Raw genomic sequence first — 72,089 nt, forward strand, 5'->3', positions numbered from 1 at the left:
GATGCTGGATCCGGATGAGACCTGTCGATGGGTCGGCTAAAAGAATGACCTCATATCAGAAGTCACCAACACATCTTCAAACCGCCCTCTTCTTGCAGGCGCTGTTATATTGGTACCCACAACTCCTTCTCTGGGAGTTGGAATTCCTCCTCTGCCACTGCACGCAAAAGCAGAATGCAGCATTTCTCAAAGCAAGGCCTGGAAGTGCTCCATTCTGACAGCCCTCTGTGACGGTGGTAACATTTCTGCCATTTTGTGTTTGTACCGGGGGTCCAAGTACGTTGCCACCCAGTACTGGTCCTTGACCTTTATGCTTTTTATACGGGGTTCCCTGTCAAAACACTGGAGCATGAAGGCCCCCATTTGCACTAAACCGGAAGCGGTATGGTGGCCTGGGGCCTGCTCATCATCCAGGATAATGTTGTCCTCCTCGTTCTCCTCTCCCCATCCACGCACAACAACAGGGATCCCAGAAAGGTTAAAGCATGCTCTACTTGCTCCTCCTCATCCCCCCGGCACCATCTTCCTCTGACTCCTCTTCAGACTCCTGTTGTTGACTTTGTCTCAGATAGAGTAGCCCCCCCTTGGGAATTCATCACCAGCATTGCGACTTCCTCATCTTCCTGCTCCTCCACGGCTTGATCACGATGCAATGCACGCTCCATAAAGAAGGCATAAGGTACGAAGTCACTGATGGCGCCATGGCTGCGACTGACAGTTTTGGTGATCTCATCAAATGGCTGTAGAAGTCTGCATGTGTCGCGCATGAGCAGCACTGCCGCGGTGAAAAAAAAAACCAAGCTCCCAGAACCTGTTCTGCCGCAGAGTTCGTACAGGTAGTAGTTAACTGCATGTTTCTGCTGGAGCAGCCTATCAAGCATATAGAAGGTTGAGTTCCATCGCGTCGGGCAATCGCAAATAAGACGTCTGACCGGCAGATTGTGTCGCTGCTGAATGTCAGCAAGGCGAGCCATGGCCGTGTAAGATCTTCTGAAATGGGCCAAGATTTTCCTTGCCTGCCGCAAGATGTCCTGGACCCCAGGGTATTGGACAACGAATCGCTGCACGACCAAGTTTAAGACGTGTGCCATGCATGGCACGTGTATAATTTTGCCCTGTTTCAATGCGCTAAGTAGATTGGCACCGTTGTCACACACCACTTTACCAACTGTCAAATTTAGCGGTGTTAGCCACTGATCTGCCTGTGAACGCAAAGCTGAAAGGAGTGCAGGGCCAGTGTGCTCTTGGCTTCCAGGCACAACAGACACAGCACAGCAACATCTCACCTGGCATGTCGAATAGGTTCTGGGGATCTGGGTGGTGCAGTGAAAGAGGCGCTAGCAGCGGAAAAGGAGGAGAAGGAGAGGGAGGAGGAGAAGAAGAGGCAGGCCTGCATGCAATCCGTGGCGGTAAAACCAAATCTACAAGCGTGCCATGGGTTACATGCTTGACGGCCGTCAGAGGTTCACCCAGTGGGCAGTAAAAGTGATATACCTTCCCTGCCCGTGTTTGCTAGACCACGTGTCTGTGGTCAGATGTATCTTGGCACCGACACTGTGTGCCAGAGATACATTGACACACTGAACATGGCCATATAGCTCTGGGATCCCCTTCTGTGAGAAATACTTCCTCCTGGGACCTTCCATTGTGGTGTTCCAATGGCCACAAATTTTTGAAAGGCCTCCGAGTCCACAGTTTATATGGCAGTATCAGCTATCAGTTCTGACAAGCCAGTCGTCAACCGTTGGGCAAGAGGGTTATCCGGCATCATAATTTTTTTACGCTCAAACATTTGGCCCACGGAAGCCTGCCTTTTTCCAGAAAACGTGAGGACGGCAGGATGGAAGGTGGAGTGGAGGACAATTGTGAGGAGAAGGAGAAGTAGAAGACGAGGCTGGATGGTGAGAGCCTAGAGTGTGCTTTGTGCTTTGTGGGTTCTGTTGCTCCCACTGGCTTGGTGATGGCAGCTCATGTGCCTTCTTAAGGCGGTCATCCCTAGGTGAGTGTTGGGCTTACCGCGACTTATGTGTTGACTGCAAAGATTGCAGATGGGAACACTATTGTCAGCAGCGGACACTTTTAAAAAAGCCACACTGCAGAGCCATGTGCCGGCGTCCTGGGAGCGCCAGATGTGACCGTACATGGTTTATGCCTCGCTCCCGATACATTAGCAGTCTGCTTTGTTCCTCCTGTGCAATCTAAGTTCGCCTGCTTCTCCTCCCTATCTGCTGGTCCATATCTCCCTCTGACCTCCCCTCCTCTTCCTCTCTTGTGGGAACCCACGTGACATCACTAGACACGTCATCATTGACGTCACCTTCCCCCACCGCTATAATTAGAGATCTCTGAGTAGGCAACAGCGGGACCAACCTCCTTGAGCTGATCTGGGTACTGTCGTCAGACCGCTGAGTGGCAGTTGTTGCTGCCTCCTCTTCCTGATCCAATGCCAAGAATGGCTGTGCATCGGAAATGTCTTGTGATGGAACCGGAAAATAATTCCTGTGACTCAAGCGGAAGGTATATGGTGGTGGTGGTGTTGGTGGTATTGTCTTTGGGGGGGCACACAGCAGAGAGTGAAGAGGGTGCAGATTGAGAGGATAAGGAGGGTGCAGAAGAGTAAGGCTGAGTGAGCCACTCAACCAAGTCTGGTGCTTCCTTTGACATAATCGCACGCACCTTCTGCAATTTGCCACTTTCGCTCAAGTCTGTTGCTCCTGCCCTACCCCTACCACCCCTGCGGAAGGGCCTGCCTCTTCTTCTGCCTGTTCTTTTTAAATGACCCTGTGACAAAAGTCTCTAGAGAAGTGCAGTATGTATGTGGAAAAAGGTATATAACACCCCGCTTCAATCTGTCGTTTTTGGGGGCCACTGGTCTATCACACCAGTTATAATACTTTTTTTTTTTAATTACGTTTGTCACTCTTTGTAGTATCGCTGCAGAACGCTCAGCAGTCACAATGCTGCACAGTGGAAATGCACTATACTATGCTTTCTATATGTGCAAGTATTTTATACTTGTATTACACCCCTATATACTGCACACCAAATAGTTCACCTATAACCAGTCCTTAAAAGGACATTTGTGGACCTAGTAGCTAGTGATTTGCAGACTGTCCGTCAGTCCCTACACTGATAAAAGACAGCTGCACTATCGGTCAGCACTCAGCTCTGCAGTCAAGTATAATAGGCTTTCTATATTTGAAAGAAAGTATATTATACGTGTAGAACCCTATATACTGTAACCTATACCAGTCCTTAAAAGGACCTTTGTGGACCTAATAGTAATAGCTAGTGATTAAACTGACTGTCCCTGCTCCACACAGCATCCTGTCCCTACACTGACAAAAGACAGCTGCAGAATCGGTCACAGTGCATTCAGCAATCAGCAGCACAGCAGTCAGCAGCAGTGCACCAGATCCTATATACTGTACACCTATACCAGTCCTTAAAAGGACTTGTGTGGACCTAATAGCTAGTGATTTGTGTCACTACAGTCTGTCCCTGCTCCACACAGCAACCTCCCCCTACACTTACAAAAGACAGAATGTAAATGGCCACCAGATCAGGTCTATTTATAAGGTAGGGGGAATGTCCAATTGTCCATGTGCTGAAATGTCTCAATTGGCTGTCCTGTACCCCATGATGGATGTGTCATCATGGGTCAAAGTTCTTTCACAATGTAAATGCATATGTCCGCCGGGCGAACAGCGGCAGAAGTTTGCCGGTTTGGCGAATCGCAAACACGGGAAAATTCGCCGCGAACCGACCGCCGGGCGAACCGCAAGGCCATCCTACTTATCTTGTCTGTCAGTTGTACTTTAGCATCATCATATACAATTCAAATACAATGCAGCCTTCTTAACCCTGCACTGTACTTGGAGAAGACAGGAGGGCAATTGTGACCAAGAGTGCCATAGAGAGGAGGCTTTGCAGGACCGGTCACACCGCCGGAGGGACTATGCTGGAGCAACAAATAAGAAAAGTATTACATCTCATTTATGCACCGCTAGGCTTAATGAGCATTTAACCCTTCCAGTGTGGGGGGGGGGGGGGGGGGAGAAGGTGTCAATGCAAGGGTTTCTTTTTACCAGACTCTCCTGTTCCTTTATGTTCAAAAGATCACGGGCCCCATTACACTATATATAAAATATGTGCATAGAACAGTATTGCTGACTCAGTTTTCTGTTCTTGTAGGTCAAGGGATCAGAAAAATGAGGTACAGATCTGACAGTATAGCATGCAGCGAGCTGAATACAATTTTTCCAATCACATCCACCTCTATGCGGCGGAAAGAACTGTCATCAATTAGTCAATTCCTGTTTCTTGAAGGCTGAACCTTAATCACTGGTTATGTAAAATTTCATGTTTTTTTCATGGTTATAGTTTGGACTTGAGCCTTAACCACTTGCCCACTGGGCACTTAAACCCCCTTCCTAACCAGACCAATTTTCAGCTTTCAGTGCTCTCAGGCCGCGTACACACGCGCGGACTGTTTGCCCAACCTTGTTCGTCAAACAGTCCGCTCAAAATTTGCATGAGCGGACTTGCCCACACACGAGCGGACTGTTTGACGAACAAGGTTGGGCAAACAGTTCGCTCAACTTTTGAAATGAACGGACTCGCCCACGTAAGGAGGAGGCAAATCCGCCCATTTCGAGCGCGTGTACAGGTAGGCGGGGCCCGCGAAGGAGACGTCGCGGGCTCCGCCGCCTGGAATGGGCTTAAAGGGAACCCCAACGCCGAAAAAAATCGGCGTGGGGGTTCCCCCAAGTCCAGACCAGACCCTTGTCCGAGCACGCTACCGGCGGCCCAGGAAAGGGGGCGAGCGAGCGCGCCCCCCCTCCTGAGCCGTACCAGGCCGCGTGCCCTCAACATGGGGGTGCCTTGGGGAAGGGGGGGCCGCGCGGCCCCCCCACACCCAAAGCACCTTGTCCCCATGTTGATGAGGACAAGGGCCTCTTCCCGACAACCCTGGCCGTTGGTTGTCGGGGTCTGCGGGCGGGGGCTTATCGGAATCCGGGAGCCCCCTTTAAGAAGGGGGCCCCCGGATACCGGCCCCCCACCCTATGTGAATGAGTATGGGGTACAATGTACCCCTACCCATTCACCTGTGAAATAAAGTACAAAAAAAACACACAACACATGGAAAAGTATTTTATTGCACAGCTCCGGGGGTCTTCCGTCTTCGGGGGTCTTTTCGCCGGACTCCTCCGCTATGTGTGTGTAGCTCTTTTACTAGCGGAGGAGTCCGGCTTTCTTCCTCCCGCCGCCGGCCTCTTCTCCCGACTTCGGGGGTCTTGTCCCCCTCCTCGGTTCTTCTGCCGGGCCACCGCGCCTGGTCCGGTGGCCCGGTCTTCTGTCGCCGTCTCCCGTTCTTCTGTCGCCGCCTTCGGTTCTTCTGCCGGGCCACCGCGCCTTCTTGTAGCTCTTTTACAGGCGGTGGCCCGGTCTTCTGTCGCCGCCGCTGTCGTCGTCGCCGCCGCCGCCGCCGCCGCCGCCTTCCGTTCTTGTTCTTCTTCTTGTTGTTCTTCTTCTTCTCCTGGAGATGTTGACTCGACGAGCTCTCCGGCCGGAATGCCAGGGACACGCTCCGCTGCCACTTATATAGTGACAATGGGGCGGTGTCACATGGTATATGTCACATGGGTTGGTCACATGGGTTGATGTCACATGGGGACTATGACATCGTAAGGGGGCGGGGTCACCATGTGACCAACCCATGTGACATATACCATGTGACACCGCCCCATTGTCACTATATAAGTGACCGCACAGCGCGGCTCTGGCATTCCGGCCGGAGAGATCGTCGAGTCAAATCTCCAGGAGAAGAACAAGAAGAAGAACAGAAGAAGAAGAACAGAGAAGGAAGGCGGCGGCGGCGGCGGCGACGACGACGACCGACGACAGCGGCGGCGACAGAAGACCGGGCCACCGCCTGTAAAAGAGCTACAAGAAGGCGCGGTGGCCCGGCAGAAGACCGAAGGCGGCGACAGAAGAACGGAAGACGGCGACAGAAGACCGGGCCACCGGACCAGGCGCCGGTGGCCCGGCAGAAGAACCGAAGAGGGGGACAAGACCCCCGAAGTCGGGAGAAGAGGCCGGCGGCGGGGAGGAAGAAAGCCGGACTCCTCCGCTAGTAAAAGAGCTACACACACATAGCGGAGGTGTCCGGCGAGAAGACCCCCGAAGACCGGAAGACCCCGGAGCTGTGCAATAAAATACTTTTTCCATGTGTTGTGTTTTTTTTTGTACTTTATTTCACAGGTGAATGGGTAGGGGTACATTGTACCCCATACTCATTCACATAGGGTGGGGGGCCGGTATCCGGGGGCCCCTTCTTAAAGGGGGCTCCCGGATTCCGATAAGCCCCCGCCCGCAGACCCCGACAACCATACGGCCAGGGTTGTCGGGAAGAGGCCCTTGTCCTCATCAACATGGGGACAAGGTGCTTTGGGGTGGGGGGGCCGCGCGGCCCCCTTCCCCAAGGCACCCCCCATGTTGAGGGCACGCGGCCTGGTACGGCTCAGGGAGGGGGGGGGGCGCGCTCGCTCGCCCCCCTTTCCTGGCCGGCCGGGTAGCGTGCTCGGACAAGGGTCTGGTCTGGACTTGGGGGGAACCCCCACGCCGATTTTTTTCGGCGTTGGGGTTCCCCTTTAAGCCCATTCCAGGCGGCGGAGCCCGCAACGTCTCCTTCGCGGGCCCCGCCTACCTGTACACGCGCTCGAAATGGGCGGACTTTCCGAGCGGGGAACAGTCCGCTCATTTCGAAAGTACAGCGGACAAGCCCACACACGGGCGGACTGTTCGCTCAACACAGTTTCAGCTGGACAGTTTTTCGGAATTTCCGAAAGACTTTGTCCGTCCAACTGTCCGCTGAAACTGTCCGCTGAAAGCCCACACACGAGCGGACTGTCCGCCCAAACACTGTTCAGCGGACAAGGGTGGGCGAAACAGTCCGCCCGTGTGTACGCGGCCTCACATTTTGAATGACAATTACTATTAATAGAGCTTTCTTTGGTGGTATTTAACCACTTGCTTACTGGGCACTTAAACCCCCCTCAGTCCCAGAGCAATTTTCAGCTTTCAGCGCTGATGCACTTTGAATGACATTTGCACGGGCATACAACACTGTACCCAAATGAAATTTTTATCATTTTTTTCCCCACAAATAGAGCTTTCTTTTGGTGGTATTTAATTACAGCTCGGAGTTTTATTTTTGCTAAACATAAAAAGATGCAAAAAAAAAAAATCATGTTTAAAAGTTTGTTATAAAATTTTGCAAAGGGGTAATTTTTCTCCTTCATTGAAGTGCGCTGATGAGGCGGCACTGATAGGCTGCACTGGTGGGCACTGATGGGCTGCATTGGTGGGCACTGATAGGCATAGTTAAGGCAGCACAAATAGGCACAGATAAGGCAGCACCGATGGGCACAGATAAGGCGGCACTGATGGGCAAAGATGGGCACATAAGATGGCACGGATGGGTGGCACGGATGGGTGGCACGGATGGGTACCACTGATAGATGGGACTGATGGGCACTGATAAGTGGCACTGATAGGTGGCACTGCTGGGCACTGATGGGCAGCACTGCTGGCACTGGTAGATGACACTGATGGGCACGGATATGTGGCACGGGTGCAGCACCTTTGTTAAGGCAGATTGTGGGCACTGCTGGGTGGCACTGTGGTCACTGCTGGGTGGCACTGTGGGCACTGCTGGTTGGCACTGACGGAGGCACTTACTTTTTTTATTGTTGCACTGGCAGGGGGCAGGTGGGCACTGACAGGGTTGCAGGTGGGCACTAGCAGTGCTGGCCATGATCGGGACTGATGTCCCGATCACGGCCGCCGGTGATCGGCTTTTTTTTTTCTCCTCGCGCTGACAGCGCGAGGAGGAATAATAGCCGATTACCGGCTCCGTTATATCACATGATCAGCTGTCATTGGCTGACAGCTGATCACGTGATAAGGGGTCGGGATCGACCCCTTGCACGGATCGGTGATCAGGCGAGTCTCGTAGACTCGCCGATCACAGAGTGCGCGCGCGCCGCCCTCGGGGGGCGCGCAGGCCGCTCGTGCACGGGGACTACGTCAATAGACGTAGTCCTCGAAAAGGAGATCCGCGCTGTAGCTGTCAATTGACTATAGCGCGGATCTCAAGTGGTTAATCACCACTGGGTTTTTATTTTTTTGCGCTATAAAATGAAAAAAAAAAAAAAAAAAAAAGCATGCTTCTGTTAAAACAAATTGGAAATTAGTAATCTTTCTTCAGAAATTTTGGCCAAAATTGATACTACTACACAGGCATGTAGTGGCCATCGGGACTATATGGAGTTTCCCCGGTGGGCTGGTGGCTCAGTGGACTGGTTTCATCAACAGCAGACTGCCGCCCCCTCCGCTTCTCTGGTCCCCCCCCCCCCCCCCCCCCCCCCCCCCCACACAGCACTCACCTCCTCTCCTCTCCCTTGGTCAGTGCCAACTCCTGAGGGTCATGTCTTTATTCAGCCCGTACTGCAAAATCAGCCATGGAGAGGGGGGAACCAGAGGAGCATGTGGGGGACCAGAGGAGCATCCGGAGGAGCATGGAGGGAATAGAGGAGCATGTAGAGGACCAGAGGAGCACGAGGGAATAGAGGAACACGGGGGATCAAGGGAGCGGGGGAAACCAGAGGAGCACAGGGGGGAAACAGAGGAGCACAGGGGGGGAGACCAGAGGAGCACGGGGGGGGCAGAGGAGCACAAGGGTGGGAACCAGAGGAGCACGAGGGGGGGAACCAGAGGAACACGAGGGGGGGAACCAGAGGAACACGAGGGGGGGAACCAGAGGAACACGAGGGGGGGAACCAGAGGAGCACGGGGGGGGAACCAGAGGAGCACGGGGGGGGGGGCCAGAGGAGCATGGGGGGACCAGAGGAGCACAGGGGGGGGGACAAGAGGAGCACAGGGGGGGAACAAGAGGAGCACAGGGGGGGACAAGAGGAACACAGGGGGGGGGACCAGAGGAGCACAGGGGGGGGAACCAGAGGAACACGAGGGGGGAACCAGAGGAACACGAGGGGGGAACCAGAGGAGCACGAGGGGGGAACCAGAGGAGCACGAGGGGGGAACCAGAGGAGCACGAGGGGGGAACCAGAGGAGCACGAGGGGGGACCAGAGGAGCACAGGGGGGGACCAGAGGAGCACAGGGGGGGACCAGAGGAGCACAGGGGGGGGACCAGAGGAGCACAAGGGGGGGAACCAGAGGAGCACAGGGTGGGGCCAGAGGAGCACAAGGGGGGGGAACCAGAGGAGCACGAGGGGGGGAACCAGAGGAGCACGAGGGGGGGAACCAGAGGAGCACGAGGGGGGAACCAGAGGAACACGAGGGGGGGGACCAGAGGAGCACGAGGGGGGAACCAGAGGAGCATGAGGGGGGGGAACCAGAGGAGCACGGAGGGGGGGAACCAGAGGAGCACGAGGGGGGGGGGACCAGAGGAGCACAGGGGGGGACCAGAGGAGCACAGGGGGGGACCAGAGGAACACGAGGGGGGGGAACCAGAGGAGCATAGGGGGGAACCAGAGGAGCATAGGGGGAACCAGAGGAGCATAGGGGGAACCAGAGGAGCATAGGGGCACAGAGAAGCATGTGGGGGACCAGAAGAGCATGGGGGGGCGAGACAGGTGACTCAACAGCTATGCCTGGGAGTTTTTCACTTTCCTGCCTAATCTTGTCTCATTATGGGGGGGGGGGTTGCTGATTCTTTGACCCGGGTGAAAATGTCTAGCACTGCCACTGGTACTGACCTATAAGAGAAAATGGCTGATGGCCAGTGAAGGGGGGGGGGGGTCCATCGGATTTGGCCTGCCGGGGGGAGGGGGGGGGTTTGTCCGGCCGGCATGGGAGAGACCTGTCAAAGTGAGCCAGTCTGGATGAAGTCCAGGGCCAAATTTTTGTCCCAGTCCAGCCCTGCTGCTACATATCTTTGGTAAAAAAATAACCCACGTAAGTGTATTATTTGGTCTTTGTGAAGAATAGCGTCCACAAGCTATGATGGCAATTGAAAATTGATCACACCTGATGTACTGATGGCCTATCTTATTTCTTGAGACACCAACAAGCCAGGAAAGTACACATGCCCCCCAAATTACCCTTTTTGGAAAGTAGACATTCGAAAGGCGTGGTGAGTTTTTTGAAGTTGTAATTTTGTCCCACAATTTTTTGCAAAATTACGATTTATTTTGTCATCAGGAGAAGAGATCAGTGACGGGTCACACACAGCCACCCCCCCCCCCCCCCCCCCCCACACACACATTTAGAAACCCCAGGACACATTTAATCCCTACACTGCCACCTAGTTGTTAAAAAAAAAAAAAAAAAAAAAATCGCTGATCGCCGCCATTACTAGTAAAAAAATAAAATATTAACAAAAATGCTATAAAACTATCCCCTTTTGTGTAAACGCTATAACTTTTGTGCAAACCAATCAATAAGACGCTTATTGCGATTTTTTTACCAAAAATATAAAGAATATCGGCCTAAACTGAGGAAAACATTTTTTTTATATATTTTTGGGGGATATTTATTATAGCACAATGTAAAAAATAATGCGTTTTTTTTTCAAAATTGTGGCTCTTTTTGTTTATAGCACAAAAAATAAAAACCAGAGTGATCAAATACCACCAAAAGAAAGCTCTATTTGTGGGGAAAAAAGGACGTCAATTTTGTTTGGGAGCAAAGTCGCACAACTGTCAGTAAAAGTGACGCAGGTGCCGAATCGCAAAAAGTAGTCTGGTCTTTGGCCAGAAAAATGGTCTGGGGCTTAAGTGTTTAACCTACCAGCATGTCTTTGGAGTGTGGGAGGAAATCACATCACACAGGCAAAGGATGAACATGCAAACTCAAGGTAGGTAGCGCTGTGGTTGGGATTCGAAACCAATGACCCTAGTGCTGCTAGGTAGAGGTGCTAACCACTTAGCTGCTGTGCTGCCTATCAATCATAGTGTGTGTAGTCATAATAAGAGGCAGCCTACATGGGTGGCTTTTCTTATTAAAGACATTTGTTAATATATTGCTATTACTAAAGCACTAAACTCCAAGTTACAGTGGCCAGAATGGAGCTAATAAATTTCAGCTGTTCTCCATTTTTCTGTATTATTTATAGCAAGATTTATTGGTAATTATTTAAGGGAGGTAGACCTGGGCAGCCCCATGTCATTGCTTTCTCACTCCCCTTGAAAAATAAAGACATTGCTTTGTTGCTGCACCCTAGCTAGTAAGCACTGATGAGCTTGCGTGTGTTTGGAGTTTGGACTAGCAATCAAACCCATGTGTGCAAGCTCACCATGGACCCATCACCTGTACAGGTCAATCACCTGTGGCTGGGGCATTCCCAGACCCACAGCCACACATATACACCCCTACCTTTGTATATGTGCAGCTGCAGGGTGGGGAATGCCTTGGCTGCAGATGACAGCTTCCTGGTGGGCTTGCACACATGGGTTTGGATTCTAGTCCCCAAGCTCATCATTACTACCAAGTTCTGCAGCACTTCAGCTAAGAAGGGAGCAATGCCTCTTAGCCTGTTAGGTATGGTATTTATTATTATTATACAGGATTTATATAGCGCCAACAGTTTACGCAGCGCTTTACAACTTGAGGGTAGACAAATACAATACTCTTTAATATAGTAGGAATCAGAGGGCCCTGCTCCTTAGAGCTTAGAATCTAAAAGGGAAGGTCAAGAGATACAAGAGGTAATAACTGTGGGGGATGTGCTGATACAGAAAGGAAATGTACATTTACATGTTATTGGGTGGGGGCCAGATAGGCTTCTTTGAAGAGATGAGTTTTCAGGGATCGTCAAAGTGGGACAAAGTAGGAGAAAGTTGGACAGATTGGGGTAGAGCATTCCAGAGGATGGGAGCGGCTCTGGAGAAGTCCTGAAGGCGAGCATGGGATGAGGTGACAAGGGAGTTAGAGATAGGGTTACCACCTCATCCCTTTAAACCCGAAAGCATATTAATTACATAGGTTCTGTGGCTGAATAAGGTAGCAATTAAACTCACCTAGTGCCTTATCTGCATTAAAGTGATTGTAAAGTGAATTTTTTTTTTAATTTAAAATAACAAACATGTTATATTTACCTCCACTGTGCAGCTCGTTTTGCATAGAGTGGCCCCGAACCTGCTCTTCTGGGGTCCCTCAGCGGCTGTCTCGGCTTCCTCCCGCAGATGCTTCTCACGTTCATGCGAGCTCCCTCGCATGGCAAGAAGCATCTGCGGGAGCGCTCCCGTGATACAGCGGTGGCTATAGCCACTCGCTGTATCACACGGCCCGCCCCCGGCGCTCCGGTCAGTGGATGTGATTGACAGCAGCGCGAGCCAATGGCTGCGCTGCTTTCCATCCATCCACTCCAGCCAATCAGCGGCCAGGCTGAATGGTGGAAAGGACATCGGGGGAGGAGCGCGGGACTTTCGAGGGGTGAGGTAAGTAAAACGGGGGGGCTGGGGGCGCAGGCACTGTCAGATGTTTTTTCACGTTAATGCATAGAATGCATTAAGGTGAAAAAACATTTACCTTTACAACCCCTTTAAATTAGCCTAGAAACTGTGTAATGTGTGTTTGGGTTTAAAGGAATGAGGTGGCACAAACCTAGTTAGAGAGCAGGAGTTCTTGGGAGGAGCAAAGAGAACGATTTGGTTGGCATTTTGAGACTGGGTTAGTGATGTAGCTGGGGGCCAGGTTGTGGATGGCTTTGTAAGTTATTGTATTAGTATCTTGAATTGAATTAGTTAGAACAAAAGAGTAAAACTTGCGCTTGGTAAAAATTAGTTGATATGGGAAAAATTCAATTTAAGAAAATAGCAGCTAAGCACAAAAAACCAGATACTAGGTCTAAATAACAGAAATGTGGAAAACAGTGCAGCGCTTAGTATATAACACGTGACTGAATATAGTGAAACAATAGATCAGGGAAAAAAAACTTTCAAAGATAATGTTTCCAAAAAGTAAAACATCAATGATAAACAATACACATGTGCATATTGTGCAATAAACAAAAAAGCAATAAAAATGGGTTATTAAACCAAAAAAATCAAAAAATGGTCAAAAAAACCACTTTTAAAAGGACAAATAGTTATTTAGACTACAGCTTGATGCTGTGAAGCACAAACTTGTGATTAAGTGAGGAAAATAAACAACAAAATTGAAAAACAAATCAAAACAAATCCCATGCTTTGGATAAATGAAGTGATTTACAAGGCCCCATATATGTGAAGATAAAAGTTCATTAAGTGGAACGTGAATGAAACTTTAAAGTTGGTCCCAGGTATCACTGGTGTAGGTGCTTGACCACGTAAATTCTTTCACTGTACAGTTTAAGTAAGTAGTAAAGGCTTACCAGAGCCACCTTTAGTGTGCGCAGATACGAACTCCCCAACGATTGGGATCGGACAAGATCGTTCCTCCGACACTCCTCGTGTGAATGGATGATTCGAATCACCTTTGGGGGTAGGAAGGTAAAAAATGACCCACACCTTCGCGTGTTCCTTGAACGTCGTCCGTTCCGGTCTGTTCGAAAATGTTCAAGTTGGCGTATCACCAAATGGATGAAAAAGGAAAAAAGCGCCCAATCGTGTGATAAAGTCTAAAACACGTGTACTTTATTTTCCAACCAAATAGACGTTGAAAGATACAGATGACTCAATGGAGTCGTATAAAATTGAACAAAGAGAATTGCTAGCAAAAATATAAAATCAAGCAGATAAAAATAGCACGAGATGTAGACGTATCTACCCGACGATCGTTTCGTCACAGATTGACGTCATCAGGGGTACGCCCACACCCTCGTGCTAAAGGTTTAAATAGCCTATGGGTGAGGTAGGGAGCCCTGCCATAGGTGCAGACCAAAACGTCCGTGCATAATGGGATTAACCCACAAATGACCAGTCCCTTCGGATTGGTTACCACATATAGAAAGGAAGAAAAAGGAAAAAACGGTCGACGACCAGTTAGTTAAAATAAAGCTGGAGTTCCATCATAACTTAATGGTGGAACTCAAATATAAAATAAACTAATAAAAGTGACCAGTGAAAAATACAAACAATGAGTCCTATGATAAATCCCCTTTGTTTGACAGATGGCCATATGCAATAATGATGGCTATCTAACTGTATGTATGTCCCAAAAAATGGGTGACTTGGTTCAAAAAAATAATAAAATAAAAAATGTATATATATATATACACAATACATACGTATAGGTTACCATCCAAAGAAAGAAAAGTGACCATAATATTGAGGTGGGGGCCTAAACAGCATTAGCTACCCACCATTACCCATAGTCCAGTTATAAAAATTTCATGGATGAGACATATCCAACGGGTTTAGAAAGAACATTACATTCACTCCATTCTCATAAGATATATATAGATTACATAAAAAATTGTATAAACTACCTAGCAAACATTGCTACAGAAATACAGATAATGATAGTGAAATTAATCATCACAGTGTATGAGACCCAGACTGAATACAAAATCAGTACAGTAAAAGGGGAAGAAGGGAATGTTAAATCAACTGTTATTAATAAAACAATTAATGTCCCATTCGACGTTAAGCCCCCCAGGAATATGTGTCCCTAATTTATGGATCCAGTTTGTTTCTGCCCTGAAAATAGTGCGATTGGCGTTACTGCCGCACCAATGTGGGGTATATTTTTCTAATTTTATATTTTTGCTAGCAATTCTCTTTGTTCAATTTTATACGACTCCATTGAGTCATCTGTATCTTTCAACGTCTATTTGGTTGGAAAATAAAGTACACGTGTTTTAGACTTTATCACACGATTGGGCGCTTTTTTCCTTTTTCATCCATTTGGTGATACGCCAACTTGAACATTTTCGAACGGACCGGAACGGACGACGTTCAAGGAACACGCGAAGGTGTGGGTCATTTTTTACCTTCCTACCCCCAAAGGTGATTCGAATCATCCATTCACACGAGGAGTGTCGGAGGAACGATCTTGTCCGATCCCAATCGTTGGGGAGTTCGTATCTGCGCACACTAAAGGTGGCTCTGGTAAGCCTTTACTACTTACTTAAACTGTACAGTGAAAGAATTTACGTGGTCAAGCACCTACACCAGTGATACCTGGGACCAACTTTAAAGTTTCATTCACGTTCCACTTAATGAACTTTTATCTTCACATATATGGGGCCTTGTAAATCACTTCATTTATCCAAAGCATGGGATTTGTTTTGATTTGTTTTTCAATTTTGTTGTTTATTTTCCTCACTTAATCACAAGTTTGTGCTTCACAGCATCAAGCTGTAGTCTAAATAACTATTTGTCCTTTTAAAAGTGGTTTTTTTGACCATTTTTTGATTTTTTTGGTTTAATAACCCATTTTTATTGCTTTTTTGTTTATTGCACAATATGCACATGTGTATTGTTTATCATTGATGTTTTACTTTTTGGAAACATTATCTTTGAAAGTTTTTTTCCCTGATCTATTGTTTCACTATATTCAGTCACGTGTTATATACTAAGCGCTGCACTGTTTTCCACATAATTGAATTAGTTGGTTGAGTGGCAGCCAATGGAGGGATTGGCAAAAGGGGTATAGCAGACGCTGAGCAGTTTCTGAGGTGGATGACCCTGGCAGCAGTGTTCATGATGGACTGAAGTGGGTATAGCCTATTTAGAGGTAAGACAATCAGGGAGTTGCAGTAGTTGAGGCGGGAGATGACCAGGGAGTGGATTAGAAGCTTTGTGGAGACATTGGTTAGGAAGGGGAGTATCTTAGAGATGTTGCAGAGGTTGAGGCAGCAAATTTTGGATAGCAATAGGATGTGGGGCCGAAAGGTTATTTCAGAGTCCAGGATTACACCTAGGACCTTGGTGTAGGGAGACAAGTTGATAGTTGAGCTGTTGATATTGACAGAGAAATCAGGGGAAGTGGCACCTGGGGGATAAAATATCATGAGCTCAGTTTTGGATAGGTTGAGTTTGAGGAAGTGATGTGGCATCCAAGCTGATATGTCTGCTAGTAAGTTGGTAATGCACGAGGAGACAGAGTGAGAGAGCTGGGGGTGGAGAGATAGATTTGTGTGTCATCAGCGTAGAGACGATATTGAAAGCCATGGGAGGCAATCCTGACCCAGGGAGGTGGTGCAGATTAAGAAAAGGAGAGGTCCAAGAACAGAACCTTGGGGGACCCCGACGGAGAAAGGAAGAAGAGAGGAGAAAGTAGAGTTGTAAGTGACACTGAAGGAGCGGGGGATAGGTAGGATGTGAACCAGTGAAGAGTACAGTCACGGAGACCAAAGGAGGAACAGAGTTTTTTTTCAGGCGGGGGGTGGTCCACTGTGAGAGGTCCAGGAGAAGTAGTATAGAAAAGTGTCTGTTGGTTTAAGCCATTAGTAGGTAATTTGTGAGTTTAAGGAGAGCAGTTTCCGGAGAGTTGAGAGTGAAATCCAGACTGAAGGAGGATCAAGAAGTTTGTTCATGATCAGATGGTTGATCAGTCGGTTGTAGACCAGTCTTTCAAGAAGTTTGGAGGAGGAGGCGAGTAAGGAGATGGGGCGTAAGTTAAGATTGGTGGGGTCCAATGGGGGCTTTTTAAGTATGTGGGTGACTAGTGTATGTTTTCAAGAGTTTGGGAAGATGCCACAATAGAGGGAAAGGTTGAAAATGCGAGTTAGAGAGTGTAGAATCGAGTCAGAGGGTAAGTGGAGCATTTGCAAGGGAGCAAGATCCAGGGGGCAGGTGGTTAGAGGAGTGTTAAAAGTTTAGCAACCTTGTTAATACTAGCAGGGTTGAATGAGGGAAGTAATGATTGTATCTGTGGACAGGGGGTGTTGAGGGGTGAGGTTTCTGTGCATTGGAGATCTCCTCATGAATTGTATAAATCTTATTTTTGAAGTGATTGGCGATCTCCTGGGCAGTAAGTGAATTAGAGAGTGGAGGACAGAGTAGAGTGTTAAAGGTAGAGAAGAGTTGACGTGGACTGGATAAGAAGGTGTTAATGTGTGTGCCAATATAGGCCTGTTTGGCAGTGTGGAAGCAGGAATAGTATTTTCGGAGGGCAGATTTATACTGTTTGAAGTCTTCCTGGAACTTAGTCTTATGCCACAGACGCTCAAGAGCGCTGCTAGGTTTTCTGGGACTTCTGATTTCCTCTGCCAGGGTTGTAGCAGTCAGAGCCTGAATCTGCGTGTAGTGGGGGGGGGGGGCAAGCTGGTCTAGGGAGGAAGACAGCGAGCTGTTGTAGACGAAAGTGGCTAGGTTGGGGCAGGACAGGGGTGAGATTTTGTCATATAGGTGATCAGTGGCAGAGCATAGAAGAGAAAGGCTAAGGTGGCGAAGGTTTCTACAGGTAACGGTTAGACAGTTGGAGGAAGAGGTGGTAGAAGACAGGGAGAGAACAAAACTAATAAGGTGGTGATCAGAGAGTGGGAGAGGATTGTTGCAGAGGTTGCATGGAGTGCACAGATAGGAGAAGACAAGGTCAAGGGTGTTGCTGTGGAAGTGAGTGGGAGCCTGTATCCATTGCTTTAAGTCAAGAGATGAGGTAAGAGTCTAGAATTAATAGTAGTGGTAATGTTAACAGGGATGTTGAAGTCACCGAGAATAATTGTGGGGATTTCAGAAGAGAGAAAGTAGGGTAGCCAGGCAGAGAAGTCATCAGGGAAGGTTGATACTGGTCCGGGGGCCGGTAGATGACAGCAATTCTTAGAGAAATAGGAGAGAATAGATGAATGCAATGCGCCTCAAAAGAGGAGAGTGTTAGAGAGGGAGGTGGGTGATGTACCTGATAGGTGCTGCATGGGGCCAGAAGCATTCCCACCACAGGAGAGGGAAGCAGGAGAAGTAGCGTCCAATTCATCATTAAGCCAGGTTGCGGTAAAGGCAAGTAGGTTAAAGGAATCTGTGATAAAGCGGTCATGGAGGGCGGTGAGTTTGTTACAGACAGAGCGTGCATTACAGAGGTCACAGGAGAAGGGGATGCTGGTTTTGGGAAGAAGAGGAATAGAGACTAAATTCTGTGGGTTGCTGCTACTGCAAGAGGGTGTAGGGAGATGGAAGTGTCGAGCAAAGACAGATGATGGAGGCCCAGGGTTTGGGGATATGTCACCAGAGGTTAGTAGAAGCAGGAGGGTGAGGGAGGAAATGTGGGATTGCGATTTATATGAAGGGGCACGCCTCAGAGTACTGAAGGTTTTTATCAATATGTGGATGTAGAATGAGAAAGAGTTGGTAATAGGACAGAAGGCATGGTGATATGTATAAGCAGTGGGGTGGAGAAGAGGGGTGAAGGTAAGAGAGTTTGAGGAGAGAGGACACAATTGTCAGGAGTGGTAGAGAGTGCATGTTACAGAGTGAAAGGAGAGCTGAATATAGAGAGACAGGGTCACCTGCAGCCTGTTCGGTGCTTTCCAGTGCAGTTTGCTATGTATTTTCACTTCAAGCAAATCGCTGAAGCGCAGAGCTTGAAGTGTATATATCACTTATGCCACGTACACTCAATCAGACTATCCGGCGGACTTGTGTGGGCTCTGACAGACTTTTTTTCCCCCAAAAGTCCAGCGGACTTGGAAAGTAGTTTTGACTGCGAGTCTGCCGGACTTTTGAAATGAACGGACTTTCCCACACACGGAGGAAAGTCCGTTAATTTTGAACGTGGCTCCAGGTAGCCGGGACTAGCGAAGGAAGTCAATGTTGCCGCCTTTGGCGGCGAGATTGACACGTCGCTGGCCCCGTCACCTGGTATGGACTTAAAGGGGAAGCCCTACGCCGAAAAAAAGGCGTGGGGGTTCCCCCCAAGGTCCATATAAGACCCTTATCCGAGCACGAAACCCGGCCAGTCAGGAAAGGGGGTGGGGATGAGCGAGCGCCCCCCCTTCTGAGCCATACCAGGCCACGTGCCCTCAACATGGGGGGGTGCTTTGGGGAAGGGGGGGCCCTACGGCCCCCCACCCCAAAGCACCTTGTCCCCATGTTGATGAGGACAAGGGCCTCTTCCCGACAACCCTGGCCGTTGTCGGGGTCTGCGGGTGGGGGGCTTATTGGAATCCAAGAGCCCCCTTTAATAAGGGGACCCCCAGATACCGGCCCCCCACTCACCTCACCTGGTGAAAAAAAAAAATGTAAAAAAAAACAAAAAACAAACACCACACAAGGGTTTAAAATAATTTATTGCACAGCTCTGGGGTCTTCTTCCGTCTTGGGGGGAGGGGCTTCTCGCCAGACTCCTCCGCTATCTTCTGCTAGCTCTTACTAGCGGAGGAACCCGGCTTTCTTCTTCATCGCCACCTGGGGGGCTTCTTCCGACTTCGGGGGTCCCCCTCTTCAGTTCTTCTTGCCGGGCCTCCGCTTTCTTCCTTTAGCTCTTTTACTAGCGGTGGGCCGGTCTTCTGTCGCCGCCACCGCCTCATCTTCCGACTTCGGGGGTCTTGTCCCCCTCTTCGGTTCTTCTTGCCGGGCCTCCGCTCCTTCTTCCAGCTCTTTTTTTCGGCGTAGGGCTTCCCCTTTAAGTCCATACCAGGTGACGGGGCCAGCGACGTGTCAATCTCGCCGCCAAAGGAGGCGACATTGACTTCCTTCACTAGTCCCGTCTACCTGGAGCCGCGTTCAAAATGAATGGACTTTCCTCCATGTGTGGGCAAGTCCATTCATTTTCAAAAGTACGGCGGACTCCCGCCAAAAGTCCGGCAGACCTAGTCTGCCGGAAAAGTCCGATTGTGTGTGGGCAGGTCCGCTCGTTTGGAAAGTCCGGCAGACTTTCCGGCGGTTTGTCCGCCAGACAAAGTCTGCCGGATAGTCTGATCGTGTGTATGCGGCATTAGAGAAAGAAGCCTTAAGTATAGAAGCCCCAGCAACATGCTCCCCCAGCAATGTGCTGACCCCTTAACGGTGCTCAAATTTATACTATTAGAAGGGTGGGGGGTGAACAGCCATTGGGTATGGCTGTTTACCACGTAATCAGCCGTGATGAAGTCACGGCCGATCACAGATTGTTCTACCCCCACTGTGCACTGCGCGTTCGCACGATTGTGAGCTCACTGAGCGTGCATGTCAGTGGTGCCGTGTTCCCGGGAAGTCCATCAGAGTACCCAAGTACCTGTCACAGTCCAACAGAGTACCTAAGTACCTATCACTGCCCTTCAGAATACCCGAATACCAGTCACCAGCCCATCAGAGTACCCGAGTACCTGTCACAGCCCATCAGAGTACCCGAGTACCTGTCACAGCCCATCAGAGTACCCGAGTACCTGTCACAGCCCAACAGAGGACCCGAGTACCTGTCACAGCCCAGCAGAGTACCCGAGTACCTGTCACAGCCCAACAGAGTACCCGAGTACCTGTCACAGCCCAACAGAGTACCCGAGTACCTGTCACAGCCCATCAGAGTACCCGAGTACCTGTCACAGCCCAACAGAGTACCCGAGTACCTGTCACAGCCCAACAGAGTACCCGAGTACCTGTCACAGCCCAACAGAGTACCCGAGTACCTGTCACAGCCCAACAGAGTACCCGAGTACCTGTCACAACCCAACAGAGTACCCGAGTACCTGTCACAGCCCATCAGAGTACCTGAGTACCTGTTACAGTCCATATGAGTACCTATCACCGCCCATCAGAGTACCCGAGTACCTGTCTTCAGCCCATCAGAGTACCCGAGTACTTATTTGCAGCCCGTGCCTCATAGAATATATGTTGGGGTGTTTGCTTTCCAAAATGGGGTCATTTTGTGGGTAATTCCACTGTCCTGGTGCTCAAGGACCTTCACAATGTGTGATAGGTAGGAATAAAATGAGATGTGTAATTTATGCTCCTAGAACGCCTGAAGGTTCTACTTCAATGTTTGGCCTCGCTACGTGGCCAGGTTGTGTAAAAGTCCTACACATATGGTATTGCCATACTCGAGAAGAGTAGCAAAATGTGTTTTGGGGTGTCATTTTTGCTATATACATGACATGTGTTAGAAATATCTTATAAATTGACAACTTTGTGTAAAAAATAAAAAAATAAAAAATAAAGCGTTTTTTTTTTTCCCCCACATTTTCCAAAAACTTCTGGGGAAAAAAATAGCCATTCAAAAGACTCATTATGCCTCATAGATTATACGCTGGGGTGTTTGCTTTCCATTTTGTGAGCAATTCTATTGTCCTGGTGCTCCAGGGCCTTCAAAATTGTAATAAGTGGTTGTGAAATGAGAAAATGTTTCTAAAAAGGGGTCATTTGGGGGGGGGGGGGGGGGGGTTGTACTTTCCTGTCTTGTTAGTGTTTCAAGAAATGAGATACACCTGATGTACTGAAGGCCTGATCAGATGTGATCAATTTTCAGTGATTGGCACCATACTTTGTAGACTCTATAACTTTGACAAAGACCAAATAATATATACTAATGTGGGTTATTTTCACCAAAGATATGTAGTAGTATAACTTTTGGTCAAAACTTATGAAGAAAAATTACTAATAAGCAAAATTTTATGACAAAGAAAAAGGCTTTTTTTCCACAAAATGTAAGTTTTTTTTATTTATAGCACAAAAAATAAAAAAACTACCAGTGATTAAATACCACTAAAAGAAAGCTCTATTTGTGTGGAAAAGAGGACGCAAGTTTCATATGGGTATAGTGTTGCATGACTGAGTAATTGTCAAACTGTGAGAGCGCTGAAAGCTGAAAATTGGTCTGGACAGGAAGGGGGTGTAAATGCCCTGTATTAAGGTGGTTAAATATCGTGCCTGGGGGGTGTCTATAGTATGCCTGTAAAGTGGCACCGTTTTCCCGTGTTTAGAACAATACTACAGCAAAATGACATTTATAAAAAGGAAAAAAGTAATTTAAAACCGATTGCGGCTGTAATGAATTGTCTGGTATGAATATTAAGGGGAACCCCGATCCAAATAAAAAAAATCTGTGTGGCCCCCCAAAATCCATACCAGACCCTTATCCGAGCAGACAACCTGGCAGGCCACAGGAAAAGGGGGGGCATGAGAGAGGGCCTCATCCCCACAACCCTTACCCGGTCTGCGGATGGAGGGCTTGTTGGAATCTGGAAGCCCCCTTTAATAAGGGGACCCCCAGATCCTGGTCTCCCCCCCCCCCCATGTGAATTGGTAATGGGTACAATATATCTCTACTATTTCACAAAAAACAAAAAGTGTTAAGAATAGTAAAAAAAGACAGGAGACAGACACTTTGGGACAAGTCCTTTATTAAAAAGATAAAAAAAAATAAAAAATGTCCCTCGGTGTCGATCCATCTCACGCAGTAGACGAGTCGAAAAAAGAAGAAAAAAAGCTGCAACAGCTCTGCCTCCATGGGAGGCTACCGCTGAGTGACGCTTCTTCTCAGTGACAGCTATTATATAGCGGAGGGCGGGGCCACTCGGTGACGTAAATGGGTGACCCCACCCCCCCCCCATGCTTGGTACAATAAGACCCTAAATATATGGGGTCTTATTGTACAAGGATGTAAATTAGATAACAAAACAATCCTCATGAGTTGACCAATTTCACAATTAGGCTTCCCCTGAAGTACGTCCTAAAGAAATTAAATGCGTCGACTCATGAGGATTATTTTTTATGCAATTTACATTCTGGTACAATAACACAGCATATATTTAGGGTGTATCCATTTGATAAATATACAGTTGGTCTTAGAATTATACGCATTTAGCATTGCTTTTATGTCCCTCTTTTCTTGTAATTGTGGTATATTAATAAAAATTTATATTCTTACTACATCTGCTGTACTCCCTATCTCGCCAGTAAAGTCTGACTCAAATTCCTTTTTTCATTTGTACATATACAGTATGTGTTGAAGATGTGGCAGTGAATGTTTTATTCCTGGAGTTGAAAATTATGGCAGGGAATTCTGTCGAAGCATCCAAGGCATAAGAAAATGGAGGATGACTTAGCTCCCCAGGCTCCAACTAGAACTATAATATCACTATATAGTGAGCTGTTAATTTAGTAAATGCATGCAAAACCTACACTCTTCAAAACAAGAATTTACAAAACAAGTATTAAAAAAAAAAAAAAAAGTTGGTCTGTTTGTTCTTAGTCCAAAATAAAATATGATGTATTATATAAAAAAAAGAGTGAAACAGTCCTGTATGTACAACAGCCAGCAATAAATCTGCATGTTCATAAAGACTTACTGGCCATTGCATTGCCCAGATGTGTGCCAGTGCTGATACGTACTGAACTGAGTCAGTGTTCCTGAGCACTGCAGCACATCTTACACAGTGGTTTTAAGAGGAAGGAGGAGGTCGCAACCAAAAAGCAGAAGGAACCGAGTGCAATGGCAGCTGTAAAAGTACAGACACTTTTACACGGACACTCTGAGGAGTTGCCACCAAGACACCTGCCTACAGGCTCCACTGTCGCCTGCAACCCAGAAGGGGGTGAGAAACACTGCAGAATGCAGAGAGGACAGGTACACTTTGTAGTGTAAGGGTCTCCAAGCCAAGGCAAGCTTATAAATAAAGATTCCTGGCACTAGTTTGCCCTCAATTAATGGTCATTTGGTGCCCACATGCTGGTAAGTGACCTTTGAGATATGCTTTTGGGGGGGAAAAAAAATCTGCCATATTCAAAGAAACAAACAGCTTCCTAAATGTGAGAAAGCTTTTCGTGACGAATATATATTTTATATTAATATATATATATATATATATATATATATATATATATATAAAAGTTTTCTTTCTTTTCCGGGAAATCTTGCAATTTGCTGAATACTAAAGATAATGTCATTTAATTTAAGGATTCCCAAAATGGAATTTAAGGAATTTAAGCATTCCATAATGGTCATCTGTGACTAATCATATTCAGAAATAATGCCTGAATTACAGTATTTACATCTTGGATTTTTTTTTCCTCCAATATTTAATTTCTGCAAGCTAACAAAAAAAAAACCTCACTCACTCACTGCAGCCAGCAGAATGTCTATGATGCAATTTTATAAACCATTGGCTGAATTTGTATTTGCATTAATAAAAGCATGTTCCCCCTCTACATTGATCTAACCACAATAACTCCAATAACCCATACTGAAATAAACATTTTTTAGCCTAAAACCCCGATTGTCCCTCTGTGCTTCACCCTGCAAAAGGAGTGCAGGTAGACAGTCGGTTAACCCTCTCCCTCTCCTATCCAGGTGTCTTAATCTGACCAGATTTAATCAATCTTTTTTTCCCATAATTTTTATTTTTTTCTGGATTTTGTTTGTTTTTATTTTATTCTTATTTTTCATTTTATTTTATTATTATACTTTAAAATTACTCAGTTAGAATGGGTTTTTCATAAGGAATTTAGAATTGTTAAAATGTTAAACTGTAAAATGGTTCAACTGTTCATCCATGCTTATAATTTTTTAAGAGAAACTCCACTTTTGTTGAGAAAAAAAAAAATCCCCTACCACGTGATCTATGTACGTTGCAAGGACTTTAACAAACTTTGTTGCAGAGTCCTACCTTATGTTATTCTGAAGAAATCTCTGTTTGTTTCTCTGTGCCCCTGGGCAAAGTGAGTCTAATGGGAATGGATTCATATTTATCCACCAGCTGCTGCACCTGCAGGGTTCTAATGAAGAACCTTGCAAAGTCTGCATCCCTTTAGATGGGATTTCCTATTGGGAGTATTTCATCAAAAATGACAAAAATCTGACTGGTATCTTAGTGCAAACTTCTGGCAAAATCAGTCACTCAAACAAGCAGGAAATTATGTGTATAGAACACTTCCAGGTAGCCACATTGCATTCTAGAGAAAATTACAGAGCTGCAGATTAAAAAGGAAAGAATTTGTAATAACATTTCATTACAATATGACTTGTGTTGCAAGTGTGTGTGTGTATATATATATATATATATATATATATATATATATATATATATAATTTTTTTTATTTATTTTTTGCCTTCTTGTATGTCTTGGGGTCTTCAGTGTCCATTATCAGATTTTCCTGCTCCCCTTTGTGTGTTCCAGCTTCTACTGTTACATTCTCTATAATATAAGATAAAATATCCAAAAAAGAAGAGTGGGAGCCATTCATAATAGTAACAATAGGTGTGAAGATATAGGTACTGAGCACAAAGATTGCACCAATAAGATCCCTCAGAAAGCGAACATCTACTGTACTAAACAATGGAAAAAAAAAAATCGCTTATGCGTGGACTGGCCCTTTAAATTCCCCCCCAGCTCTGTTGTAGAACTGTTATTTTTATTATAAATGATGGCTGGAACCTATAAAATTATTTACTATGAAAACTGTACAAAGCGATGAAAGTATCATCGATTGATAAAGACATTCTAACCATTAATGGGCTTTAAAATGTTTGGTCTGAAACCACGGGCAGACATGGGCAGACACCCCTGCACTCTAGTAATACTTTACTGCATCTTTTCGTGCACTGCATGAAAATTGAGCTAGAAGTCTGTATGTTTCTGAATCAGCTGGAAATCACCGCTCACTCCTCACTCCTCAGATCTGATTGCACAAGAGAAAAAAAAATGATCCAAATGCATCGTCTAACAGTGACTTGTCTTCAAGGATTGCATTTTTTTTTCTCTTTTTCTATTTGTTTTGCAATTATTTGCTGTGCAAGTGTGTAAGAGTAGTTTATATCCACACACATTTTGCTGCATTTTTAAAATTGGTACCACTCTGCTTTTGACTCCTTTATTTCAAAAAAGGCCAATCCATCCAAATGAAATATTTTTATATTGGTGGAGCTTGGTGGAGATTGTCAAGATCTCCTTGCCATAATTCCAAACTATTCTTATGTCCTCCTCAAATTTTTGGGTGCCCCCGTCTACCTTTGTGTGGCCCAAAGTCTCACTTTCATTTTCAAAGAGTTACTAAGACAGGCCATACAAATTTAGAAAGTTTTCTTTCAAAAATCGTATCTAAGAATTTTCGTTCGTATTAACCACTTGCAGACCAGACCATTTTGCTGGTCAAAGACCAGACCACTTTTTGCGATTCGGCACTGCGTCGATTTAACTGACAATTGCGCGGTCGTGCGACATGGCTCCCAAACAAAATTGACGTCCTTTTTTTCCCACAAATAGAGCTTTCTTTTGGTGGTATTTGATCACCCCTGCGGTTTTTATTTTTTGCGCTATAAACAAAAATAGAGCGACAATTTGAAAAAAACTCTTTTTTTTTACTTTTTGTTATAATAAATATCCCCCAAAAATATATAAAAAAACATTTTTTTCCCTCAGTTTAGGCCGATACGTATTCTTCTACATATTTTTGGTAAAAAAAAAAAAAAAAAAACGCAATAAGCGATTATTGATTGGTTTGCGCAAAAGTTATAGAGTTTACAAAATAGGGATAGTTTTATAGCATTTTTATTAATAATTTTTTATTATTTTTTTTTACTAGTAATGGCGGCGATCAGCGATTTTTATTGTGACTGCGACATTGTGGGGGACCCATCGGACATTTTTGACACATTTTTGGGACCATTGTCATTTATACAGTAATCACTGCTATATAAATGCAGTGATTACTGTGTAAATGACACTGGCAGTGAAAGGGTTAACCAGTGGGTGGCAGTGTAGGGGTTAAGTGTTCCTAGGGGTGTGTTACTAACTGTGGGGGGGTTGGGCTTTCATTTAGTGAACACTGATCTCTGCTCCAATCACATGGAGCAGAGATCAGCGTCACTAGTTGCTAGGCAGAATGGAGAAATGTTGTTTACACAGCATTTCCTCCATTCGGCCGCTCCGTGAGATGATCGCGGGGATGCCCGCGGCGATCGAGTCCGCGGGTCCCGCGACCGGACTGACGGTGGTCCCGACCAGCGCGGGAGCGCGCCGCCGCCGGCGCGCTCCCGATGGCACGGCGGCATTGAATATTGGACGTACCTGTACGCCAATATACCTGCCCGTGCCATTCTGTCGACGTACATAGTCGTGCGCTGGTCGGGAAGTGGTTAATGGGCTGCAGCTGATTTTCGTGCGGCATTCAAATTTGAGTAATCTGACATTTTGGATTTTTTTTTGAAAAAACTAACTATTTTCTAATCAATGATGGAATAATCGTGCAAGAAATGTAAATCGTAAAAGAAATGTGCATGTGCAAGAAAAGAAAATTCCCAGAAAGAAAAGAAGATTCCCACCCATGAAAATTGTTTTCTGTAGCAACACGAGGTGAAATTGAGAGCTTCTTTTCTGATTTTCAAAAGAAGCTCCTTTCGAAATTCGACCATGTATGGCCAGCAGATAAAGGGATATCACCGCTCCAGGCAGGTCAGATTGAAGTGAACCTCTCCTCTAGTTTGGAAGCCACAGGTGCTGGCAATGCATATAGCAATAAAACTTGAGAAAAATTCTGGACAGCCGCACTCCAAAAAATAGCCTTCATTCGTCAAAAGGAATCCAAAAATACATGCCACAGCAGAACTTACAGTAAAACTGACGCGTTTCACACTATCAAACAGTGCTTACACATCAGCTATGATTAAGCACTGTTTGAAACGCATTAGCTCTTCTGTCCGTTCTGCTGTGGCATGTATTTTTTGATACCTTTTGATGAATAAAAGGCTATTTTTTGGAGTGCGGCTGTCCAGAATTTTATTCAAATTCAATTACATGTATGGCCAGCCTTAGAATAAGAAGTCCTCAAAGGGGAGATGCTTATTTGCTTCCTGACACCAGGAGAATAAATTAGAGGGTGTGGGTGTCACCAGAATAGGAAAAACAGAAGAGCAACAAAAACATTACAGATGTTCTAATCTCTTCATACTCTACAGAATAAATTAACTTTTTGTGATACTGCATTTCTTTCCCCATCAGAGAGATCATCCCATTGCCTCCTATCCTTGCAAACTCATGTGGACAGGAGGCAATATTAAAGTGTTACTAAACCCAGGACCCTGGATTCACTATATCTGGTCTCCCACAAAAAGTAACTCTCTATCAATACGCACCAAACTGAGCATGTGCAGAGTGCCTTCTAGGGCTCTATGCTATCAGCAAATGGATTGGGACCAGTGAAAGACGGGGAGGATTAGAAGACAGGATCAAACGGCCTTTTTACACACGGAGGATTAACCTCCTAGGGGGCCACAGTGAGTATAACAAGCATACTTTACTGCATATACAGACTGATTTTACTGCTGTGGGTTTAATAACATTTTAATCTCCATAAAATGGACACCGATAGCAAAGAACACCTGGCAGAGGTTCTAAACCTTTCCCATTCGCTACAAAATTAATAAAGCGTGAACTCTGGTGGAAAAGAAGCTTTGGTTATGGTTGAACTTTACATATTGGGGTTCCGAAAAAACCATTAGAGTTCAGGAAAAGTGTTGAGACTCACTGGAAGATTAGGCTTAAAGTGGAACTCCAGCCTTTGTATAATAAGGGAAGGCAGAACACTTGTAAGATTTTTTGTGTGCGTCTCTGTTCATGCTTACTTTTTGGAAACAAAACAAGAATGTGAGATGAAAAGATCACCAATAGAGTCCCTGAGAAAGAATGAATAAAATAAATAAATCTTATTTTGGGTAAGAATATTATTTCCTATGATCAGCAGTATCATCCAGTGGTCATCATAATGCAGTATTTTTGCTTGATTGGGGTATTTCAGGCAAATATGGAATTATGTAGGCACATGGCACTGACAATCCTAGAAAATAATCAGGATTACACAGAATACAGCTATGCAATATTTGCCTTCTCTTTGTCCCAAGGCACCAACTGAAGAATTTTGGGGGGGGGGGGGGGGTTGTCTTACTTTCTTTGGCAACCAATCATTTGTTTTGAACTCCAGTCAGCAGATTTGGAACTCCAGGTTTGCATACAAGTTTCAGGTAAGTGATTTAGAAAGAAAACACTAACCCTTGCAATTGCCTTTTGATCAATAATTTTTGAGTGGTTGACTCAAAAGAAGCCTGCAGATGAGGGCATCTCAAATGTGGGCATTCAAAATATTCTACTGTTATATAAAAAGTTGGTTACTGTACTGAGTTGTCTAATGAAGATGTTATCTCTCCACAGAAACATCCTAATGGTGTTACCAATGCCCAAAGTGCACAGGCTGAGAAATTATATGGCTCTAGGCAGCATCTTTGTGCTGTTAGGTCTAGGATGGAATATACAATCTGTACTTTTTACTTCTGGTTCTGAACAAGCCATGACTACCTCACAAGATGTTTACACCACAGTACTGATTTGGCACTGGCCTTTCCACCATCCTTTGAACATCTCAGGAGACGTTTGCTTAGACCTCTATAACATCAAGAACTGCAAATTGACAGATAATAGGGACAAGCTGAACCTTAGTGATGTGGTGGTCTTTCACCATAGGGAATTAAATGAGAAAGGCCATTATATGCCCACTGACCCAAGGAACCCCGCACAAATGTGGGTTTGGGCAAATCTAGAGTCTCCGTTCCACACCAAGAACCTAGGAAAATGGAACAATGTGTTCAACTGGACGTTAACTTACCGAGAGGATTCAGACATCTTCATGCCTTATGGGCAGTTGGTCCCCAAATTACATATGCAATTTAATACCTCTGCTAAGACAAGCCTGTTGACCTGGGCTGTTAGTAATTATCAGCAGACTCAAAAACGGGTGCAATTCTTTAAGGAATTTTCAAAATACCTCAATGTGGATGTGTATGGAAAAGCCAGTAAAAAGCCTCTGTGTTCATCGTGCCTTCTTCCCACCATATCCCGTTACTATTTCTACCTCGCCTTGGAGAATTCAGTCCATAAAGACTACATCACCGAGAAACTTTGGAAAAACTCCTTTCTAGCTGGATCGGTCCCTGTAGTGCTGGGCCCACCAAGAGAAAACTATGAGAAATTCATACCTGCAGACTCTTTTATTCATGTCTCTGACTTTGCATCAGCCAAAGATCTAGCTGAGTTTTTAAAGTCCATGAACATAGAGCACTATGAACGATATTTCCGCTGGCGGCAGGAGTACGATGTAAAGATATACAATGATTGGAGAGAGAGATTTTGTTTGATCTGTTCCAGATGTCCTCATCTGCCCAAGGATAAAGTCTATTCTAATTTAGAAGGCTGGTTTATGGGCAATAGTTAAGGGATTCTGGTCCCCTTTGAAGTCTTCCCAGCTCATCAGTCACCAACAGAAAAAATTATGTTAAAGAGAAGGTACTGTTCATAACAATCCACCTCCTCTAGATAATGAAAGCCAGGATCGGATTGGTAACTACAGTGGTACTAAAGCCTAAAATTTGTTATACATTAAAGTAGAACTATAGGCAAAAACTTTGTTTTTTTTTCATTTTGGATAGAATAAGATTTTTTTTTTGTCATCTGGTGAGATTTCCCTTCACTTCCTGTCCCATAGCCAAACAGGAAGCGAGAGGAAATCCCTGAAAATTAAAGCGGTTCTGCACTGCTGAAATTTTTTTTTTTTTTCTGGTTACCCTTTAAAATGTATGTTTTTACATAAAAACGCTTACTTTTCTTGGTTTTCTCATAGAAGCATGTCCGTTTTTGCGCAAAATGTTCATTTATATTCATAATGATCAGCCGATGTCATTTTTGTTGTGGGCATGTGAAGCCCACAAGCATTACTGACTACAGAGCAGAGCAGTGTAATTCCTGAATGTTGTCAGGACAACGGGCGTCGTCGTATCAAGCGTTCCTCGAAATCTCGCGAGATTTTTTTCTGTATTAGCCGCAATGTCTCCTGGGATTACTTGGACGAGATCCCAGGAGACAGTGCGGGGTTCAGCAGGAAGTGATGCTGATCCCCGCATAAAGACCTCCCATCGCCGCAGGGGGTGAAAAGATAAAAATGAAAATAACAAAAGGTAGGATAAAAAAAAAAAAAAAAAGGAAATTTGTGGACAATAGCAACAAGAATGGCAATAGGTTATTAAAATGTGTGCAGAACCGCTTTAAAGAGAAATTCTTGGTGACCCCCAGTGTCCCCATTGGAAGATTTCCCCTCTATTACTTTTCTGGGGACATCCCAAAATTTGGGAATTATTTTTACTTTTAATAATGGTAAACAGGACAAATAGAGGAGGTGAATCTCCTTAATGGGGGCACAGACAGCAATAAAAACTGACAGGTGCTCTAATCCCTCTCCACTCTATCCAAGACTTTAAAAAATAAAAAAGGACTTTGCCTTTAGGTTATATGCATTCTTTGTGTCAAAAGTAAAAAAAAAAAGGACACCACTACCTGTCCTACCCCCTCTGTCCCCCCTAAACACTTGCTCCACGTCACCACTCCAGCGCCATCTCTGGCTCCAGAATAAAAATATAATTGTACATCAAAATCACAGACAAAGAGATTTGACATACATAGATTTGTGATTTTGAAATAAATATTTCTTCTGCAATCTTAACAATTGGTGGTGTAGTGCTTCTTTCCTGGAGGTATTTATAGCCCATGTGTGTCCCTTCCCCTTCTCACAGAAATATAGAAGAGTGATAGGAAAAGGGATTCATTGAGTCCCCCCCCCCCCTTTTTTATTGCTAGTTATTTTTTCTTTCACCTGGAAGTAATATGAACTCTACTTGTTTTGTTGACCAAACTGGAACAGAATGTGATAGACACTCCAAAAAGGGTAGTGAAGTAAAGGGAACAATGTTTACATACTATGGATTTATGTATGTGGTGTGATTGTTAGTACACAGATTTCGAGAGCCGATCACGTCAGTTCATGTGAAATTATCCAAAAAGAGACAAACATGAAAAATGTTCCCGTACGATACCAGAACAAACGATTTTTATTTAACCACTTGATGCCCACGCTGTAGCCCCAAGACGGCTACAGTGCGGGCTTAAAATGCCAGGAGGGCGTCCATTGACATCTTCCCGTTCTTGCACTGGGCGACACGCTCTGATCGCGGAGTCCTTGAGACTCGGCTGTTCACAGATTGGGTAAAAGGGCCAATCACAATGGGCCCTTTAACACGTGATAAGCTTTCAGCCAATGACAGCTGATAACGCAAGTAAACAGAAGCCTGTTACCAGCTTTTTTTTCCCTCACGCTGTCAGCGTGAAGAAAAGAAGAAAGCCGTTAGGGTCCCCTTAGTTCCCACCAGCGCTTCTAATCAGTGCCCTCCAGAGAAGCTAATCAGCGCTGCTAATCAGTGCCCACCAGTGCCATCTATCAGTGCCCATCAAGAGTGCTAATCAGTGCCACCTATCAGTGCTTCATCAGTGTCACCTATCAGTGCCCATCAGTACTGCCTATCAATGCCACCTCTCGGGCTCCACCAGTGCCATCTCATCAGTGCTTTTTTTTTTTCGTTTTTTTTCCAACATTTTCAGTAATTTTTTAGTTTGTTTAGCAAGAAATAAACAACCCAGTGTTGATTAAATACCACCAAAAGAAAGCTCTATTTGTGTGAAATAAATGATAAAAATGTTATTTGGGTACAGTGTAGCATGACCATACAATTGTCATTCAAAATGTGACAGCACTGAAAGCTGCAAATTGGCCTGGGCAGGAAGGGGGTATAAGTGCCCAGTAAGCAAGTGGTTAGTCAGTAGAGTATTTGTCCAAAAAAAAAAAAAAAAAAAAAGATTTTTTTTTTTTTTTATAAACAAATAAAATATCAGAAGACCAAGTTAGCGCATGCTCAGAAACGAAAGAATATATTACAATACAACACATTACACCACTTCCGAAGTTGTATTTGGTCAGACGAGAATTTTCATAACTTTACTAACCTCATTGATATGAGACTAGCATGAAAAAAAAAAAAAAAAAAAAGCGAACGATCGATCACACATCTGATATTCTCATTTCTGCTCGCCGCCACATTTTTAAAATCAAAAAGGATCAACACACAATACCTTCATCACTCCCAGCCCAAGTTCCTGATCCTCACCTAAAGGCCGATATTAAAACAAGGTCAAAAACTGCTGCTGATCAAATCACAAAATCAGAAAGTCAAATCGTGAAAACAGCCAAAAAGAAATACTGATTAGTTTAAAGGGAAACTCTGCTATTGTTTCAATTCCCATTGTCCTAGTGATCATATGTTTTCATATGTGCTGCTACATGTTTTTATGATTGTATTCTCCCACTATGGACTTTATGTAGAACGATTAATATGTTTAGCAACGAATATGGAAAAGGTCTGTGAATGTAGAGAACCCATTGCTTTCAGTCTGCCCAGAGTGGCAACATCGCATTGAAATAAAAGACAAGGCGCAGTGCACCACCTATTGTGCAGCTTTACTAAGAAGGAAGCAGAATCTGCATATGTAATTAACACACATTGTTGCCCCCCTTGTATATGCATCGTTGTGCTTCTGGGAACAAGCCTTACAGTGTTTTTGGAACATACCATAATAACCTAAAATGCAGATTCTTGGCTCCTCTATACCAGGGGTTCACAACCTCAGTCCTCAAGTACCCCCAACAGGCCATGTTTTGGGAATTTCTCTTAGATAAAATAACGGTCCAAAATACCAAATCATTGACTCTGATTTAAAGCCTCTGTGCAAGAAAAGGGAAAATCTGCAAACATGGCACGTTGGGGGTACTTGAGGACCGAGGTTGAGAACTCCTACACTATACTCCCTGTTTTGACTGACATTAGGCAAAATATTAACGCTCTGATTGGACAGAGGGTTGACCTTTCCTCTCCCAGTCTTAGCAAGGAATTACAGTGGGCTTATATTTAGATTCAAGTATTTAGCTCTTAGTAAAAAAAAAAGTGTATAGCAAAACTTTCATTTTGGATAGAGCATGGAATGATGTGTTTTTTTCCTATGTCCTGATAGGGAGATTTCCCTTCACTTTCTGGCCCAGTGATGAAACTGGAAGTTTAAAGAAAATCTCTACAAGGTGAGAGGTATTCCCTCTAAGATAGTGATCACTGGAATTGTGGAAACTTCCCCCTGCTCGTTAGGCTGGGTTTACACCTAAAAACGGATGCGGCTCACAGGGTCCGGTGTGTCCCTGTTGTCCGTTTCAGGCCCAAAATGTTTTCCTGAATTCGGACCTGAAAATGAGCCAAAGACACACAGGACTTCTGTGCAATATGCTCCGCGGCTGACCCGGGGACAGGTGAACCGGCTCCATTCAGAACCGGTCACGATCTCCTGTAATTCTGATCGGATGCAAGGAAACAGCATAAGTGTGAACCCAGCCTTACATCTCTAATCACTTCCTTTCTGGGTGACAAAACTCACCACTACAAATACACACCTCCCAACTTTTTGAGACGGTAACAAGGGACACCTATTAGCAAAGCTATGTAGACATCCCGCCTTGCCACTCTCCCATAAAAGAATTATAAAAAAACAAATAAATAAAAATCATTAGTTAACCACTTACAGACCGTAAGAATTTCCCCCTTCATGACCAGGTCATTTTTTTGAAATACGGCACTGTGTTACTTTAACTGACAATTGCGCGGTCGTGCGATGCTGTACCCAAACAAAATTTACTTCCTTTTTTTCCCCGACTTCTTTTGTTATTTTGCGTCATAAGCAAATAAGCAAAAAAAGAAGAGCGACAATCAAAAAATAAAATAAAAAAAAAAACACACAACAACATTTTATACTTTTTGCTATAAAAAAAATCCCAAAAGAAAATAATAAAAAACATTTTTTGGCCAATATTCTACAAAATTCAAATTTTTTTGGGGTAAAAAAAAAATGATTATTACAATAAGTGTATATTGATTGGTTTGTGCAAAAGTTATACCGTCTACAAAATAGGAATATATTTACACAATTTTTTCTATTATTATTATTATTTTTTGTTTAATAGTAATGGTGGCGATCTGCGATTTTTATCAGGACTGCGACATTGCAGCATACAGAACAGACACTTGACACTTTTTTGGGACCACTGACATTTATACAGCGATCAGTACTATAAAAATGCACTGATTACTGTGTAAATGTCACTGGCAGGGAAGGGGTTAACACTAGGGAGCAATCAAGGGGTTCAATGTGTTCCCTCGTGTGCTTCTAACTGTTGGGGATGGGACTGACTGGAGGAAGAGACAGATCGCTGTTCCCGATTACTAGGAACAGCAGATCTGTTTCTCCTCTCCTGTCAGAATGGGGATCTGTGTGTTTACATACACACATCCCTGTTCTGGCTCTTGTGTCCGCGATCACGGGTGACCGGCGGACATTGCAATTGCCCTCACCATTAAAGGTGCCCATGTACACCTAGGGAGATACAGGGAACTCATTCTAAGGTAAGTATTTCATAATGAGCTAGTATGTGGTGCATACTAGCTCCTTATGCCCTTACCTTACGTGTTTTTTTTTTTTTTTTTTTTACTGAGGGTATACAACCGCTTTAAGCAAGTGCGGGGCTTTCTTATTAACAAGCCCAGCAATACTTTGGAATCAATGTGCACCCTATAATAAAATAATATTTATAAAATCTAGATTACAAAATAACTTTTTTTTAAATGACACAAAAAAAATCAGTTTGGAAACCTTATACTGAATGCAGGGTCCTGGGTTCAGTAACACTTTATCTGAGTCAGTGGAAGAAGGGGAGGATGTGTGCATGCATACTGGTTCAAACAGCTTTTTTGCACAATGCAAAGGATTAACCCCCTAGGTTCCACAGTGAGTATAACAAGCATGCTTTACTGCATATACAGACTGATTTTACTGTTGTGGGTTTAGTAACACTTTAAGATGTAAAATAACATTGTCCGGAACCAAAATGTTTTCCCTTTCATAAAATGATGGGACATCTTTGCGAACAGTGGGCAGTTGGCATCACTTTACCTTTATAAATCTTACCACCTAAATGCCCAGGACAGTATTATTATTTCAGGTACTTATATAGTGCCATAAATTTACACAGCGCTTTACATATACATTGTACATTCACATCGGTCCCTACCCTCAAGGAGCTTACAATCCAAGGTCCCTAATTCACATTCATATACTAGGGCCAATTTAGACAGAAGACAGTTAACCTACCAGCATGTCTTTGGAGTGTGGGAGGAAACCGGAGTACCGGGAGGAAACCCACACAGGCACAGAGAGAACATTCAAACTCCAGGCAGGTAGTGTCGTGGTTGGGATTCGAAACCAGCGACCCTTTTTACTGGTAGGCGAGAGTGGTACCCACTACACCACTGAGTAGCCAGTACATGGACTGGAGCACCTACCGAAAAAAAAGTGAAATGTGGACTGACCCTTTAGCCCCGGGTCCCACTGATGCAATGCGGGTATCTGCATGTCATTCAGGCCAGAATAGCACCACATTCCTGTTCAAATCGCATACGATTCTTTGCAGTGCAATTTGAGTCCATTCATTTTGTATGGCTCAAACCACACTGGAATTGGATCATATGGGCATTCACACCCACGCGATCTTGTTCATCCAATCGTACTACGCTTTAAAAACTGTTTTTGGGGTGTCGTTAACACCTGCAGTGGTTTGCATGAACGGTGTGTGATTGTGATGAGGTGCGGAAACGCACAGGAATCACTGTGAATCCCGAACCGCATCAGTGTGAACCGGGGCTTAGAGAAAATCCATCATGATGATACCAGCAGCATTTTTCCCCATCATCCCCATCCTCAAAGTCCTCTACTTTGCAAAGTGACGGACCTGCAATGAGCACACAGAGCGAGTGTCCCAGCTTCATTGTCTGCATACTTATTCCCAGTCAGTGAGCCGCTACACAAACTTGGGAGGATGATGACAGCCAGGCAATTTTTATTTTTTTAATTCAACTGTATTTCTATAAGAACATATACACTATAATTCATTGTGTCATATCTTGCAATAAACAATGCATTTCATTCCTTGTGTCTGCTTGGTGTTTTTTTTGTTTGTTTTTTTGGGTGTATCAATAAATTCCTAACGGATTTTTTTATTTTTTTTATTTTCACAATTAAACTTCTATTCCATTTTAGCAACACAGTTATTTTTCAAAGAAATCTTTTCACTGACTGCTGAGTGTGCGGGAGTAAAGCAAAGTTCCCCAATACCAGTCTATGAGGTGTTCTCACTTCCGGTGAGTGAAATAGAGACAGCGGGCAAAGGCACATTGGTTTCACTATGAGCCACACCAGCAGACGGTAAAGAAGACCAAACGTGCCAGTATGAGTCAGTCAGACATTGCTGGTCTGGTAGAACAATTTCAGTTAAATAAAAGCAGATAAGGCAAACCTGTACTTTACCTGAAAGCAATATTAACCACTTCCGCCCTGGAAAGATTTTCCCCCCACGACCAGGCCATTTTTTGCGATTCGGCACTGCACCGCTTTAACTGACAATTGTGCGGTCGTGCAGGGATGTACCCAAACAAATTTGACAGCTTCTTTTTCCCACAAATAGAGCTTTCTTTTGGTGGCATTTGATCACCTCTGCAGTTTATTTTTTGCGCTATAAACAAAAAAAGAAAGATCGACAAAAAAAGAAATAATAATAATAATTATAATATTATATATATATATATATATATATTTTTTTTTTTTTTTTTTTTTTTTTTGACGTTTTGCTATAAAAAAAAAATATAAAAAAAAATGTATTCATCAGTTTAGGCAAAATAGGTACTCTTCTACATATTTTTGATAGAAAAAAATAAAACACAATAAGTGTATATTGATTGGTTTGCGCAAAAGTTACCGTCTACAAAATAGGGGATAGATTGATGGCATTTTTATTATTAGTTTAGTTTTTTTACTAGTAAAGGCGGTGATCTGTGATTTTTAGCGGGTCTGTGACATTGCGGCAGACAGATCGGACACTTTTTAGGACCAGTGACATTTATACAGCGATCAGCGCTAAAAATAGGCACCGATTACTGTATAAATGTCACTGGCAGGGAAGGGTTAACACTAGGGGGCAATCAAGGAGTTAAATGTGTACTGGGGAGGTGTTTCTAACTGTGGGGGTAATGTAGTGACTGGGAATAGAGAGAAATCGCTGTTTCTAATCACTAGAATTATGTCTCTATGTTTCTCCTCTCCCTGACAGAACGGGGATCTGTCTGTTTACATTGATAGATCCCCTGTTCTCTCTCTCTCAGGAGCAATTGCGGTGCCAGACGGACATCGCGGTCACCGGGCATGTGCATCAGCTACTACGTCACGTGACGGGCGCCTGCTAAGTCTATTTAAAGGTCCGATGTACAGCTACGGCAATTTGCCCAGGAGAGCCAGCCTGCCGCAGTATAATAACGGCGGCAGGTCCGCTAGTGGTTAAAGTGATTGTGAAGTGAAACGATCACTTTGTAAAATGGCCCATTCAGTTAAAAACAGAAATGAAAGGCAAAAGGTGTGTATAGATATAAAAAAAAAAATACATTATAAATACCTTTATTCATTTTATTTATTTAAAAAAAAAAAAAATTTATAAGCGATCACATAACCTCTGTTCTAAACTGCATAAGAGCTGGGGGAGGAGAAACAGCAGCACACTGGTCTTCCCAGTAAAAGGCTTTGTGGGGGGTGGGGTCAGGGCAGGTCTGATCATTGGGAGGAGAGCAGCCTAATGTAGCCACCGAACAAGTCACAAGAGTTGGTCAGCTGCAATACCTTATGTTTGCTTTTGGGTTTAATACAGCTTTAAAGCGGAGTTCCACCCATATATTAATATATATATATTAATTGGACACTCGCCTGTCCCACAGTCCAGCGATATGGGTGAACGAAGCCCCGCTCCTCTCCCCCTTCTCTCCTCTGCGCCAGCATTGTGACTCTGGGCGCCAGGCTGTGGCTTCACAGCCAGGCATGCACTGCGCATGTGCGAGCCGCTCTGAGCGCTGCGATTGGCTGGGCAATCTTCTGGGACCTGTGACATGTCCCAGAAGATTGTAGGGAGGGAGGGGGGAGAGGTAAACTTCCTTCCGGCTCCGCGGAGCCCCGGGAGATGGATGCCCCTAAAAAGAGGGTACGCGCGCCCCCCCTCCCCCAAAAAATCACAGGCCAAATGTGGCATGTCAGGGGGTCACTAGCACTTAATGCAGAATTTCCATTTTTGAGTGGAAATCCGCTTTAAGTTACTCCTGGTAGTATGGAGAAGCATCTTGTGCTGTTCAATCACAAACCATCAGAGGATTTATGATGTAATTACACCATGCTAATCACTACTACATGCTACTTGTGCATCTTACTCCACAAACATATCATGACTGAGATACTAACAATCTCCTGTGCAGCTCTGCACTAGATCATTTTTCTAAAAAGTCTGTAGTTACGATGGCCAGCTCTTTTTATTTTTTAAAATTATTATTTTAAAAACGGAGTTCCGTTTTTCGGGTCATTCGTTATGATCTCAATTTAAAAATTTTAAAATAAGAAAGAAAATCCGAAAATTTGAAAGAATAACTAATAATAATTAACTATTAAATTATAGGTATTGGTATTTCCTTTCAAATTTGTCTGTTAGTGAAGATAACGAATACAAAATTTACCCAAAGTTACGGATTATCCGAAATAACAAATGCTGCATCTAAACAAATGGAACAGAAAAAAATAATAAATAATAATAATACGTTTTTGTTATTTATTATTATTCATTTGTTGCGTTCCTTTAGTTTAGATAAGGCATTCGTTATTTCAGATACTTCGGATAAATACGTATTCGTTATGTTCACAAACAGACAAAGTAGAAAGGAAATTCCAATACCTATAATAGTTAATTATTATTAGTTAATTATTCTTTTGAATTTTTGGATGTTCTAACTAATAATAAATTAACTATTAAATTATAGGTTTTGGAATTTCCTTTCAAATTTGTCTGTTAGTGAAGATAACGAATGCAAATTTATCCAAAGTTATGGATTATCTGAAATAACGAATGCTAAATAAATAAATAATATTAATTTGTTGCGTTCCTTTAGTTTAGATAAGGCATTCGTTTTGGATACTTCGGATAAATACGTATTCATTACATTCACAGACAAATTTGAAAGGAAATTCCAATACTTAATAGTTAGAAATAGTGAAGTTATTATTTCAGATTTTTCGGGTTTTCGAATATTCGGAAAAATTTATTAAATGGGTTTTCGTTAATTTGGATATTTCCAAAATTAACAAATTTGTCCAAAATGAAATGAATTTGAACAAAATGAATTGAACATGTTTAGCAATTTTCACCTTTCCGAGCTAGTCAGATCACTCCCCCTCCCTTGCTGTTTACAGGCGTCTCCTTAGCTGGCCGGGTGCTATGGAGACAACTGAGTTTGTGTACTCATCCAGGACCTGAGCCAAGCTGTGTGCATCCATAGACACACAGATAGTAGCTGTGTAAAGCCATGCCCCTGTTCCCTCCTCCTTTCAGCCCATTGAGTGACAGCTGCAGCAGGTAGGGAAAAGCGACACGGTGGGACTTGGAGTCAGCAGCAGTGAAGAGTGGAATACAGGCTGTTTTTGTCCTAATGCTATAAATGCATTTAAAGTAAAAAAAAAAAAAAAACTACTTTAACTATATTTTTGGTATTGTGCATCATATAAGCCTTCGGTAAAAATTCAAAGAGTTACGAGTATCGCCTCAGATAAGTATAGAGATACCCAGTACCATCATCCACAAATTTTAAGAATCAAAAGGTTTGGTATGGGGGTATTGGGGTAGCCGTTCATGCTAACCTCCTATAACCAACCTAATCCAACAAATAGTATTTGGACTATACCGGTACTTTTTATTAAAAAAAAAAAAAGACAAAAAGAAAATGGAAAAATTTTTTACCAATGTTTAATAAATACAAAAAAAGAAGAAAAAAAAAGGCAATACACAAAACATCATTAATAAAATCATAATACACCCCAGAGCGTTTAGCGTTTACAAATACTCAAAGTAGAGTTCAGTTCTGGTGGCGTACAAAGGTCTCCTCTACTAGTTTCGCGGACCATCCGCTTCTTCAGGAGGATATCTAAATAAAGTTATAACAAACAATATACAGGCCATTAATAATGAATCAATTAATGTATATAAAGAAAATGGAAACATCATTTAAACAAAGATGCATAATCACATAAAGGGAAAATAAGGAAATCAACTCACCCAGAATTCAAAGAGAGGACACAATTAAAGAAATAAATAGGTAGATGGACCCCTATATTCCCCCTACGGCGGACATGGGGGATTGGCGAGTATAGCTCTGGTAAAAAGAATACAATTAAATAAATATCCAATCAATGGCAAGGGGAAAAATATATTTTATATATATATATATATATATATATATATATATATATATATATATATATATATATAGCCGATGGCAATATATATCAGACTGATTCACTCACAATCTTGCGCTATTGAATCCATCGGTATAACAGGTAGGGGACAAAGCACCATTGCATCTATGAATAAATAAAAAAAATAAAAATAAAAAAAAAAAATAAAATAAAAATAACCAGTTCGTAGGATAGTAATGATGGATTAGTATGACTGGGATTGGGTCTATGTATTACCTGATAGAAATCAAATATATTTAGCAGCCACAGGAGCCATTCGTTTTGACCTGCCCAAACGCAGCGGTCGAATGACCGCTGTTATATGGGCTCCCCGACATGCGCCAGGCACGCCCGCCGGCGGGAAGTCGGCGGCATCTGACGTCACGCAGTCAGCACCTCCACACTGCGCAAGTGCAGTGTAGAATAACACTGCAGCGGAAGTGCGCAGGACAGAATGAAAGAAAGACACCGGAAATCCCGGTGTCACCACTCTAACCCTGCAAGCTGTGGGAGAGAAATAATCCTATCCCAATGCCAGGAGGAGCATATGTCCGCCGAAGGGGGAAAATCAACGGAGGGGTTCCAAAAAGGAAAAAAAAAAAAAAAAAATTTATAAAAAGGGGAAGAAGAAAAGGGGAAGTGGAGAGGGGGAAAGCGAGAGGAAAAAAAAAAAAAAAAAAAGAGCCTTTGACATTATTGGGTGAGGAGAGATCCTAAATAGGGAAAACAAATTGTATTTTTTATTGTTATTTGTTTTGACATTACAGATATGATATTGTAATACACATAGCATATCAAAATGGTTACAACAATGTATATACATACACACGAGGATTATACTAATATCCCAAGAAAAAAGCAATAAAATTAGTGATGGAAAAAAAAAAAAAATAAAAACACACGAATTTAGGATTTAAAGAAAAGGTTTGTAAGAAATTGTCTTGTTGAGACCAGGAGGGTGGGTGGCGTTGAGCCGTTCGATCCAGAGGGTCTCTCTCTGTTGGATCGCTCGGCCCCAATCGCCACCTCTTGGGTTTGGGGGGGGATCACCTCCAAAACATAAAATTGAATAATGGAGGTATCGAAACGATGGCGGAGACCTATATGTCTCCCAATTGTTGTATGTTTTCCGTTACTCGAGTAATAGAGGTGATCTCCAATTCGTTGTCTAAATTCCCGGATTGTTTTTCCAATATAAAATGCCTTGCATTTGCAGATCATTATATATACAATGCCCCTAGTACTACAATCGGAGAAAGTCCGTGATCGAAATAATTCACCATTTGGTAAAATGAATTTTTTCCCTTCCATAACCCATGGACAGCGGGGGCAATCATTACATTTATATGTGCCCAAGAGAGTATATGATGTCTGATTGTTAGGGTTATAATGGCTACGTGTTAAACAATCACGCAGTGAACGAGCTCTACGGAATACTAGTTCTGGAGTAGAGCGTACATATTTAGTAAGTATATGATGATCAGTAAGGAGATACCAATTTTTACTTAGTATATCACGGAGAATTTGATGATGGGCAGAGTAAGGCCGCGTACACACGGGCGGACTGTTCGTCCAACTTTGTCCGCTGAACAGTGTTTGGGCGGACAGTCCGCTCGTGTGTGGGCTTTCAGCGGACAGTTTCAGCGGACAGTTGGACGGACAAGGTTTTTCGGAAATTCCGTAAAACTGTCCGCTGAAACAAGGTTTTTCACGCCGAAAGCTATAATGCAGTGTATAGGACGTCGTATTTTTCGTCCCGTCGTACGTGCCGTTCACGTCATCGCGCACGGTTTCAGCAAACTGTTCGTCCGTCGTGTGTGGCCATGTCCGTCCATGCTAAGTTTGAGCGGACTGTTTGCTGAAACTGTTGGACGGACAAAGTTGGGCGAACAGTCCGCGCGTGTGTACGCGGCCTAAGGGGTAATAAATCTAACAGAATCCATATCTGTAGTTTTAGGTCGTGGTGCAGTAATGTACTGCGTGGGCGTGACATGACTTTATTGAATGCTCTCCTCAAACATGTAGAGGAATATCCTCTCAACAATAGTCGGTCCCGCAAAGCATCCGCTTGTGTTTTGAAATCCGTAACCAAACTACAATTTCTGCGCAAATGCAGGAATTGCACAATAGGGATTCTATGTATTAAAGGTTTCGGGTGAGCACTAGTAGCATACAGGAGGGTGTTGCCTGCAGTAGGCTTACGGTAAAGGTCTGTATAAAGGGTATCGTCAGGTCATTTAATAATACGTAAATCCAGAAAACAGATTTGTTCCTGATCAAAATTGAATGTAAATTTCAAATTAAAATCATTATTACCCAATTCCTGTATAAATTGTAACAGTCTTTCCTTCGTCCCTAACCAAACTAAAAATAGATCATCCAAATAGCGATACCATACAAGTGTATCTTCCAAAAACGGGGCAAGTCGATCACAGGAATGAACCTGCCTCTCCCAGCCTCCCAGGTATAGATTCGCATATGCAGGTGCACACGAGGTGCCCATAGCGACGCCCTGGGCTTGTAAATAATATTGGTTATTGAATATAAAGATATTCTTTTTAAGGATAAATTCCAAGAGGGTAAGGATAAACTTATTAAAAGGCCATGTAGTCGTGTCCTGTTCACTAAGAAAGGATCCAGCTATCTGGACGCCCTGCTCGTGGGGGATACTCGAGTAAAGAGCCTCGCTATCTATTGCCACGAGGAGGGCGTCCGGAGGAATCATTTTTTTTATAAAAAGTACCGGTATACAGGGCCGGATTAAGAGTATCATGGGCCTGGTGCTGAGGATTTTGATGGGCCTTTTTATGGAAATAAATAAAATAAAAACTTTTTTTTTGTTAACCACTTAAGGACCGCCGCATGGCAATGTGCCTGTCAGTGTCATTCTGCCAAAGTACAAGCACGTACATGTACGTGCTTGCCTTCCAGCGGGTATGGGGGTCCGATCGGACCCCCTCCCGCTGGCTGAGGCGGTCCGTTTCACTTCAGGAGCGATCCGGGATGAGGGGATGGCTGTTGGTTTCTGGCTATCCCCTCTCGATCGCTCCTGGCGAATGAGAAGCTTCCCCCGCCTGTGTAGTGTAAACACAGGCAGGGAGGAAGTGACGTCATTCTCCTTGGGGCGGTCTTTTTGACCGGACTGCGAGGAGAACACAATAGTAAGTGCACCAACACTACACTGACATGTAGGTACACAAATCGCCCCCCCCCCCCGATCACCCCCTGCCCCCCCCCCTCCCAGTCACAGTGACACTGATTGCAGTGATCATTTATTTACTGATCACTGCATTTAGTGTCAGTTGTGACAGTAAAAACTGTCAGGGCAGTTAGTGTTAGGTCCAGGGTAGCTCCCTACCCCCCAATAAAGGTTTAACCCCCTGATTGCCCCTAGAGTTAACCCTTTCACCCCCTTTTGCCAGTGTCACTAAGCAATCGTTTTTCTGATCGCTGCATTAGTATCACTGGCGCCGCTAGGTAGCTAGTTATTTTTTAGGTTCACCGCCAGGTTTTTATAGCGCTAGGTACCCCCATATACTACCCAATAATGGTTTTAACCCCCTGATTGCCCCTAGTTAACCCTTTCACCAGCGATTACCGTATAAGTGCCACTGGTGACGCTGGTTAGCCAGTTAGTTATTTAGGTTCCCCTTCAGGTTTTTATATAGCGTCAGGGACCCCCATATACTACCTAATAAAGATTTTAACCCCCTGATTGCCCCTAGTTAACCCTTTCCCCAGTGATCACCGTATAAGTGTTTCGGGTGACTCTGGTTAGTTAGTTTGCTTTTTATAGCATCAGGGTACCCACCATTTATTACCCAATAAAGGTTTAACCCCCTGATCACCCGGCGGGCGATATCAATTAGGTTTCAGGATCAGGGTCTGCGTCGCCCCAGGCAGCGCTAGGTTAGTGCCAGTACCGCTAACACCCACGCGCAAAGCATACACCTCCCATAGTGGTATAGTATCTGAACAGCTCAATATCTGATCTGATCTATACTAGCGTCCCCAGCAGTTTAGGGTTCCAAAAAAAATTAAAAAAAATAAAATAAAAAACAAACGCGTTGTTAGCAGGAGCAGTCCAGATACCTGCTAGCACCTGCATTTTGCCTCTCCGCCCAGCCCACCCAAGTGCAGTATCGATCACTGTCACTTACAAAACACTAAACACATACAGTGCCTTGCGAAAGTATTCGGGCCCCTTGAACTTTTCAACCTTTTGCCACATTTCAGGCTTCAAAACATAAAGATATAACATTTTTATTTTTTTGTGAAGAATCACCAACAAGTGGGACACAATTGTGAAGTGGAACGAAATCTATTGGATTTTTGAAACTTTTTTAACTAATAAAAAAATGAAATGTGGGGCGTGCAAAATTATTAGGCCCCCCTTGCGTTAATACTTTGTAGAGCCACCTTTTGCTGCGATTACAGCTGCAAGTTGCTTGGGGTATGTCTCTATCAGTTTTGCACATCGAGAGACTGAAATTCCTGCCCATTCTTCCTTGCAAAACAGCTCGAGCTCAGTGAGGTTGGATGGAGATTGTTTGAACAGCAGTTTTCAGTTCTTTCCACAGATTCTCGATTGGATTCAGGTCTGGACTTTGACTTGGCCATGCTAACACCTGGATACGTTTATTTGTGAACCATTCCTTTGTAGATTTTGCTGTATGTTTGGGATCATTGTGTTGTTGGAAGATAAATCTCTGTCCCAGTTTCAGGTCTTTTGCAGACTCCAACAGGTTTTCATCCAGAATGGTCCTGTATTTGGCTGCATCCATTTTCCCCTCAATTTAACCATCTTCCCTGTCCCTGCTGAAGAAAAGCAGGCCCAAGCCATGATGCTGCCACCACCATGTTAGACAGTGGGGATGGTGTGTTGAGGGTGATGAGCTGTGTTGCTTTTACGCCAAACATATCGTTTTGCATTGTGGGCAAAAAGTCTGATTTTGGCTTCATCTGACCAGAGCACCTTCTTCCACATGTTTGGTGTGTCTCCCAGGTGGCTTGTGGTAAACTTTAGACAAGACTTTTTATGGATATCTTTGAGAAATGGCTTTCTTCTTGCCACTCTTCCATAAAGGCCAGATTTGTGCAGTGTACGACTGATTGTTGTCCTATGGACAGACTCTCCCACCTCAGCTGTAGTTCTCTGCAGTTCATCCAGAGTGATCATGGGCCTCTTGGCTGCATCTCTGATCAGTCTTCTCCTTGTCTGAGCTGAAAGTTTAGAGGGACGGCCGGGTCTTGGTAGATTTGCAGTGGTCTGATACTCCTTCCATTTCAAAATGATCGCTTGCACAGTGCTCCTTGGGATGTTTAAAGCTTGGAAAATCTTTTTGTATTCAAATCCAGCTTTAAACTTCTCCACAACAGTATTACGGACCTGCCTGGTGTGTTCCTTGGTCTTCATGATGCTCTCTGCGCTTTCAACAGAACCCTGAGACTATCACAGAGCAGGTGCATTTATACAGAGACTTGATTACAAACAGGTGGATTCTATTTATCATCATCAGTCATTTAGGACAACATTGGATCATTCATAGATCCTCGCTGAACTTCTGGAGTGAGTTTGCTGCACTGAAAGTAAAGGGGCCGAATAATTTTGCATGCCCCACTTTTCAGTTTTTTATTTGCTAAAAAAGTTTAAAATATCCAATAGATTTCGTTCCACTTCACAATTGTGTCCCACTTATTGGCGATTCTTCACAAAAAATTTAAATTTTATATCTTTATGTTTGAAGCCTGAAATGTGGCAAAAGGTTGAAAAGTTCAAGGGGGCGAATACTTTCGCAAGGCACTGTAACTGCAGCGTTCGCAGAGTCAGGCCTGATCCCTGCGATCGCTAACATTTTTTTTGGTAGCGTTTTATATTTAAATCCTGAAGGCAGTACTTGGTTTTTGGGGTCCCGTACGTGGCTAGGCTCCCAAAAATTCCCCCACGTGTGGTATCCCCGTACTCGAGAGAAGCAGCAGAATTTATTTTGGGGTGTAATTTCACTTATGCCCATAGCATGTGTGAGCAATATATCATTTAGTGACAACTTTGTGCAAAAAAAATAAAAAATTGTAATATTCCTGCAACTTGTGGCAAAATATAAAATATTTAATGGACTCAACATGCCTCTCAGTAAATAGCTTGGGGTGTCTACTTTCCAAAATGGGGTCATTTGGGGGGGGGGGGGGGGGGTTGTGCTATATTGGCATTTTATGGCCTTCGAAACTGTGATAGGTAGTGAGGAGTGAAATCAAAAATTTGCACCCTTAGAAATCCTGAAGACAGTGATTGGATTTCGGGGTGCCGTACACGGCTAGACTCCCAAAAAGTCCCACATATGTGGTATCCCCGTACTCAGGAGAAGCAGCAGAATATATTTTGGGGTGCAATTCCACATATAACTATGGCATGTGTGAGCAATATATAATTTAGTGACAACTTTTAGTAAACTTTTTTTTTTTTGTCATTATTCAATCACTTGGGACAAAAAAAAAAAAAAAATATTCCATGGGCTCAACATGCCCCTCAGCAATTTCCTTGGGGTGTCTACTTTCCAAAATGGGGTCATTTGGGGGGGGGGGGGTTTGTACTGCCCTGCCATTTTAGCACCTCAAGAAATGAGATAGGCAGTCATAAATTAAAAGCTGTGTAAATTCCAGAAAATGTACTCTAGTTTGTAGACGCTATAACTTTTGCGCAAACCAATAAATATACGCTTATTGACAATTTTTTTTACTAAAGACATGTGGCTGAATACATTTTGGCCTAAATGTATGACTAAAATTTAGTTCATTCGATTTTTCTTATAACAAAAAGTCGAAAATATCTTCTTTTTTTTTTAAATTTTCAGTCTTTTTCCTTTTATATCGTAAAAAATAAATATGGCAGAGGCAATCAAATACCATCAAAAGAAAGCTCTATTTGTGGGAAGAAAAGAACGCAAATTTCGTTTGGGTACAACATTGCATGACTGCGCAATTACCAGCTAAAGCAGTGCGAAATTGTAGAAAGACCTCTGGTCCTTAGGCTGACAATTGGTCCGGGGCTGAAGTGGTTAAAGTAAATGAAATATTTTAAACAAACCACTCATCCACACTGTATGCGCAAGAGAACCCATGTGTATGAGCCCTTAATTTGTTTAATTATTTATTAAATTTTTGAATAATTTTCTTCATTTTATTATTATTTGTTGGAGTTTTTTATTTTTTACATTTTTTTCACAACACTTTTTTGGGAGAATGGAGCAGTGGAAGGTGTCAGTACTGCATACACAGGGGGAGCCCAGAGCAGGGGGAATCTAACGGACAGTCTGGGGTGATCAGTACCGGGGGGGGGGGGGGTGCAATTACAAGCATCGACCTCCCTCTAGAGGAGGTGGAGTGGCTTTCAGCTGCTTCATGGAGAGCCATTGAGGGAGGCTGTCATGGTCATGGTGCTTGTGATTGCCCGCCGCACCAATCACCCCCGACTTTCAGATACCCCCTGCTGCAGGAGGTACAAGGAGCGTCTCATGCAGTGCAGTATCTAAATGATCAGTCTGTCCCTGCTGGGCCTATATTGAGGTAGGGGCCTGGAGCTGCAGCTCCAATAGCCCCTACGTTAAAGAGGAAGTAAACCCTGATGAGTTTACTTCCTCTTTCATTCCCTGCAAAGGCAAAGCATAATGGACTACTATGCATCGCATAGTAGTCCATTATGTGTCACTTACCTGACACAGGAGCCAGCGAAGTCACCGCTGTCCCCTGTAGTCCGCCGCATCCATCTTCTTGGTGGGGTCTCGCAGCTCCGCCGCTGTCATTCGGCGAAGCCGCGATGACGCATGCGCCGTAGACAGCGGTGCCTGTTTTTGGGCAAATATCTCCTAAACCATATAGGTTTAGGAGATATTTCTTGGACCTACAGGTAGCCTTAATCTAGGCTTACCTGTAGGTCAAAGTGGTTTGTAAGGGTTTACAACCACTTTAATCTCCCTGCCGGTATAGTCCAAATACTATTTGTTGGTTTGGGTTGGTTATAGGAGGTTAGCGTGAACGGCTACCCCAATACCCCCATACCAAACCTTTTGATCCTTCGGTAAAAAAAATATTTTCATCCCATGAGATTGCTTGGTTGTTCTGAGTAATCATTTCTGTTCTTTCTACCTTTCTTCCTGCAATCATTGTCTGTAAATTAAATAAACCAGAACCCTCTGAAAAAATAAAATAAAAATAACACTGCAAAGGTCTTGCAGCACCTTAGAAACAATTTAATCAAAGATGAACCCCTGCTAGGTGCCTGGATGCATAGTTTTATGATCTAGGCAGCCCTGCAAGACAGCACAGCCAGGACCTGCATCTCTTATCAGATCAACATCATTTCAACATCAATCTTCTCATGAGATTATGTGTGCACTTATTGCATTTTAGACGTTGTTTATTTGTTATAGATAATTAGACATGGTATTTACCTGTTAAAACCTCCCTTATGTAGATATCCAAACCCCCCCCCCCCCCCCAAGACTGTTACTGGGCACCGCCATGTTGAATGTGGTGTCAGGAGCCCTAGCAGACTTAGAGCTGTCACTCACGTATAATATATATTTTATAATAATGCGCTCATTCCTGAAAGCTTCATTAAAGTTTATGTAGAGAGGGGAGTGTGGAGGAGTTGGGCCTGCTTTCCTCCAGTGATCAACCCCCCCCCCCTCCCTGAAAAGACCAGTGTACTGCTGTTTCACCCCCCCTCCCCGCCCAGCTCTATGAACTTCATAGGCAGCTGAGAACTGAGGGCATTTGATCGCTTATAAGATAGAAAAAATAAACTTTATTTATATCTATACACAAATGCCTTTGCTTTTCATTTTATATTGTAAATTGAATGGGGTGTTTTACAAGGTGATAGTGTACATATACACTACTTGTATTTTTACAGAGCAGTTAAGGGTTAGAATATTTTTTTTAATTGCTTTTTGGGTTCCTATTGGGAAGACTTCAGTTCACTTCCCGATTTATGGCCTGTACACACGATCCGAAAATTTAACGACTATCAGGGCTGGCTTAGCCCTTCCTCCTCTGGGCTGGCCTCTCAGCTTTCGGCTAATTGCCAGCTCTCTTCTCTTTCCACAGTTACCAGCTGTTTCCGATTATGCTCGTCTGACCTGCCTATTTAAAGCCTTCCAGCTCACTCTTTACTTTGCCTTTGCGTTGGTCACATCACTAGGAACCACCTCCTGCTGTTTGTTTCAAGACTGGCTTGCTGACATCCCTCCTGGCTTCTATCCTACTTGCAGTTGCTCTCCTTGGATCCCTGACGTCTGGACTTGCCGATTACCCGATCTGGTTTATGAACTTTGGACTGGCTGACTACCCGATCTGACTACTGGACTCTGGCTATGCTTGACTACGCTTTTTTCTATTTACCTTTTATTTTTATTAATAAACAAGTGTGATTTGATTGTACTTCTGTCTCTGTCTGTTTCATGGTTCCTGACAATGACAGATCGGCCTTTTTTTTTTTTTTGCATGCTAGTCGCATATGAAAAATGGAGCGGTTACTAAAGTTACGAAAATTCTTGTATGACAGAATAAATAAAAAAAAAAAAATAAATGTAATGTGTTGTATTGTATTTTAGGATGATAACTGTACTGATTAAAAAGGAAAATCGTATGGTCTGGCATAATTTAATATCGGATGAACGATTGTGATTGTCTCTCGAAAGCTGTGTACTCACGATCCGATTATCATACAATCACTTAGTTAGTTAGGGGGTTAGTAAATCCCACCGTGTTGACTACCTTCACCAGCACAGGATGTAAGGGGAAATCTCCCCAATTGGGACAAAGGAATAAAAACTTGATGAAAGTTCTAACCCTTCTACACCCTATACAAAACAAAACACACTTGAGGTCCCACATTTAAGAGGAGCTTCAGTCTCCCCCCAAAAAATGTGTCAGCAGCTACAAATACTGTAGCTGCTGACTTAATATAAGGATACTTATCTGTCCAGGCATCCATGTAGCGTTGTCCTCACCCGAGCCGATTCTTCAATGGGCTTCAGATCCAGGCACCGGCATCTTAGCTAAGGGAAACCGAGAGTGAAGCCTTGTGAATTCACAGCCAGTTTCCAACTGTGCATGTTTGAGCCAGGCTGCGCTTTATGAATGGCCTTACAGAAGGAACTTATTTTTGGGTGAAGTTACACTTTAAATTTCCTTTATGTGACATTACTTCAGATAAAAAAAAAAAAAAAAAAAAAAAAAAAAAATAATAATAATAGAGAGGGTTGGAGTTTTGTTGGCTCCTTGGCCATTGAGATACAGTAAATGCATTAAAGCCACAGCTTCTGGATTGAGCTGTGATTTTATCCCCCCCCCCCTTCCCCTTTGTACAAAGAGGAGGGCATTTAGAAGGGCATGATCTTTTTGTAGCAAGCAGTGCATTAGGTGCGGTATACTGCACAGATTGCAAAGGCACTGACCGATTCCCTTTAAGATGGCCATTCCAAACCACACAAACGTACTAGGTCTGAAAATACATGTAACATATTGCCGTAATTGTGCAGTTTGTACAGTACATTGATGTGTAAATTTTGTGCTCATCATAAACATTATAACTTTAAAATCCTATGGGTTCGAAGCCTCAAACTGCCCATAGTAGTAGCACACGGGTGCCTCACCCCTCCACCAAAGGAGACAATATATTTAGATGAAAGCACAGAAAACCACAAACTCTTCCTGTTGCACAAGAATGCTGCCACACAAAACTGGTTGACGTTCGTCTTACATAGACAACAGCCCACACTCACAATGATAGAACGAAACCAAATAACGTCAACTGGCAGAAGATCTTACATACACGTACAAGATATATCTATTAAATTGTGACTCTGGAATAAAAATTAAAAACATGTAAAATGATGACCTTTTAAAATTAAATTCTCTTCGCAATGGAAAGGCAGCGCACATATTATATACATATATAGTCTAGTGCTGACCACCACAAGTGATGTGCTCACACAGGTGCTCTAGGATCTGGAAGGATCTGGACAATAATGTTGGGACCCACCCAAATGCCTGACTGGCAGCTTGCTCAGCCTCTCAGCCCAGCACTCCGGTGAGCACAGGTGGGGCAGAGCAGAAAGGGGTGACCAACAGTCTCCTCTCTGTGCTCAGAGCGAACCGAGAATTGAGCAGAGGTCATGTAATTGCTCAGTTCTTGAGCCTAAGCTGGCCATAGAGGAGTCTTCCTCAACATGTCATTGTATTCTGACAGAGGGGACACAGCACAGTTATCACCTCCCCAGCCACCTTCTGGATTCCTTCTTCCAGGGATTGCCTGGGACATGATAAATATTCAAATGATCATTTAAATCTTGTGGACCTATGTTCTGGAAACTTCTTCCAGAGGCAGGGGGAGTAAATCACTCTCAGCTCAGGAAACCCTGAGCAAACCCACACAAATCGATGCCTGCTCCATTCACTACAAAAGAGTCAAAGACTAAAGTTACCCTAACAGCCTAACTAAAAGGAGGGCAATGCACAAAAAGACAAGGAGGCAGCAGGGAGGGGAACCCATGATTTTGTAGGTTTTGGGGAAGGGGCTGGGTTGGTTATGGGTGGCTGTGCTCACGGACCACGTTTCTTTGTCATATTAAATATGGGTAAAACTACTCCTCCATTTCATTCTTCAGCAACTATACTGTAAATGTCTCAAACAGGGAAGCAAAACACCAAAGCATATTTGGGAGAGGGTCTTGCCTTTCCTCACTTTAATTTTATTTTTTAAATAATGAATAAATAAAAAACAGACAAGAACAAAATCAAAAAAAAAAAAAAAAAAAATTGTTGAAATATTTGTAATTACTTATGTAAAATGCACAATTTATTATGATATGTCTTATTATATACGGGTTTTCCTCAAATACCTAATAGAATTAAAAAAACAAAACCAAACACACAAAAAGCAAACAAACAGTCTTAACTGTCAAAAAAAAAAACAAAAAAAAAAAAAACGTGCAATTCTCTTGACCTAGTTTTTTTACTAGCAAAACTTATGTGAAAAACACTATTATACCCAACATTCTCTTCAATTGATGCTACCCTAACTGCATAGGGTGGGCTACATGAGCAAACCACTCAAGACACACCTCTACTGCATAAAGGCCCCCCCACTAGGATCATACGAATTCCCTATCCCTTCCATCAGAGTACAAAGTGATTCTTTTAACAAAGACACCACTTATACAGATTTAACCACATCAATACTGGCCACTTTTGCCTCCTTCATTCCCAGACCAATTTTCAGCTTTCAGCGCTCTTGCACTTTCAATGACAATTGCGCAGTTATGCAACACTGTACCCAAATTAAATTTTTATCATTTTGTTCACACAAATAGAGCTTTCTTTTGGTGGTATTTATTCACAACTTCATTTTTTATGATATAATCGAAAAAAAACTGAAATTTGGAAAAAAAAAAAATATTTTCTTCTATTTTCTTCACTGGGCAATTAAACACCCTTAATATCCAGACCAGATTTTCAGCTTTCGGTGCTCTCATATTTTGAATGACAATTACTCAGTCATGCAACACTGTACCCACATGAAATTCTTGTCCTTTTTTTCAAACAAATAGAGCTTTCTTTTGGTGGTATTTAATCACCGCTGGGTTTTTTATTTTTTGTGCTATAAAAGAAAAAAGACAGAAAATTCTGTAAAAAAATAAAATTTTCTTCGTTTCTCTTATAAAATTTAGCAGATTAGTAATTTTTCTTCATACATTTTGGCCAAAATTTATACTACTACATATCTTTGGTAAAAATAAGTACAAATTGGTGGATATTATATGGTCTTTGTGAAAGTTCTAGAGTCCACAAGCTATGGTGTCAATATTCTGAAAATTGATCACACCTGAAGTACTGACAACCTATTTCAATTCTTGAGACCCTAACATGCCAGAAATGTACAAATACCCCCCCAAATGACCCCTTTTTGGAAAGAAGACATTCCAATGTAGTAATTTAGTAAGAGGCATGATGAATTTTTTGAAGTTGTAATTTTTTCCTACAATTCTTTTAAAAATCAAGATTTTTGTTACAATTTTGTGAAAAATAAATAAATAAAATAAAAAGTCATATCAGTTTATTTCTCACACACAGCATATGCATCCCACAAATTACACCCCAAAACACATTCTGCTATTAACCCCGAGCGCCACCAGGCATTCTGGAGCACCCAGGACAATTCTGACATTTCTCTTCTACATGTAAAAATCATAATTTATTTGCTAGAAAATTACATAGAACCCCAAAACATAATATTTTTTTTAGCAAAGACCATAGAGAATACAAAAGTGGTCGTTGCAACTTTTTAGCTCGCACAGCATTTGCGCAGCAATTTTTCGTACGTGTTTTTTTGGGAAAAAAAAAAAAAAAGAAGGACTGTAAAGTTAGCCCAATTTTTGCATAATGTGAAAAGATGAAGTTATGCTGAGTAAAAAGATACCCAACATGTCACTCTTCAAAATTGCACACGTTCGTGGAATGGCGCCATACGTCGCTACTTAAAAATTCCCATAGGCGACGCTTTAATTTTTTTTCCTGGTTACATGTTTTGAGCTACAGAGGAGGGCTAGAATTATTGCTCTCGCTCTAACGTTCGCAGCGATACCTCACATGTGTGGTTTGAACACCGTTTTCATATGTAGGCGGGACTTACGTATACATTCGCTTCTGCATGCGAGCACATGGGGACTGGGGCACTTTAAATTTTATTTTATTTTTTTATTGTTCATTTTACTTTTTTAGTTTGACATTTTTTCCCCCAAAAATAAATTTTTTGATCACTTTTATTCCTATTACAAGGAATGTAAGCATCCCCTGAAATAGGAATATGGCATGACAGGTCCTCTTTACAGTGAGATATGGGGTCAATAAGACCCAACATCTCACCTCTAGGCTGGGAAGCCTGAAAAAAAAAAAAAAAAAAAAAGAAGGATTCTGGCTTTGATCATATTGGCGAGTCGGTAGAAGCACGACGTCTATGGTTGGGTATTGCAGGGTATCACCGAGTATGTCTGGGTATTGCAGGGTATCTCCGAGTATGGCTGGGTATGGCAATTTATGGCAGAGTATTGGCAGGGTATTGCAGAGTACTGGCGGGTATTGCAGAGTATTGGCGGGTATTGCAGATTATTGGCACTGCAGATGCAGATGGAGCCCACAGCACTGCTGACACCGATCTCTTCCCCCTCCTCTGTACCGATCGGTACAGAGAGGGGAGGGAGGAACCAGTATCATAACAAGTCATTTGATGGAGCGATCACATGGTAAACAGCCGCGATGAGCGGCCGTCTACCGTGATCCGTGATGCGGACCCGGCGGTCACAGATGCTCTCGAGTGCGTGTTCCAGGGGGCGCATGAGAGCGGAATTCTGGGAGGAAGCCATGTGACGGCCTCTCAGAGTTAAGAAACCGCCCTGTAGCCGTCATTCGGCTATGGGGCGGTTGTTAAGTGGTTAAAAAAAATCCAATAAAATTGAATTTTGTCATAAATTGAAGCCAAAATGTATTCTGCTACATGTTTTTGGTAAAAAAAAAATTGTTAAGTGTATAATAATTGGTTTGTGTGATCACGGACGTATGTTACGCAAATGATCATGCACAGATGTGCGCAGGTGATCAGGGACATATATGTGCATATAATCATTGGGACATCATTGGTTTTAATAGAGAAATAGTGCCCCGTTGTTGGTATCAATGGAAGAATAGCGTCCCTTTGATGGTGTCAGTAGGGGGAATGGTGCCCTATCATTAGTGCCAATTGGTGAAATAGTGCCCCAAGGGCCAGATAAAAGGTAAGCAAAGGGCCACATTTGGCCTCCGGGCCAAAGTTTAGAGACCACTGGTGTGAATGATTGGGCTCTGAACGAATGAAAGACTTGTATGGCGCTGCAACTGCGAACTGAATCGCCTCGAGGCGCTTGATCCGTCCTGTGCTTCCTACTTGTTAGAAGAGGTGGGTCTTGAGTGTTTTCCTGAAGGCCCGATGGTTTTCTTCCATGCGGATGTCAGTGGGTAAAGCGTTCCATAGCCGAGGTTCTTGGACTGCGAATCTTCATTCTCCCTTGGATTTGTAGCGGGATTTAGGGATGAGGAGGAGGTTTTGGCTAGTTGATCGAAGTCTGCGGATGGGTGTGTAGTGATTTATTTTCTCACATTAGGTATTGAGGAGCATTTCCTTGTGTGCATTTGTGGGCGAGGCAGAGGGTCTTGAAAGTGATCCGATCCTTAACGGTTAGCCAATTAAGGGTCCTTAGGGCTGGGGAGATGGATTCCCAGTTTTTTTTTCCAGTAACTAGTCTTGCTGCCATGTTTTGGACGACTTGTAGGTGTGCAATCTGGTATTTGGGTAGTCCTATGTAGAGGGAGTTAGCATAGTCGAGTCGGGAATTGATGATTGTTCCAACTACTACCGCTTTCTCTTTTTCTGGAATGAAGGGGGATGAGTCTACGTAGCAGATGGATAAGATGGTGCGAGCCGCTGACTACGGATCCTATTTTAGCATCCATTGACATCTGAGTCGAAGATGACTCCGAGACTTGGTGCTAGGGGAGATGGTCTGTCCAAGGATGGTGGGTGGCATCCAAAGGGCCTTTGTTTTAATATTTCTGTTTGCATTGAGGAGAAGAATCTCTGTTTTAAATCCATTAAGTTTGAGGGAGCTCGTGGTCATCCAGTCCTCTATCAATGTGAGGCATTTTTCTAGTTCTTGGTTTTAATCATTTTGTCCGGTGATTCGAAGTAGAGTTGAGTATCATCTGCATAGGAGTGGTAGCATAGGTCAGTTGTTCTGATGATTTTGAGGAGAGGGCGGATATAAATGTTGAAGAGCACGGGTGACAGGGGTGATCCTTGCGGGACTGCATAAGAAAATTTCCCACGTTTCGGAGGTGATGGATCCTAGTTTCACTGTCTGAGCGATTAGCTAAGAAGGAGGCGAACCATGGTAGATCGGAATCTTTAACTCCTGCTACTTCTTTGAGGCATGTGAGCAGAGTGACATGATTCTCCGTCGTCTGCTGCTTCCAGGGCGTTGTCCCGTATTTAAGAAGTGCCGTTTCTGTGCCATGGCCTGGGCAGAAGCCTGATTGAAGTGGGTCTGAATTTGTGTGTGTGTCCAGGTAGAGTTGTAGCTGCTGTCTCCATAATTTTGGCGATGGCGTTCAGGCATGTTATCGCATATAAAAGTGTGTGGCGCTACCTTTAGAATAAATACCAAAATATGTGAAATACAAAGCAAACTAAGATCAAAATAAATGTGCAAATAGCAAAACACTGTGCTTACATACACATGCACAACACAATTGTGTATACTGACTGAAAAGTGCAAAATCACCTATAACAAAGTGCTACATACAAATCGCATAAAGTGTGCAAAAAAAAAAATCGCATAACGTGCAAAAGTTGCAGAATAATGTGTAACAAAATCGCAATAAAAATATCTAAACAAAGAAAAAAAGAAAAAAAAAGTGTCCTAAGGGAGGAGCCAGGTGTTACGATCGTCACTTCCGGTCGCGGCCGAGACTGGAAGTTCTTATGTTTACAAGCGCAAAATTCGAAATTACATGTGAGTGGATATTTTTTGTTATTTCAATAAATGATGCGGTTTTACACATGAAAGTCCCCTTTCTTTCCTTATGATTACTGGCACTGGATTACCTTGTGAGATTATCTTGTGAGGAATTATTGAGAAGGAGCCATATCATCTATTTCCCCTACATGTGTATTTGACCCTGCGGGGTCAATCATTGAGGTGAGAGGCTGGGGGAAAACGGGGGGTGCACTGGTGAAGCACTGAAGGTGTTTTGTGAAGCATGTTTTCATCTGAGTGAATACGGCATGTTTTGATCAGCACGCTTGGATATTGAATAAGCACTGGAACATCAGTTAGAACATTTTTATGGACACTTTTTTTTCTTTTTTTTTCTTTGTTTAGATATTTTTATTGCGATTTTGTTACACATTATTCTGTGACTTTTGCACATGTTATGCGATTTTTTTGCACACTTTATGCGATTTGTATGTATCACTTTGTTATAGGTGATTTTGCACTTTTCAGTCAGTATACACAATTGTGTTGTGCATGTGTATGTAAGCACAGTGTTTTGCTATTTGCACATTTATTTTGATCTTAGTTTGCTTTGTATTTCACATATTTTGGTATTTATTCTAAAGGTAGCGCCACACACTTTTATATGCAATTGTTTAGATAGTGTTGAGAACAATATTTGTGTTGGCAGCTTCCTTTGTTACTAATTAGGCACTTGTTTGAAACTATTAAATTTTTAGGGGTTGTGCGCACTAGTACCTTACTTTTATCAGGCATGTTATCGGTCTGCGGTTGTTAGGGTCTTTGTGGTGGAGGTTGGGTTTCTTTAGCAGGGGTTTGATTATGCCTTGCTTGAGGGCGGTCGGAACCATCCCTTCTTTGAACGACTGATTTACGAGATGTGTTATCGTAGGAGCCAAGATGTCAGAGCATTCTTTCAGGAGTTTAGTGGGAATAATGTCATTGGGTGAAGTGCTGTCTCGGAGGCTTCTGATGATGTTTTTGGTGGTGTTCGTGGTAATCGTAATCAGCGAAAACTTCGGTGATTGTGTCCTGTTCGAAAAGATTTCAACTTTTTCCTTTTGTTGAGTAAGATTGGTTGTTTTTTTTCTGTAGAATTGTTTCCCAAATGTTGTCGATTTTGTGGATAAAATAATCCGATAACTCGTTGCCTTGAAACTCCTGCATAGGAGCTATTTAACCCCTGTGAGGTTATCACTTATCTTCAAGGACACATCTAATCTTTGCTGGAGAAACTGTGGCTCTAAAGGTACATTAATTCATCAAATGTGTGAATGCAAATGCCTGAGAAGTTTCTGGAAATCATTGTTTTCCCTGATGGCATCTGTTACTGGAGTTATTTTACCCTTCGAACCATCATTAGCCCTCTTAAAACTTAAATATCGAAAGTATACCTACACAATATAGATGCATGGTCACCTACACACTTAATGCATCCAATGTTTCAGATGTAATAGCTAGAGACAAAGGCCAATATATCTATGAAAAGTTCTTTGCATATTCCTCTAACTCCATTACCCAATTTCTAGATAGATAGCAACTTTGGGTATCCAAATTTACAAAAATATCTCTGTAAAACATTAATTGTTAGAGCAATATATGGATTAATGATGACTTATAAGAAACAAGGACAGTGGTAATGTCTAATTTTGTCTCTTCTTTATTTTTTTATTTTTGTTTTGTTGGTTTGGGCTTTTATGTTAAAGACTCTCGGTTGCCCTTTCCTGTTTATAGACAATCCAACTTTAGACTTTAATCGAATTATAAATATCACTTATTCTCTGACAAGTACTATGTAAGCATATCTAAGCCATAAAAGTTCTGTAATATTTCAGCATAATGTGAATGACTACTCTACTATTGTCAATACTTGAATGATGTCAATGCTTTTTGTGCCTTGTCAAAATGTTACATTTTAATAAACAATTGAAAGAAATTCATTCCACCAGCCATACAGCATAGCCAGGACTAACCCCAGCCTGGTAATAACCCTGCTGTCTCCTCCTATGAGTGTTATGCCATACACGATACAAGGCAATCAGCAATTGTCTTCTGGAGGAAGGGATTGCTTCCCCTACCCGCCCCCGGAAGGAGACAGCGATTATTGCTAGTGGCTATAGCAGCGACTAGCGATAATCACAAGAGAATCCAGCAGGCTGGTTGCACCCAAGTTGATAGATCGACTTGATACATTAACGGTTCAAATCTTGGCTGGTTGCTGCTGATCCGGCTGTGATTTGAACCGCGTATGGCCGGCCTTATTTTAAAGCCGTATTAAACCCAAAAGTAAACATTTACTATATTGCAGCTTATCAATTCTTACATGCGATGGCTGCATTTGTTTTCTTTTTTAGGTTCTTTCATTTATCTTCATCCGGTGATCCTGCTGGTAAGTCTATTGTTTTCCAAAAGAACAAGCTGTCCTGAAAATGTAGCAGTTGGATGGTTGAGACAAACCATTTATCACTTAGCCTGCATTTGGACATGATCATGGGCAGAATCTCCGCTATTCCTCTCTGCAATATCAATTGGCTGCAAAACATGTGACATTTGCAATGCCATTACTTCTAAATGGCAACCCCAATCACGCAGCAATTTTGCCACGATTGTGGTAAATCACGTCTTTGTCACCCAAAAGAAGCTCATGTTCCTTTTTGAGCGACAAGAAGAAGTAATGGCATCACAAACGCATCCCATGTTTTGCAGCCATTTGAAATTGCGGGGCAGAATTGTGGCGATTACGCCCAAGATCATGTGTGAATGCAGCCTTAGGCCTCATTCACAGCTGAGCGATTTACTGCTTCAAGCTCTGAAATGCTCAGCAAACTAAATCCCATTCATTTTAGTGGCACCTGTTCGCATTCTGTCGCCTGAAGCAAAACGTGAAAAAAAAATAAAATAAAATAAAAAAAGTACACGAGCTTCTTTTTTGGTCCCATAGTCTTCAATAGAAACTCCTGACTTGAGCGTTTTGACGCTCGTTTTCTGCTCAAACAGCAGCTCTCCACCCCTAATTTGCTCTCCCTCTACTCCCCCTAGTGCTTTCTATTGGTTAAACAAAAAATGCCTGAAATAAAAAAAAAGCACGTGACCTGTTTCGACCCCAATACAACATAAGCATGCCTCCATCCCTATATTAAAAGCGGGAGTCCGCGTTTTTTTTTTTTTTTTTTAAAAGCCAGCAGCTACAAATACTGTAGCTGCTGACTTTTAAAATAGTGACACTTACCTGTCCAGCGCGCCCGCGATGTCGGCACCCGAAGCCGATCTCTAGATCGTCTCTCGGGTGCTGCCGCCGCCATCTTGGGTATGGGAATCAGGAAATGGAGCCTTTCGGCTTCATTTCCCGGTTCCCTACTGCACATGCGCGAGTCGCACTGCGCAATAAGGACAGCCCCCGCTGCCTCTGGGATCTGTGTGTTTCCCAGCAGGCAGCGGGGCACTTGCGGAAAGGGGCGGGCATTTGCGGAAAGGGGCGTAATCTACGCCCCTTTCCGCAGAGAGCTATCCCGGAAGTGGGTGCAGATACCTATACTGTACAGGTATCTGCACCCTCCTCCCCCCTGAAAGGTGCCAATTGTGGCTCCGGAGGGGGGGGAGGGTTCCGATGAGCGGAAGGTCCACTTTAGGGTGGACCTCCGCTTTAAGAAAATGAAGAAAGTGGGTAAGTCTGTATAACCATAGAGAGTTGCTAATCAGTCTAATTAAATACTAAATTAATTAAAATGTATATTATATTATATTATATATATTATATATATATATATATATATATATAACATAGATCACAAATAAAAAAAAGTAAGAATTGGATGATAAAGAGTGAGCCGTGATTAAAGCTGACAATTAAGTGTGAGAAATAAATAAAAAAATGTTATGTTTTTATTTTCTTCTCACACACTTAATTGTCAGCTTCAGTCACGGCTCACGCTTTATCATCCAATTCTTACTTTTTTTATTTATTTTTTAGAATCTGATCTGCGGCCCATATGTGCATACCTCATACTCTGGCATTGTATTGTGGCTGTCCGCTTCTCCCATTGGCCGCTGTTTCCCACTACCCCTTCTCCATTCCTCCGTGTTTCTTGGAGAGTTATGGCTTAGGGGGCAGGGGATGTGTCCCCGCCTCAACCCCGGGGGAGACGGCTCATTCAGTGCCACCATCCTATTCCCCTTTTTGGGTTTGTTGGGCTATTTACCTGGACGAGGCCAAAGGTAATGCATTTATTTTTAAACCCGCTTTCTTTTTGAAAGCAATGATTTTTCATTTGAGACTGTGACTGACCTATTTACTCATTCATTTCATCTCCTTTTTTTTTGCCATTTTTTGATGCATCCCACTCCTGATGATTGGCTGAAATCGCTATGAAACACGTAGAGTCCATACTCAGGGATGCCAAGTCAAGCTTGCTACTAGTGATGGCCGAACGGTTCGCCCGGCGGTCGTTTCGCGGCGAATTTCGGCTGTTCGTGATTTGCCCGATCGGCAGACTATTGCCGCCGTTCGCCCGGCGGACTTCCGTGTTTACTGTGTAAAAGAACTTTGACCTATGATAACACATCCATCATGGGGTACAGGACAGCCAATTGAGACATTACAGCACATGGACACTTGGACATTCCCCCTAACTTATAAATACACCCGATCCGGCAGCCATTTTACATTCTTTCATATGTCACTATAGGGAGAGGTTGCTGTGTGGAGCAGGGAGAGATTGCAGTGACCCAAATCGCTAGCTATTTGGTACACAAAAGTTCTTTTCAGGACTGATATAGGTGTTAGGTGTAGTTCAGGATATAGGTTTGAGGCAGTGCAGTGCTAGTGATTGTTGCAGCAGCCCGAGTGTCGTTTGTCAGTTTAGAGAAAGGGACAGGACTGTGTGTGCCGCAGGGAGAGTCAGTTTAATCATTAGCTGTTACTATCAGGTCCACAAAAGTGCTATTCCAGTAACCAGTTATTTTTCCAGCAGCCTCTGTTTTGTCAGTTTATATAGGGACAGGCAGGAAGCTGTGTGTGAGGCAGTGAGGGTCAGTTTAATCAGTAGCTGTTACTATATTAGGTCCACAAAAGGTTCTTTTCAGGACTGGTATGGTAATAGGCTTGTACACGTATAATATTCTTTCTTCCAAATATAGAAAGAATATTATACTTGACTGCTGCCCTTCTGCTGCAGTCTGCTAATCAGTCACAACCTACTTGTTCCACAAAGGTCCTTATAAGGACTGGTAATGTATAGGGTACTACAGTACATAGGGTTGAGTGAGGTACAGTCTGCTATTCCTTAAGGACTGGTATAGGTCCACAATATATAGGGTTGAGGTGCACTACTGCTGACTGCTGCCCTATTCTGCAGCAGTCCTTTATGAGTATAGGGACTGAGGTACAGTCTGCTAATCACAACCTAAAAAGCACACCGTACTATATGCCCGTACCCTCCTGTTTGAAGAGGTTGAGCGGTGTCATATTTTTGGGGCCCAGCAGCAAGTTGCTGGTATCAGTGCTGCTGTTAGTGCTCTCTATCTCGGTGCTGGTGTCAGTGCACTCTATCACGGTGCAGGTGTCAGTGCTGTATATCACGGTGCTGGTGATCATCTCCTGCACCCTCTTCTTTGCCTACCCTGACCTTCCCTCGCCTCCATTGTCTCAAGAGTCCTGAATTGTCAGAATTTCACATATAAAAAAAAAGAATGCTTGTAGTGGTCGATCCCAGATTCACCTCATACATGTGTTATGTCATTGGCCATGTGGTGGGACTATGTGTGCACAGCTAGTAATTATTTTGTGGCTGCAAATATGACCTTAAGGTTTGTAAAGTTCACCATCCCTGTGCTATGCTGACTTCCTCCTGGGGCTGCTTATTATGAGGGGCTTCCACCATCCCTGTGCTGTGCCGACTTCCTCCTGGGGCTGTACCTCTGCTGTGCATATTATGAGGGGCTCCCACCATCCCTGTGCTATGCTTATTATGAGGGGCTCCCACCATCCCTGTGCTGTGCTGACTTCCTCCTGGGGCTGCTCATTATGAGGGGCTCCCACCATCCCTGTGCTGTGCTGACATCCTCCTGGGGCTGTACCTCGGCTGCGCATATTATGAGGGGCTCCCACCATCCCTGTGCTATGCTCATTATGAGGGGCTCCCACCATCCCTGTGCTATGCTCATTATGAGGGGCTCCCACCATCCCTGTGCTATGCTCATTATGAGGGGCTCCCAGCATCCCTGTGCTATGCTCATTATGAGGGGCTCCCACCATCCCTGTGCTATGCTCATTATGAGGGGCTCCCACCATCCCTGTGCTATGCCGACTTCCTCCTGGGGCTGCTTACGGTGCAGGTGTCATTGCTGTATGAAACGCTGCTGATGTCAGTGCGCTCTATCACAGTGCTGCTGTCAGTGCTATATATCACGGTGCTGGTGTTAGTGCTTTATGTCAAGCAGCTGATGTCAGTGCTCTCCATCATGGTGCTGGTGTCAGTGTTGTATATCACGGTGCTGGTGTTAGTGCTTTATGTCACGCTGCTGATGTCAGTGCTCTCTATCACGGTGCTGTTGTCAGATCACTCTATCACGGTGCAGGTGTCATTGCTGTATGTCAAGCTGCTGATGTCAGTGCTCTCTATCACGGTGCTGGTGTCAGTGTTGTATATCACGGTGCAGGTGTCATTGCTGTATGTCAAGCTGCTGATGTCAGTGCTCTCTATCACGGTGCTGGTGTCAGTGTTGTATATCACGGTGCAGGTGTCATTGCTGTATGTCAAGCTGCTGATGTCAGTGCTCTCTATCACTCTCAGTGCTCTCTATCACGGTGCTGGTGTCAGTGTTGTATATCACGGTGCTGGTGTCAGTGTTGTATATCACGGTGCTGGTGTCATTGTTGTATATCACGGTGCTGGTGTCATTGTTGTATATCACGGTGCTGGTGTTAGTGCTTTATGTCACGCTGCTGATGTCAGTGCTCTCTATCACGGTGCTGTTGTCAGATCACTCTATCACGGTGCAGGTGTCATTGCTGTATGTCACGCTGCTGGTGATCATCTCCTGCACCCTCTTCTTTGCCTACCCTGGTCCCTGACCTTCCCTCTCCTCCATTGCCTTCATGCGCTCCACAGTCCTGAATTGTCACAACAATTTCCCATATAAAAAAAGAATGCTTGTAGTTGTCGATCCCAGAGTCACCTCATACATGTGTTATGTCAGTGGCCATGTGGTGGGACTATGTTTGCACAGCTATTAAAGCGGAGGTCCACCCTAAAGTGGACCTCCGCTCATCGGAACCCTCCCTGTACAGTACAGGTATTCTGCACCCACTTTCGGGATAGCTCTCTTCGGAGAGGGGCGTAGATTACGCCCCTTTCTGCAAGTGCCCGCCCCTTTCCGCAAGTGCCCCGCTGCCTGCTGGGAAACACACAGATCCCAGAGGCAGCGGGGACCGTCCTTATTGCGCAGTGCGATTTACGCATGCGCAGTAGGGAACCGGGAAATGAAGCCGAAAGGCTCCATTTCCGGATTCCCATACCCAAGATGGCGGCGGCAGCACCTTACAGACGATCTAGAGATCGGCTTCGGGTGCCGACAACGCGGGCGCGCTGGACAGGTAAGTGTCACCATTTTAAAAGTCAGCAGCTGCAGTATTTGTAGCTGCTGGCTTTAAAAAAAAAAAAAAAAAAAAAAAAAAAAAAACGCGGAGTCCCGGCGGACTCCCGCTTTAATTATTTTGTGGCTGCAAATTTGACCTGTAGGTTTGCGAAGTTCGCTTCCCATTGAAGTCAATGGGGCCCGCCGCGAACGTTACGGTTCGCAAACTATCGGCCACGTTCACGAAACGTCCCGTCGGAAGTTCGTCCATCACTACTAGGGATGAGCTTCGTGTTCGAGTCGAACGCATGTTCGACTCGAACATCGGTCGTTCGTGCGTTCGCCGAATTCCGAACGTTTGGGCCGTTCGCGGCAAAATTCGTGTGGCCCACAATGCACTGCGATGGCGCAATGCATTGCTGTCTCACGATTGGCCAAGCATGCACTGTGACCCCGCATGCTTGGCCAATCGCAGCGCCAGTAGCGGGAAGAGCAATGGTTGGCCACAGGCATCCTGCCTGTGGCCAATCATAGCTCAGACTGTGTAGTGCACGCCCCACACTATATAAAGCTGCCTTTCAGGCGGCCTCGTGTAGTGTTTGTTAGCATCTGAAGCAGTCGGTGTTCTGTGTACCTTCAACACAGTTACACACCAATCGTTTTTGGCTGATTTACTATTTTGCTCTTGTGTAGTGGTTACTGTCTGTGCCCTGACCGCAGTATACACCACTATATTTACCTCACCTATATAGCTAGTGATCTAGCTTTAATAATAGAGCTTGCAGTCAGTAGTGTTAGTGCGTGCTGTCTGCGTGCTCTGTACCCAGTACATACCACTATATACACCTACATAGCTGTTCTCTATTTGAGCCCGATTGTCATTTGCTGGAGTTATTGGAAGTTGTGTGTGCCTCCAGCACAGCACAGTATACATCTGTATATACCCCTTTAACTCTGCTGTTTTCTTGTTATTGTCTGCGTGCCCTGACCGCAGTATACACCGTGATATTCACCTCACCTATATAGCTAGTGGTCCATCTTTAACAATAGAGCTTGCAGTCAGCAGTGTCACTCAGGAGATAGTGCGTGCTGTGTGCCTGCTCTGTACCCAGTACATACCGCTATTATCCACCTACATAGCTGTTCTCTATTTGGGCCCGATTGACATCTGCTGGAGTTATTGGAAGTTGTGTGTGCTTCCAGCACAGCACAGTATACATCTGTATATACCCCTTTAACTCTGCTGTTCTATAAAAAAAGGCATCTGCAGGAGTTAGTGGGTGTTGTGTGCCTCCAGCACAATATAAACTACCCAACTACTGTTTTACCCAACTCCCTTCAGGCCATTACCATGTCTGGAAGGCCAGCAAGGAGAGGCAGACAGGCGCGAGCCGATAAAAGAGGGCAAGCAGGCTCTGTGTCTAGAGACAACAGTGCTGGTCGGGGACGCGGTGCATTGTCATCAGCACGTGGCCATGGGACATGCTTGTCCTTCTTTTCTGCAGCTGGACATGTTGAACCGCAACATGCCAACGACTTGGTAGAGTGGATGACCAAGCCCTCTTCATCCTCCTCATCCTCTCTCACCCAGTCTCAGGGTAGTAGAAAAGCAGCTGCTAACACATCGTCGTCCCTCCTCTCAATGTCATCATCAGTGACTCCTTCCCTAGACCCACCACGTCCTCCTGAGGAGTCTCCTGAACTCTTTGAGCACAGTGTTGGGTACATGCTCCAGGAGGATGCCCAGTGTTTGGTGGGCTCTGATGATGACACTCAGCTAGAGGAAGGCAGTAGCGTGAGCACAGAGAGAGGGGATGCTCAAGAAGGACAGCAATCTGGCAGTCATGTTCCACAAGCTGCAGCATACTGCCAGGTTTGCTACAGCGATGAAGAGGGAGGGGATGATGAGGGCACTGACTCCACGTGGGTGCCTGGAAGGAGGGAGGAGGAGGAGGAGGAGGAGGAGGAGGAGGCACATGTCCAACGAGGCAGGATGCCCTCCGGGGGCCAGCTTAGGGGCAGCACACCGACTGAATCACACCGCAGAGCTCCGTCTGCGCAGAGCGCTTCCTCTGCGCGTTATTCTAAAAGTTCTTTGGTGTGGGCCTTTTTTGAGACGAGTGCATCAGATCGCACCGCTGCTATTTGCAACATATGTCTCAAGCGTATCTCACGTGGCCAAAACATCAGCCGCTTGGGCACCACATGCTTGACCAGACATATGTTGACCTGCCATGCAGCTCGTTGGCAAGCATACCTCAAAGACCCACACCAAAGAACAAAGCGGACCTCTCCTTGCTCCTCATCAGCTGGCATCTCCAACCCCACTAGACCTTCAGTCCTCTCTGAAACCTGCTCTGAGAGGAATGAAGGTGTAGAATTAGGTGTGTCACAGCCAAGTGCTTCCGGGAACTCTGCTAGTGGTACATCCACGTCCGATTATAGCAGACAAATGTCCCTGCCCCAGCTGCTGGACTGGCGGAAGAAATTTACTCCCAGCCATCCACATGCCCAGCGGTTGAATGCTAGCTTGGCTAAATTGCTAGCACTTCAACTGCTGCCTTTTCAGTTGGTAGACTCGGCCCCCTTCCGTGAGTTTGTACAATGTGCGGTTCCTCAGTGGCAGGTCCCCAAACGCCACTTTTTCTCACGGAAGGCAATTCCGGCTCTCTACCGGCATGTGGAAGGCAATGTCCTTGCCTCGCTGGACAGGGCGGTCAGCGGTAAGGTGCATATTACCGCTGACTCATGGTCCAGCAGGCATGGACAGGGACGTTACCTGTCTTTCACGGCCCATTGGGTCACTCTTCTGGCTGCTGGGAAGGATGCAGGACAAGGTGCAGTAGTATTGGAGGTTGTTCCGCCACCACGCCTCCAAAATGCTACTATTGGTTGTGACACACCTCTCTCCTCCACCCCCTCCTCTTCTTCTTCCTCCATGGCCTCTTCCAGTGCTCTGTCCTCAGAACCAGCGGTGCTCCGTAGGCGTTGCAGGGGCTACGCAAGTACGCAGGCAAAACGATGCCATGCCGTGCTTGCGCTGGTTTGTTTGGGGGACAGGAGCCACACTGGGGCGGATGTTTTGTCAGCTCTGCAGGGGCAGGCCGAGAGGTGGTTGACGCCACGCCAGCTTAAGCCAGGAATGGTGGTTTGCGACAATGGCACCAACCTCCTCTCCGCCCTCCGACAGGGACAACTGACCCATGTGCCCTGTGTAGCTCACGTCCCTAACCTGGTGGTGCAGCGGTTCTTGGGCAGGTACCCCGGCTTACAGGATGTCCTGAAACAGGCCAGGAGAGTCTGTGTGCATTTCCGCCGATCATTTAATGCCTGTGCTCGGCTGGCTGAGCTCCAAAAGGAGTTGAACCTGCCCAAGAACCGCCTTATATGTGACATGCCCACCAGATGGAACTCAACATTGGCCATGCTGCAGCGGCTGCACACGCAGCAGAGGGCCATCAATGAGTACCTGTGCGACTACGGCACCAGGACAGGGTCAGGAGAGCTTGGTTTTTTCTCACCACGCCAGTGGGGCATGATCAGGGATGCATGCACTGTCCTGTCACCGTTTGAGGAGGCCACAAGGATGGTGAGCAGTGACAGTGCATGCATCAGTGACACTATACCTCTTGTCCACCTCTTGGAGCATACGCTGCGTGGAATAATGGACAGGGCACTTGAGGCAGAACAGAGGCAGGAAGAGGAGGACTTCCTTGCCTCTCAAGGCCCCCTTTATCCAGACAGTGTTCCTGCTGTGCCACCCATCACACAGGAAGAGGGTGAGGAGGAGGAAGAGGAGGAGGAGGATGATTGTGTCAGCATGGAGGTGGAGGCTGGCACTCAGCATCAGCAGCAGCAGTCTTATAGGGATGATTTACAGTCCCAAGAAACACGTGGACTTGTACGTGGCTGGGAGGAGGTAGCTGCGGATCATGTTGTCCTTAGTGACCCAGAGGACTCCGGACCGAATGCCTCAGCTAACCTACGCTGCATGGCCTCCCTGATCCTGCAAAGCCTGCGGAAGGATCCTCGTATTCTTCGGATCAAGGAGAGGGACCATTACTGGCTGGCCACTCTCCTTGATCTACGGTACAAGGGTAAGGTTGCCGACCTTATCTTGCCATCGCAGAGGGAGCAGAGGATGAGACATCTCCGGGAGGCCTTGCAGAAAGCTCTGTGCAACGCGTTCCCAGAGACTGGGAGGTCACAAACTCCTGGTCCTGGACAACGTGTTGCTGAGGCATCAGTCAGAAGGAGCGGTGGAGAAGGTGGCCGTCTGACTGATGCTTTCAGACAATTTTTTAGTCCGCAGCCCCAAGGTATGATTGGTTCCAGCACCCATCGCCAGCGTCTAATTTACATGGTGCAGGAATACCTAGGGGCAAGGTCAGACTTGGACACCTTTCCCACTGAAAATCCTCTGGCTTACTGGGTCTTGAGGATGGATCACTGGCCAGAGCTTGCACAGTATGCAATTGAGCTACTGGCCTGTCCTGCATCCAGCGTTCTTTCGGAACGCACCTTCAGTGCTGCTGGTGGCTTCGTTACCGATCACAGGGTGCGCCTGTCCACCGAATCAGTTGATCGACTGACCTTCATCAAGATGAATCAGTCTTGGATCACCCACAGCTACCAAGCACCTGAAGCTGATGTAACTGAATAATTTTTTTTGAAATACCACATCCCTTCAAGACTGCCTATGCTGATGCTGAGTGACTGTCCTGTTATGTTGATTGTCTATCCTCTTCCTCCTCCGCTGATATGTTGGAAGAACATTTTTGGTTCTGGGTGATGCCAGCAGCCCAATTTTTCTGCCCCTGTTTAACAGGGGCGTTTAAGTACAATTTTTGATGCAATGCTTTGCAGCAGGGCTAATTCCTGCAAAAAAACTAGAGTATATGGCAGAGGTTGCAGTGTGATGGCACCAGTGCCTAAGGCCCAATTTTTCTGCCCCTGTTTAACAGGGGCGTTTAAGTAAAATTTTTGATGCAATGCTTTGCAGCAGGGCTAATTCCTGCAATAAAACTAGAGTGTATGGCAGAGGTTGTAGTGTGATGGCACCAGTGCCTAAGGCCCAATTTTTCTGCCCCTGTTTAACAGGGGCGTTTAAGTACAATTTTTGATGCAATGCTTTGCAGCAGGGCTAATTCCTGCAATAAAACTAGAGTGTATGGCAGAGGTTGCAGTGTGATGGCACCAGTGCCTAAGGCCCAATTTTTCTGCCCCTGTTTAACAGGGGCGTTTAAGTACAATTTTTGATGCAATGCTTTGCAGCAGGGCTAATTCCTGCAATAAAACTAGAGTGTATGGCAGAGGTTGCAGTGTGATGGCACCAGTGCCTAAGGCCCAATTTTCTGCCCCTGTTTAACAGGGGCGTTTAAGTAAAATTTTTGATGCAATGCTTTGCAGCAGGGCTAATTCCTGCAAAAAAACTAGAGTGTATGGCAGAGGTTGCAGTGTGATGGCACCAGTGCCTAAGGCCCAATTTTTCTGCCCCTGTTTAACAGGGACATGTAATTACAATTCTTGATATAATATTTCACAGGAGGGCCCCTTCCTGTGCCCACCCAGAGTAACTGTGAGGACTTATAGTGTTGTGGCACCAGCACCACAACCACCAAAGGTCAATTTTTCTACCACTGTTCAACAATGGCATGTAATTACAATTCTTGATATAATCGTTCACAGCAGGGCGCTCCAGCGGCCACCAAGAGTCACTTTGAGGGCTTACAATGTTGTTGCAAAACCAACACCTTGTTCCGCCATTTCTGCAGAGCATATAGGGCAGGCCCCTACTTTCAAACATCCAATTTACAAACATCTCCTACTTGCAAACGGAAGGAGACAACAGCAAGTGAGATGAAAAAAGATGGACGACAAAACAAATTATACAGGGGTGATAACCCTTCCCTATGTTTTCCAAAAAGCTTAAAGATATTTTTTTTGACTGGAGCTACACTTTAAAAATGTACCGGTTGAAAATGACAAACAGATTCAACTTAACACAACAAACCTACACAGTCCCTGTCTTGTTTGCACCGCCTGTATACTGCTGTTCTGAGTATATAGGGCCTGGGGGCCACACGCATTTCCTTTTTTTTAATATGGGTACAGGGTTCCCCTTAATGTGCGTACAAGACCCAAATAGGCTGGTAATGGGCAGGGAGGGCTACCCATGCCATTTTTCTGAATGATTTTCAACCATATTGCAGGAACCAGATATAACATTAAAACCGCAAGCAGTTTTAAATGGTGTTATTTCCGTTTAATGTCATTTTGTGCAGGGACTGTTCTAAACACGGGAAACACGTGGCAGTTCACAGGCATACTATATAGACACCCCCCAGGCACCATATTTAAAGGAATATTTCACTTTTTTTTTTCACTTTAATCGTCATTAAAATCAGTGCTCCCGCCAAAACGGTAGTTTTTAAAACTTTTTTTTGCAGTGACCCATGTCCCCTGAGGCAGGAGGCAGATCGCCAAACCCTTTTTAGCATACAATCTTGCATATTAGCCGTTAAAATTAGCACTTTCCAATTCGAACGTTCGAGTCCCATAGACTTCAATGGGGTTCTAACGTTCGTGCCGAACGCGGGGGTCGTTCGCAAGTTCTGGTGCGAACCGAACCGGGGGGTGTTCGACTCATCCCTAATCACTACTTGCTACAATCATGAATTTCTTTTATTATTTATATTTATTAGGATAACCTTGTTCACCTGTTCTGTATATCCATTCAATTTTTTAATTGTGATTGCTTGTACCAATTATGTC

At 44.2% G+C, this 72,089-nt stretch overlaps 1 protein-coding gene across 2 annotated transcripts; it reads left to right on the forward strand.

Annotated features, from left to right (window-relative positions):
- The first annotated feature begins 23,280 nt into the window (after positions 1-23,280).
- FUT7 (fucosyltransferase 7) lies at positions 23,281-36,747 on the forward strand. 2 transcript variants are annotated; one of them, XM_077477152.1, is made up of 2 exons: positions 23,281-23,533; positions 29,005-36,747. In XM_077477152.1, exon 2 carries the CDS (start codon positions 29,015-29,017, stop codon positions 30,059-30,061), a length of 1,047 nt encoding a protein of 348 aa, XP_077333278.1. In that variant the 5' UTR covers positions 23,281-23,533; positions 29,005-29,014; the 3' UTR covers positions 30,062-36,747. The 2 variants fall into 2 exon arrangements, with proteins under 2 accessions (XP_077333278.1, XP_077333286.1); XM_077477160.1 differs by having other exon boundaries at positions 23,281-23,428.
- Positions 36,748-72,089: the final 35,342 nt, after the last annotated feature.

This window comes from Lithobates pipiens, unplaced genomic scaffold, assembly GCF_037356315.1.
Source record: "Lithobates pipiens isolate NorthernLeopardFrog02 unplaced genomic scaffold, aLitPip1_a1.2 Scaffold_1, whole genome shotgun sequence".
NCBI classification, from domain to species: domain Eukaryota; kingdom Metazoa; phylum Chordata; class Amphibia; order Anura; family Ranidae; genus Lithobates; species Lithobates pipiens.

Excerpts from the sequence above, each read along its gene's own strand:
- FUT7 (XM_077477152.1), top strand. The coding sequence starts at position 29,015 with ATGGTGTTACCAATGCCCAAAGTGCACAGGCTGAGAAATTATATGGCT.